We start from the raw sequence: 72,089 nt of genomic DNA on the forward strand, positions 1-72,089 counted from the left end.
TATAATCTCCAGCTCCACACTGCACCACTATGTGAGCGCAGTAGGACTGCAGATAATGGTATAATGTTGGTCACTTCCAAGTTGGCCGTCTCATGTCATATGTCCTCAGTGTGACTACATCAACAAGTGGCTCTTTGTCTACACCTGAATCTCCACTACTCGTGATCTGATCCAAGTAATTCATTTGAATGCTGCTGTTATAATGTGGGACCCAAATATCCTCTTCAATAAGAGTGTGAAATCACCTCTCTTTGTGTTCTACTCGCTCTGAATGACGTATGTCTTGCATGTGGCGTTTGTAATGTCCTGTAAAACTGTTAGTGCCACTATAAATTATTCTTTTTGCAGTTGTCATTTATGGATAACTGCTGCTGTAAACATGAGAAAAACTCATACTGCACTTTTCTTACACGGCAGATGCTTCTTCATTGGACAGAGTTGACAAAAGAGGATCCACAGGTCTGTGCTTTACAACATTGATGGAGTTGTTTTCAGTATCTTCTCCAAGGGTAAGTACACTCTTCAAAATAAAAGTGCCAAAAAGGGGTAGCAATGATATAGAAGAACCACTTCTGGTTTTCAGTGGATGGTTCTTTAAAAAACACTATTTGTATATGAGACGTGTGAGTGTGATGAATGTTACAGTTTTTTCCACCATTTTTCAATTGTTTAGAGGTAAACAAAGTTATTGAGAGTGGTTTGGTGTCAAATAGTTCATTGTGAAGACTTACTGGCTCTTATTTCTTTACAGTGGTGGTGATAGGAACCAGGTGTCACAATGTCTGCAACACAAATATAGCTATAAATATAATATATTTTATTATCTAAAAACCACAGGTGAACCCACAAATCTTATATAATATAATGCTGATGATGTGAAATAGTTATCAATCTGAAATACGTTTTTGGAGACTAATTTGTCTCAAATTAAGCCACATGTATCTTTCCACCATGAACGTATTTTGAAAAAAAAATTCTTTCATATCTTAAAACTATCATCTCAGACATCAGGCAGCATATTCATAATCATTACACGTAATAACTTTGTGAGGGAGCTTTTAGAGGCATTAAACTCTTCAGACGTCTGGTTCCTATCACCACCACTGTGAACAATTCTGACTCACTGAGTTTCTCTAGAATGTAGCATTTCACATCAGAACACTCAGAATTATCTTGTGTACATCTTAACTTTGCATCTTATAGTTTTGAAAAAAAGGTGGAATTCCCCTTTAATGAACCGCCACATGATGTAAAGCTTCTGTAGCAGTTAAAGTTCTTTCCTAGAACAGTGTGTTCAAGCCGAACTGTTTAGGAACCTTTGTTTTTAAGAGAGTAGTTCCAAACACCAATCAGATGCCCATTTGAGAGAGTGGGCTAGTGTTAACTGTTTTGAATGAAAAGCCTGTTTGTGTGGTGAGAGTGTGTATCAGGCTGGGTGAGATATTGCAGGACACAGTATAGTTTTGTCTTTTTTTTCCTTGTCCAGTGCTGTATTCAGGTCAGAGGTTATTAGTGTGACATATGTAACCTGACCGTTACGTTTTCCTGCACTGCTCTTTATTGTTCAGTGTAATGCTGAAGGCCTTTTGCTATTCGCTAATCTCCCTCCCCATCACCCCCTGTTTCCATGGCAACCCTGTCAGGGTGGAGGAGACCAGCAAATCATGTGAGTGCAGAGCATCTCACTTTCCCTCCCTCTCTCTCTCTCTCTCTCTCTCTCTCTCTCTCTCCCTCTCTCTCTCTCTCCCTCTCTCTCTCCCTCTCTCTCTCACTCTCTCTCTCTCTCTCTCTCTCTCTCTCACTGTTCCACTGCAGACCATCCCAGGCTGCACTGGAGAGGGATTGAGTGAGGGAATCAGTGCAGTGGAGAAGTGCCATCTCCAGTCATCCTTTTTTTTTCTTTGCCTCCCCCTTTCTTTCTGCCTTTTGGCCACTCGTGCTCTGGATCTTTCCTTCCAGCGTGCTGTTCTGTCAGAGTGGGATGCCAGTATGGGTTGTGGAAATTCTTCTGCCACTAATACCACAGCGGGAGGTGAGTGTATGAGTGTTTCAACAGCATTTTTTCTGAATGGACACACACTGGACACTCACTGATGTGTGTTTGTGTGTGTGAGTGTGTGGTGGATGCAGGTGGATCAGGTGCCGTGTTGATCTCTGCGTTTCAGTAAGTCAGAGTGTCTGAATGAAATGTTTCCTCATAGAGAAGCTAATGTTGAGTGTAATGTCCGGCATTAATCACATCTTAGCTACCAAGTCTGCTAGCAGCGCGTGCTGGTAGGAGGCTTTATATGGAAGTGTAAGGGAATGTGGGGTTTTGGATAGAGGCTATTTAGTTTAGAGCAGAGACGTTTAGAACAGTTGCCAAGGCGAGAGTTACCCAATAGAATCATGAGCTCTGTCTCTTTCAGCACAGCACAGTGGGAGATTCTGCTCTGTGTTCAGCAGGCACGAGCCTCAGTGAGCGAGCCAGTGGTATTTGTGGTCACACACTTTGATTTATGAGGACAGTGAGTGTGTGTGTGTGTGTGTGTGTGTGTGTGTGTGCGCATGCATCTGAACGTGTGTTTGTGTGTTAGTTTTTGTACTCTTTTAGGACAAGAATGAAAAAAGGGCTAATATACAATGTTAGACCAACATGCTCCATATAAATGTTAATGTTGTATTTTGTTAAAATTGAAAGAATAAAATATTACCTATATAACAATAATAATAATAATAATAATAATAATAATAATAATAATAATAAATATATTACCTTATTATCTTACTACATATAAGCTACATGCAAAGTTTGTTATTATATATATAGCCTATTGAACGTGTGTGTGTGTATATATATATATATATATATATATATATATATATATATATATATATATATATATATATATATGCGTGTGTGTGTTTCCTTATTATGTGCTTGGTTTCTGTAGTCATGTGTGTATTTGCTGCCCAGCACTTTCTGTTTACTGTTATGAGTGTCAGTGTGTGATGTTACTCATCCTGGCTTTGACACTTCTACTTTCAGTCCCTTCATCCTTTAAACTTCCTTCTCCCTTCTCTATCCACTGGTTCAACCCACTTCTTTCACCGTTCTGACAAAGCAGACACTTATTTGATTGCTAAAATCTTTCTCTATTGTACTACACTGCAGGCGAGTATCTCGGGCCCTTATTAAGCTTAATGTTGCATGACTTAACACCTTAAACTGAAAGGAACTTAAGCAGATCCAGACTGGCCTTCAGTTTCATAGTAATTGTAGTAATGTGTAGTAGGTACTGAGTATTTCACAGTAATTACTAGTTAATAAGTCTTAAAATAACTGAACAACAAGCCAAGAGTTTAAGAGTTGTACTTTCCATGGCAAACCTGAACAGATTTAAGTTAGCTGTTATTAAGTGTGTTGCAGTGTCTTAAAGCCTTTGGATTATGTGTTGCCTTGGTGAGGTAATTACAGTCGAAACCTTCCTACAGCACAATTGCTGATTGTTCTTATTCATGCTACACAGAGGAGCTGAACTGTAATGACCTTATCAGCCTGGACCAGCCATGGCTATGCTGTTCAAAACACTGTCATTAATTTTACCTAGAAAGCCTTGTGTCCAGTCTTTCCCGTCTTCAGAAACCATTGGTTTTCTTATGCAAGGTTGCCTAGATACGTTTTCTGACCCTCTACAAATGACCTAGTTTCTTCTTCCTTCTTCCTGTTGTCTTGGTCTACTTTCTTTCAGAATATAAACATTGGGTTGAGTTTGTGAGAAAGACAGTGGAGAGGTCAGACTTTTTCCAAAACTTTGGCTTATTTCTCTGTGCTTCCAGTCAGATAACTGTATAAGCAATATACTCATAAGCAATGCAGAGTTTACATGGGTGAAGACAAAGACTCTTCAGATGTTTGAGAGGCAGGCCAAGGCTCTTAAAGCTGCTTGGCCATGATGGAGGCCTGTGGCAGAGTGACTTTCTGAGGCGCATTTGCACAGCTCCAGTCCTGCCAGCAGTGCTCTGAATGCTCTCTGTGGTGGAGATCAGAACAGTGTGTGAAGAGGCTCTGTTGTTTTAGCTTCCTGTCCCAGTCTCACACTGGGTCACTGTACAATCACACATTTGTAGCACTAGGGCAATAGTACCCCAGAGCATCAAGGCTTAGATTAATTGAGGGACCATTAGCTGATTGAGTTTTTTAAATGTGACCACTACAGTAAAACTACTGGACATCTTAATCTGTGACTGAAAACTGGTGGAGCTACTGAGTGACTCTGCAGCATTTGTGTAGGAGCAACCCATGAGGGGGTCTTTTTCATTGTTGTTTAGGAGGAAAAACGGATTAGAACTAAGCGATTTTCTCCAACAACACACAGTGGTCAGTCAGCTGGATGATTTTGAATTTGTCTGATCTGTGTAATGATTTCAATGTTTTCAAGTCACAGATTCCCTCCATTTCTTTATTTTTTTCAGTGTCAAGAAAAAAAAAATGAAAAAGTGTATTTAACAGGAAATTACTCAGACCCCTCAGCAACTAAATATAATATCTTTTTTTTCAGTATTTAATGTATGCACACTTTGCTTTTATTACAGCAAAGTTCAGTCTCAGTAGTTGGTTGCATTTCCTGCCCTTTAATGATCCAAAAAATCCCAAACACATTCAGTGATGTTGAAATGTGGCTTTGTCAGATCTGAAGTGAGAGTAGAGCTTGATTATCTCCTCTCTCTTAAAGATAAAAGCTTTCTTTATCTGATGGTGACAGTGTTTGTGGTCTACCAGGTCTCACGTGGTTGTTAGGGGTCCTATTTTCTTTGCATTTTTTCAAAACTTTTATAAATTCTTGTTTTTTCACTTATTATTTTTTTTTTTGGCTTTCTCCTTTCTTATGCAAGTGGATTGTCCTGTATCTAATCTCCCCAGAAATATCTCCTAAACAATGAATAACTTGTATTTAGTGGCTGCTTTGACAGGGAATTAAATAAATGAGGGGTGGTCTCTGACTTTGGCACAGTACTGTAATGTGAACCATTGTGTTTCATATTAGTGCGTTTATTTATCCCACAAAGCCTGCACTTCAGGTAAAGAGCAAACAAATACATTTGGCTTTAAGGAATCAGAAGTCATTAAACCTGATGATCAGTGCACCCATACTGAAAAATACAACTGCTATTTTGTCTGACTGACACATCAGTTGGCCATTTTCAGAGAACAAGGCATCATTTTCTTTGGTGTTTCACTTTATAAAGCTAATGTATATATGTCCATTAGTGAATGCATGAAATTGCTGAAATGATCTGGATTGATGATGACTATAGAATCTGCTGGTTATACTGTGCTCTGCCTCATAAGTCAAAGTCAAGCTTTTCTGCTCTTAGACACAGTGGCATGGTGATTAAAGCAGGAGGCAGCACTAAGAGGACTGCATGAAGAGTCCTTCAGCCTCTATATAGCTCAGAAAAGGCCTCTCACTCTCTCTCTCTGTCTCTCGCTCTCTCTCACACACACACACACAAAAGTTGAAGTCTGACTAAGTTGCTCTAAGTTGTTCTCATGGCCGTTTAGAGGAGAGTGGGCACAACCTACCACATTTAATTTTTTGCTTTTTAATTTTAAAGGTATTTGAGCAAGATTAAGGTTATTATACAAACAACCTACACATTAAATTATAACATAAACTTTGTTTCCAACACCTGATATCTACAAACAGTTCAGCCAAAAGTGGCAAGAGTGCAAATGTTACAACTTACCACATAGGTGGAGTAAACTATAACAGATGGAGGGGCTGGTTCTAACAGTCACTAAGGAGTTTGATAAATTAATTTAATTCAATTAATTCAACGCAATTAATTTAATTCAGATCTATGTTGTTTGATCCAGATTAGGTTTCCAACCTAAATGCATAAAGATATATACATCAAAATAAATATGATTAGTGAAAAGAGGTGTGTCAAATTTGGCAAATATACTAAATAAATAATCAATATCAGTAAATATCAGGGCAATAATTTTTTTATTATTGACATGAGAGCTGTAGCATTTTTTGATGAATCTATGAATAAAAACTTTCAAAAATTGACGGTTTTGAATTTATATGGACTCCTCTTGCTGTTTATTTCAGGAGACTTTACAAACTGAATGCAACACAAAAAATGGAATTAAAATGCGGACTATTCAGACGCAATGGAATCAAAACCATACACGCCGGACGTGGCGCAACATTTTATTAAATTTCACCAAGTTGTTTTTCACCAAGTTGTTTGCGCAGAAAAAAGACAGGCAGAATATCTATGAGAAGGTCCTTTGCTTATCAACTGTGACTTTGTGCTTGATGACTTTCCACTTTGAAAAATGTGAAAAGAGCACTGAGGGTTTCTCGACCTCATTCAGGAGCTGAAACGTCATGATCTCATTCACTCACAGCTCGGATCTCTGAAGCTCTCAGTTTGAGCTGGTTTTTGAGATGCAGTTCCACATGAGACGAAGCATAAAACAATCAGGCAGGATGTCTTCAAGAGCAAATAAGATTTCCTTTATTCCTCATAGAACGACAGGGACGCGAGAAGTGGGGGTGCTGGGGGGGGCTGATTTCAGGATTGCAACTGTTAAAAATTATAATAATAAAACATTCTGAACTTTATAATAGCTTGAACGTAGTAAAGACCCATGTGAGCCTGTTTTAGAGTGGAGTTTGTATTTTTATATTTTCAAAACCTGCAATAGCTAAACTGTTTAAGTGAACACCGTATTTTCATTTCAGTGAGCTGAAAACTGCTCAAACACATGCAGGTTGAGGTGCAAAGAGGGAAAGCTCATGCAGTTATAGGCCAGTTCTGAGTCCCAAAGCGGCCTAATAATGTTTTTATACTTTACAATAATAATCTATAACGTTTTATCAGCCTTTATATCTCCCGCTCTGTGTGAGTTTTCAGTGTTAAATCTCACCGCGTGACTGTCGGCATAACACAATTGGTTTCCGTGCCACATACCAACAATTTGATTGGTTGCCACTCAGCTTATTTGCATAAAGTTTGCCCAGAACAAGAGAGCAGAGAGAGGATGTATGATAAATGATCCTTAGCACAGCTGCTCTGTCATTCTGGTTGGCGTCATGTAAATGCCAGAGATGACAGTGATTAGTCAGTGAGTTCATGTCGCAGACAAAAGTTCACAAAAATCGAACAGAGGGCGAATAAAATGATGTAACACTGTATTACAGCTAAAGCTGCTGTGTGGAGGTTGTACTTACTTACTCTCACTGTGAGTCGTTTACATGCTTTAAAATAGTGCTATTATACAGACACAAGGACAAAGATAATATAAATAATATAATATAAATATGAACTTACATGTTATTTAAACACAACTCAGTGTGTTTAACACTTTTGATTAAAAAGTACTTTTATGGTACAAAAATTAATCTTGAGAAATATCGGTATCAGATCACCCTTATAAAAGGTTTATGGATAATTTAAAATTTGTTTATTTTTGGTTATCGATTAGATCATAAACACCATAACATCATTAATAAGCAGTTATAACACATAAATAAAAAGGAAAACAGTGGCCTGTTGCTTGCCTAATAGTGCGCCCACATTCATTTAAACTGTTAAACAGTAGATCTTGCTGATTACTGGACTTACTTTGTCTGTCTTTGTTACTTTAACCTGTCAGCTTCATTAGATATTCTTGTTCAATAGATTGAAAAGGTCACTGTTGCCCATTTTATTTATGTGTTATAACATCTTATTAATGTTTTTAAAACATTTATATCGTAATAATAACCGTTAATGAGCTAATCTCAAACCGTTCATAAACTCTTTTTAATTATAGTCTTATTTTAGTGGTGGTATGATATTATAGTGGTACTAATATATCTGTCTGATTGCTCACAAAAGTCACGGATAATGTTGCTATGGAAATAAGAAAAGATGACAAAAAATTGTTTTACTTCAGCCTGTTTACCTACATAAAATATACATGTTATGGTTTACCCTGTGTTAATTTGTGTCCGCCCTCCCCTACAACTGGTGTGCTTTTTGTCTGATTTTCAGACTGTGTTTTTTTATGAGAAGTGATTAATTATGCATTTCCTTTTTTGTCTCTTTCCTGTTAACAGGTCCTGCAGAGGCTGCTAAGGATGTGTAAGTTTTCTGCATAAAAAAGATCACAAATGAGGAGAAACTTCTATAAGACACTAAAAGATGTGATATTTCACACTGTAACACGAGATCTAGGGCAGAGATTACTTCGAAGTATATTCAAAACTTATTCCACAAGATTTATTCATTCATGACTTTGTATAAACCGTACAAGAACTAAACTGAAGGACGTCAGTATCTGCTGTTCAGTGGTCCTCACGCTCACAGTTCAGGTCTCAAACTACTAAAAGATTATTTTTGAAAGACGACAAAGATCTGAAAACTGTGTGAGTGTTGGATATAGTGATTATCAGAGACTCTTTAGTGATGTTTTAGTCTTGCACTCACACTCATACATACACACATGCATTCACACACAACACCTCCAGTGAATCTCTGTGGGCACTGTGACGCTTGCTAAAATAAATTCCTAAGAGAGATGTAACCACGGCCTGCTCCAGCCTGTGTTCTCCCTGATGGTAAACACGGATGTGCCTGCGTGTGTTCCCCTGCAGCTCCTGAGGGCTCTGAATGCACCCGGGCCAATCAACACTAATTACTGAACTCTCCAGCACTCAGCACATCAGCACTAGCATTTAATCTCAGAGAGGCCCCTGACACCACTGCATAGACGCTGCTCTGGGAACAGACCTTCTGATTCAAACTCTGAACTGGACATTAAACATGTCTCGTACAATGGCAAATCACTCAGAGCAGCCAAAGAGTGCATAATGACTGAAAGTATCAACAAATGTAATATTTTGTCACAAGCAGGATGCAGTTTTGTTTTTCATAATGTTGCTGGTACACCAGCACACTGAGCCTGTACCATAACACTGTGTTCTATTCTGTGCATGAGTGGATTTTTTATTCCTGTCTCAGTCATATGTTACCCCAGCATGGCCATCTTAATGTCACTGCAATAGCAGATTCATTTCTGATGGGTGGATTGTTGGATGGATGGATGAATGATAGACATATGGATGAACAGATGGATGATGTGATGCATGGATGTATAGATGAATAAATGGATGGATAGATGGTTGGTTAGATGGAGAAATTTGCATTTAACAGATTCATTGATGGATGGACGAATCAGTGAATTGATGGGTTAATGGATGGATGGAAAGACAGAGGGATGGATGAATGAATGGAAGGATGGATGGATGTAGGGACAGTCGGATGAATGGATGGATGGATGAAGGGCTCACAGACAGGTGAGTGAACGGATACATGGATGGATGTTGGAGAGGGAAATCGATCAATGGATGGATGGAAAAATGAATGGATGGATGGATGGATTGACAGAAGGACGGATGGATGAATTGATGGATGCCTGGAGGGATGGATATACAGCTGGATAGATGTACGGAGGGACAGATGGATGGATGTTTGAATTAATGGATGACTGAATGGATGGATAGATGAACTGTCAGAAGGATGAATGTTTAAATAGAAGAATGGATAGACACATGGATAAATGGATGTATTAATGAATGGATGGATGGATGGATGGATGGATGGATGGATGGATGGATGGATGGGTGGAAACAGTGACAGACACATGGAGGGTTGGATGAATGAATGAATAGATGCCTGGATGAATGGTTATGCAGTTGGACAGAGGGGCAGATGGATGGATGAATAAAGAAGTGGATGAGTTAATTGATGGGTAGATGAATTGACAGATGGAGGGATTAATGGTTAACTGAAGGAATGATGGATGGATGGATGGATGGCTGGATAGAAGGACACATGGATGAATGAATAGATTAATGAAAGAATGGATGAATGACTGAATGGATGGATGGATGGATGGGTGGATATAGGGACAGATGGACACATGGACGGTTGGAGGAATGAATGAATGGATGCCTAGATGAATGGTTATGCAGCTGGACAGATAGACAGAGGAATAGATGGATGAACAAATAAACGGATGAGTGAATGGATGAGTAGGTGAATTGACAGATAGAAGGATGAATGGTTAGCTGGAGGAATGGATGGATGGATGGATGGATGGATGGATGGATGGATAGATGGATGGATGAAAAACTAACCCAAGCTCTTCTCTTGCAACAGGACAGAAGAGCCCTCAACAGATGATGAGAAAAGAAGGTCAGTGAGAGGCTCCTGTAATAGAGACATTAGTAAAGCTGCTGTAGTCTCAGAGGAGATAGAGTGTGTTTGACTTTGTGTGTCTCCTGTAGGAACTATGGAGGAGTTTATGTTGGACTACCAACAGATCTGACCACAGTAGCAGCCAGCCAGTCTAAATCCACACGGAAAGGTAAGCCTGGATGCTAGCTTCTGATTCTAAATGTGGACACCACCAAGAGAAATGTGATTATTCAGTGACAGTGTAGCCTTTCAGCAAGAAAAAATGATATGAAGCCTTGATATTGATATTAGATACATGATATTAGTGTATCAAACTGCAGTATTATACAAAACTCAGCGCTTAAATACTTTTATCATTTTCTGTCTGTTGTTTGAAATGATGCTCTCAGCATTAAGCGTGTGAACAGGGCCAAAGCATGGCTGAATTGATTATCCATAATAATTCAGTGAAATGGAAAAATAGAGTGGTATTGCTCTGTATGCCATTACCACTCGATTACACAACACAGACAGAGCCTGATTGAGACAGGAAGTCAACATTTAATGTACTTTCACTACTAATTTACACATTTGAGGCCTTGCGTCATACAGAGACACTGTAGACAATAGTGTAGTCAAATGCAAATGGGTATAAAACTACATTTAGACACTTTAAAGAGGAACGATCTTCTGCACGTATATGACACCCTCAAATAATCAGATCTTTGTTTGTGATAGTTCACACTTCTTATACGCATCAGTTATGAGATTTCACAGCAATTATCAAAGAATTGGTGCTGCATGCAGTTCGAAACGACCTGAGTAAATTGTAAAAACTGTGTATTTTAAATGCTTTTTTTAAAAGGCCCTAGTAAGAGGGAACCGCTCACATTATGCAGAAGCAAGATGATCAGAAACACAGTGAGCCACATTCTGTTTATCTGGTCAATGGGACTGGATTGAAGCGATTAATGATTCAAAGAGTCAAAGTGGCCTACACTAGGGGTTTGCTGGACATAAAATACTATGCATAACACCAAATTTCAAGTAAAAATGGCCATTAAATACAAGTTATTAATTTTTCAGGAGATATTGCTTGACATAAGAAAGAGGAAGGAAGGGGAAAGCCAAAGGAAGACAAGTGAAAAAAAACAGGAGTTTCCAAAACTGCAGCTCAAAGAATATTAAAATATACAGAGAAAATGGCTCCTAACATCCATGCAAGAGCTGATAGACCAGCAAAACTGTCACTATCAGATAAACAGTGCTTAAAGCTCTCATCTTTGAGAGGAAATCAAACTCCACTCTTTCTTCAGATCTGATAAACTCTGTTTCCGTCTATCCTTCCACTGCAAGAAGACAACTCATGATTCTGAAAGTATGTGCAGCTGTCAAGAAGCTGTTACTGAGAAAAGACAATAGACAAAAAAGAAGAAAGTTTGCAAAATAAACAAAGACATGGCTGGTGTTTCCAGAACAATAGACTGACCACCCCAGAGTCCAGACCTTATCATCACTGGATGTGAATTTGGGATTATTTGGAATGTGAGAAGAAACAGAAAATGCGTCTTTAGAAGAGTGGAAAAATATCCCTGCAGATTTCTTTGAAAAACTGAACGGAAGTCTTCTAAATAGACTGGAAGCTGTAATAAAGGCAGGCAAAGAGTAGACACACTAAATACTGAACAGTTTAATATTATAATTGATTGTTAATGCTTCTGTGGAACTGAAATATTAATGTTAAATGTGAATTTTCAGGTTTTATTCTGGTGAATATCTTGTCCTTAATGGCTGTTTTGACTGGAAGTTAAATATATAAAGGGGGTCTCTTACTTTTGCACAGTACTGTATGAAAAGGGTCCATACCTTTGGATGTAAATAACGTGCTTAACTTACTTACTGAAGGTACAGTTTTGTTTGATAGTAGTGAAGCGCAGCAGATAAAAGATCTCACTGAACCAGATGGAGCTAATTAGTCTTTTAAAACACCACAGGGTGCGGAAGTGGATGTGTATCTGTGTGTGAGTGTGTGTGCGTGTGCCCTGACCACATCACATGGCCTGTCACCATCTCTTTAATGACTTTTTAAAAGGTTTCCAGAGAACATGACAGTCGCTCCACACACACACACACACACACACACACACACTCAAGCTTTCTGACAGTCCCTGTGGTGCATGAGTCTTCCAATTAGTGGCATCTGCTAAATCTCAAATCAGACTCAATCAGATCTCATATTCTTCATCAACTTACATAAGCGCTGATGAGCCCATTTCCTTCTCTTTCAGACTAGCAAACTGTAAAATGGAACAGCAGGAAAGCGTAATACAGGTAGGCCACTTTGTGTGCATTTCCATAATGCAAATGGCCTGGAGGAATAACAGTGACTGTGCAGTCATTAGCATGTTTTTTTTCTCTCCCATGTACAGTTAAGTATGTAAACACAGGAGCTTTTTATGGACTAGCGGCAGGTTGAGAGTTGACATCCACTCAGATGATCACTGAAAATGACCCCTGCGGATGGGCCTATATGGAGTGGGGCTCTGTATGGATCTCGGAGATCTTGCCTGTGAGAGAACCATCGCTCTCTAACTGTGTTTTCTACCTGGCTCAGAGAGGTTTCTAGGAGTGGAAAGCCCTAGAGGAGATCCTGGCATTTAAATGGCACTGGAGTCAACATGGCAGGGCATTCACAGCTCAGGAACCCTCCTGAACCTTGACCGCGATGAAGGCACGTCAACACCCAAACCAGCTCCGGGTCTCTGCAATAAATGACTTACCTGCATCTCTGTTGTAGGAGAATAGCCCTATAGCAAAGCCATCTAAGGACACAGACATTTAGCTCAGAGGATTACAGCTGTAAGTGATGGTTATTATCACTGTATGGAGTGAAAGATTAGTCCAGCTTTATGTATGTCTTCACAGAAGCTGTCAAGCGAAGTGATTTTCATCAGCATTCATGATCAAACATTAATATACACCACATCACCTCTTTAGTACAAATGAGCTATTTTGAAATAGACAATAGTGTAAGAAATTCTTATAGACTTATATATGTACCACTTTCTTGCTGTATTTATGCCATTTCAAATACATGACTTGCGATTGTAAGTTAAATTGTTTGTGTCCGCCACAGACTATGTATAATGAAGATCTGAGATTTGAATAGCTCTATGCTTCATTTTGTCTGTTTATGTACACATTCTTGAGACAGAGAAAAAGAATTTAGGAAAGCTTTCCTGGAAAAAATGCAAGTCTAGACTAGATTCCCATAATACACATATCTACGTAGTAGCTAAATATATGTCTAATTAGTTTACCATTAGACATATATGTCAAATATGTCTTAACACATATTAGCCATATATGTGTATGATTAGTTTCCTATAAGACATATAAGCTAAATATGTGTCTCAACATATGGTAGCTAAATGTATGTCTGATTAGTTTCCTATAAGACATATAAGCTATATATATGTCTCAACATATAGTGGCTAAATATGTGTCTGATTAGTTCCCTATAAGACATTTAAGATATATATATGTCTCAACATATAGTAGCTAAATATGTGTCTGATTATTTCCCTATAAGACATATAAGATAAATATATGTCTTAACATATAGTGGCTAAATAAGTGTCTGATTAGTTTCCTATAAGACATATAAGCTAAATATATGTCTCAACATATAGTAGCTAAATGTATGTCTGATTAGTTCCCTATAAGACATATAAGATAAATATATGTCTTAACATATAGTGGCTAAATATATGTGTGATTGCTTTCCTATAAGACATATAAGCTGAAGTTCCAGTATGGCTCTTTAAGCATGTGTTATAAGGAATGATGCAATTGTATCATCATGTTTTTATAGCCTCAGGAAGATACAGCCATTAAAGTGTGATAAAAATGAGAACTTTACTGTGTTCCACACAGAAAACAGTTTGAAAAGAGAGAACCACATTTTTAAATGTCTAATGCAATACACAGATTAATCCACTATTCAAGAGTAAAGGAGGCTTCATGTCTTTCCAACAGCTGTTTTGTTTATGTTGGTTTAAATGGAGTGATACCTCTATAGTTGTCTTAAATTCAGTTTTTGTCTTTCATAGACTGAAAATCTGCAGTTCATGCTTTGCAGCCATATGAACACATTCAAGACTGCCAAAGATTAGAACAGCTGGATGGCATTTTTACTCTGAAATAGCAAAGGCAGCAATCAGCAGATGGTTCTTTTTGAGAAGGCACACATTTGACCATTTATAACTCGAAACACACGGTTCGATCTCTGTTATTTTCTGTCATTATAGCAGTCAGTAACAATGTCGGATGCATTTACTTCAGAAAGGCGTATATAGACACACTACTGTGCTAAAGTCAGAGACCAACCTTCATTTGTTTCATTTCCCATCAAAATGACTGTTAAGTTCAAGGTTATTTATTTTTCAGTGTCAGGAAAAAAGCGGAAAAATATATGAAAGAGAAAATCACACATAAGCCTCAACAAGAAAGTATTTATTGTGTCCCCTCTTCGCCTTTACTACAGCTTCCATTCTTTTCAGGAGACTTGCATTCAGTTTTTCAAAGAAATCTGCAGGGCCACTCTTCTAAAGTTCAGTTTGGAAGTTGGTTGTATTTTCTGCTTCTCACAATCCAAATAATCCCAAACATGTTGAGGTCTGGACTCTGGGGTGGTCAGTCCATTGTTCTGAGAACTCCAGCACGTTCTTTGTTTGATTTGCAAATGTTCCTCTTTTTTTGTCTGTTTTCTTTTCTCAGTAACGGCTTCTTGACAGCTACACTTTTTTTTCAGATCTGATGTAAGAGTGAAACTTGATTTTCTCCTCTCTCTCAAAGACGAAAGCTTTAAACACTTTATCTGATGGTGACAGTTTTGTTGGTCTACCAGCTCTTGCATATTTTTAGGAGTCCCATTTTTCTGTATTTGTCTTTATTTAATATCAGTTTAAACTGGAAATGAAATAAATGAAGGGTGGGACTCTGACTTTTGCACAATGTTAGGTGGGAACGTGTTCATAGTGTTGCAGTACATGGGCTGCAGAGTTTCAGTCTATATAAGGTAAAGATTTAACAATTCAAGAGGTATCACTCCACTTCAGAATAGAATAGATTTCCTCATTGAGTGTACATCAAGTGTCTCAAACAATCAGACCGACTATGACCATATTAAGTGCAGCACACTAACATAGGAATATAATGCAGTATACATCACTGTACAGAGTAAAAGGACGGATGGCAGAAAGTTAGACAGGATTTAGAAGGAGAAACTGCTTCTGTGCTTTTAAAGTGAAAATCCAAATCTGTGCCCTGATAACAGCATTACTGTAACTCAGTACTGTAAGACATTTGAATCTGGAGCTCAGAACCACACCAGGCCTGTGTTGTGTATTCACTGCTAGCTAAATGAACAGAATTAATAATGTAGTCAATGTTTGTAATCACAGCTGATTTGTAAGGAAAGAGATTGTGGAAATCTGTAGTAGTTGGAAATTTCTTTTATGATTTGAACACTGTTGTAATTTATGCATGATAAAGTGTGATCTGTCTCTAAAGGGAAGCTAGCTAGTCTAGTCTTATGAGGATGTACTGCTCTACTTTGGCACTCAGTTTGCACCTTCTGTTTGCTGAAACTATTCTTGGGTGCGCCAGCCGTGGCATGAAGCCACAAGCAGGCACTGCATGAAGACAAACATTTTGATGCTTCCTCAGGTATAGAATCCTTCTCTTTGAAAGTGATATTGTAAAATATAAATCAAATTTCAACTGTTAAATGTATCAACCCCTTACGTTCTTTTGTGTGTCCACATCCGAAAGCTTATTATTACCTACAGGGAAAAATAATGCACACTTTTCAAGTTATTAAGCTATATGGAGTGTGGAATGGACCTACAAAGAGGGCTGTGGAAGATAAGAGGTCAGAGACCGCCCTTAATTTAATTATTTAATTTCCAGTCAAAACAGCCAATAAGGGATTTATTTTTCAGCATCAGGAATAACAGCAAAAACATTTAACAGAATAGTACACACAATCTTCAACAGCTACATCTAATTTCATTTGTTCAGTATTTAGTGTGTTCACTCTTTGCTGTTTTACTGCATCCATTTCTTGCAGGAGACTTACTTTCAGTTTTTCAAAGAAATCTGCAGGGATATTTTTCAACTCCTACAAAGTTCAGTCTTTTTTTCTTATATCTGGAAACTAAATAAATGAAGGGTGGTCTCTGACTTTTTCACAGTACTGTACTTAATATATAAGAATGTGCAGAAACGTAAAACAAACAAACAAATAAATAAATAACGTTAAGAAATAAATATATGGGTCAATGATTACATAAATAAACACACTAAGGTAATCATTGACCCATACATTTATTTTTTAATGTCATTTACTTATTTATTTATTTTATTTATTTATTTATTTTCTTATCAAATTGTAACATATTTTCCCCAGGAATGAAATATAATCTGACACATATATATTCACACTATTAACAAAATGAGTGCACTTCAGTGAAACTGAAAGACACTGAAGATTTTTTATTCATGTGCAACCAAAATACACATTAGAATTTGAAGTAAATTCAATGCATCACTTTTTTCACTGTAGTTAGGAGCATCCTCTAGTAGCACATTTAATTATAAACGTTAAGGCAATCATTGTCCCAGAAGCTTTTCCCCTAGTGAACCAAATTCCTCTGAAGGCTGATATATTTGACCAAGTGATCAATAACTAGGCTGTATTTCTGAAGAGTAAGAGATAAATGTCTTTTGCCTGTGAAGGTCAGAACACCTTCTGCGGTCTCCAGTGGGCTCATCAGCGTGTTCCTCTGGGTAATAGAGGGACTTCAGGGCTCTGATCAAAGCTCAGTAATGAGACGTCCAGGGACAGGGATGAATGCACCCACGCAGTATAGGAGCAGCTGGGAAAATATCTGCACCATGGTGAAACTGGATTGCTGAGAACTGAGGCTGATATAAGGAGATTACAAACACACACACACACACACACAGGCATGTATACATGACCAGTGGAAAACACACTGAGATGAAGACAGGTGGGTGAGGTTTGTGGGGTCTGTTGAGCGTGTTTATGCTGTGTGGTGTACCTGACCAAACACACACTCTCATAACACAATCATCTCCTGCAGCCGTTTTGCCTGCGCTGCTTTTCACTGCAGTCATCAATCAAGAGTGGCATTTATCCCTCCCCGAGCTCTGCTTCCGCTGCTACTGAGAAAGATCAGTGGCGCTGATAAGAGTGCTGAGGGATAAAGGCTGCATTGTGCAGAAGGGCAATAGTAATACAATGTAAGACTTCTCATATGTAAGTGCTGAGTAGTACATAGTTGAAAGAACACACATAATATGTTTTACACTTTACGCATGTTTAGTCATTTTAATTAGAATTAAAATGCAAACCTGTAGCTTTCTCGCTGTTGTGCAGCAGGTGTCAGCATTGCCCAAGAAAAAGTTTTCGTGAAAACACTTTGGATATTTTTTTTCTTCCTGTAGGACTTTCTCTTAGGCGTAGGTGAAAGCACAAATTTTCTTTTAGATCTCATATTAAATAACTGATTACCCAGACTAACATATCAACACCAAAACTGTTACTTTTAAAACGCTTATTGTGGATATCATTCTTTCTGAATTCAGTATAATCCAGTAAATGTTGATCCCAACAACATGTTTCAAAAAAGCTGCAATGGTGCAAAAAAAGACTGGTAAAGTTGTGTAACGCTAAAAAACACCTGGTGGAACATCTCACAACTAATTAGTTTAACTGACAACAGGTCAGTAACATGATTGGACATAAAAAGAACATCCCAGAGGGGCTGAGTCTTTTAGAAGTAAAGATGGGGAGGGATCCTCCACTCTGTAAAAGACTGTGGGAAAATAGTGCAACAATTCAAGTATAAAACTCTGCCATGCAAAGACAAAAAATCTGTAAACAGGAATTAGAAACACCACCTGATGGACTGAGGAGAAGGGGTACAGTGTCCTGTGGTCCAACAAAATTTGAAATTGTTTTTGGAAATCATGGACCCTGCGTCCTCTGTGCTAAAGACCACTCAGCTTGTTATCAGTGCACAGTTCAAAAGCCAGTATTCATGATGGTATAGGGGCGCATTAGTGCACATGGCATGGGTGACGTGCACATCTGTGAAGGCACCATTAATGCTGAACAATATATACATGTTTTGGCAACATGTGCTGCCCTCCAGATGACGTCGTTGTCAAGGACGGCTTGTTTATTTCAGCAAGACGATGCCAAAACTATATTTTGGATGTATTACAACAGCATGGCTCCATAGTAAAAGGGTTCGGGTGCTAAACTGGCCTTCCTACAGTCCACATATATGGACTACATATGTATGTATCCATATATTTGTAAATATATCTACATACTATGTATGACTATAGATGATGGACAAGAAGGCCTGGCTTGATGTTCCAAATCATCCCGAAGGTGTTCAGTGATGTTGTGGTCAGGGCTCTTTGCAGGTGTTCCTCCACACCAAACTCGTCAAGCTATGTCTTTATGGATCTCGCTTTGAGCACAAAGGCACAGTCATGCTGGAACAGGAACAGGCCTTCCTCAAACTGTTGCCACAAAGGTGAAATTAACATTACCCTTCACTGGAACTAAGGGTCCCAGACCCTGAAAAACACCTTCCGACTATTGTCCCTCCACCACCAACTTTCACTGTTGGCACTATGCATTCTGGAAGGTAGCGTTCACCTGGTATCTCCTGGCAAACCCAGATTCATCCATGAGACTGCCAGATGGTGAAGTGTGATTCATCAGAGACCACATTTCCACTGGCCAGTGGCCACTTGCTTTACAGCACACCACTTTATACCACTCTAGACGCTTGGAATTACACATAGTGATCTTAGGCTTGTGTGCAGCTGCTTGGTCATTGAAACCTATTTCATGAAGCTCCTGATGCACAGTTCATGTGCTGATGTTGCTTCCAGAGTCAGTTTGGAGCTGGTAGTGAGTGATGAAACAGAGGATAGGTGATTTTTGCGCACAGTAATGTGGTCTACCACTTTGTTGCTAAACTGTTGTTGCTCTCAGATGCTTCCATTTCACAATAATAGCACTTGCACATGTAGCAGGGCAGATATTTCCCAGACTGACTTGTGGTAAAGGTGGCATCCTATGACCCATTCTACTGCCAGTGCTTGTCAATGAAGATTGCAAGGAAGTGTATTTGATTTCATACACCTGAACTCAGTAATTAATAGGGGTCTCCACATACTTTTTGCCTTAATGCAAATTTACAGGAGAAGAAAAAAAGACCCCTAATAGAAGTTAAAGTAATTTTGTTTGCTATAGGTCCTTTCTTTAAGATTCTTTAAGAAATTTTAACAATGCAAAAGATGTTGTTGTGCATTGGTGAACACTTCCAAGAATTTTATTTTTTTCATGATACACCTCATCATCAAAAGCTTTACACATATGAGAAATATCATTCTATAATGATTGATATAATAAAATATCTATACATTTATTTGCTTTTTTCCTTTTTCTATAGACACATTTTCATTAAAATAGTATTCAGTTCACCTTTTATGTAAAGATACTTTAGTATCGATCTGCCCATCTTTACTTTCTCTCAGAAGAAGCAACAGCGCCAGATATTCTTGTTGAAGAGTTCAGTTACACGTCGGAAATGTTTCTCTGAGTCAGACCCCATTGAAACAGACAGATGCAGCAGAGCTGCATGTAGTTAAATGCATTCTGATTGGCAGTAATGGCTGGCTTTCGCTAATCTAGCTAAACAGGCCTTTGCAGCAGTGTTAATCACAACACAAACCCAGCCAGGCAGCCTTATACACTAATCAAGCTCCTTATTAGCACAGTGTTTGTAAGATTAGACCGCAGAGCTCCATACGGACGCCAGTCTGACCGAAAGAAGAGAAACAGCACTGGGGGAAATTAGAGTTAAATTTGCTTGACTGCACTTCCTTCTTGGATTTGGCTGAGCTGCGATGCTGAGGGAAATTTTAAATACGTAGCATGTTTTATATATGGCCACTACAAGTATAAGTGGTTAGGCCTTAAAACGGGTTATCAAACATTGACTGTCTTCCAGTAATCTGTTACAAAATAGTGTGAAATCTTTTGCGGTGGTCTTTGCAGACTATACATGTCCATTTTGGAAGCTAGTCCATAGCACCAGATTTCTTACCACAGTGTTTCTACATTCAGGAAACATTGATTATACTTTCTTCTGCTGCTCCAGAGCTCCTTGTATGACTGTGCTTCCAAGCAGGTACACAACCCTTGTCCATTTAATTACTGTTTATAAAATGTGCAAAATTTGATGCTGGATTAGCGCTCTACATACATTCTGATTACATGAAATCCCAGGGTTCCCTCCTCTGTGGAATAGCTTCTGGTGGACCAGGCCTATGTTTGCTTGAATGCAGCAGTTGAACTTGGCTATAATTCAAAAGGTCATGGGTTCAGCCCCAGCTGATGTTTACTGTCATTGTGCGCTTAAGCAAAGCACTTAACCCCAGAGGACCTGTCCCTGCAGATGGTGGATATAAGTCACTTTGAGCAAGTGTAAGCTAAAAGTAAGTGTATGTCGGTTATCACTGTTTGCTTGTTTTAGCCACCCATTAGTTTGTCTCTGTCTATATGTATGGTGAAGCGGCATTGCATTGAAATTATGTTACCTACCTTGAATATTCTGGTGTGACTTGAGAATATAAAATTGGATTAGGATTCTGATTTCCATGCTGGTCTATGCTGGTTTATGCTGGTTTTGCTGGTGAGCAGGCATGCTGGTCTATGCTGTTTTTTCTAACATGACTTGCAAAATTATTATGTTTGTGAGATTGTTTGCTACACTAATTATAAAGCTATCAGGCATGTTTCTGTGTTTTGTCACGGCTAATTTGTGGATTTGTTTATCAACAGGCTATCAAAATTTTCACTTCATTGCAACTAAGTTTCCTAAGTGTTCAGCATTTTCCAGGTTACAATTGCCTCAAACAGCCATTCACTGTAGGCTCAGATTCAAATTCAAGAGCACGTGTGATGGATATGGTCACCCTCATGCTAAAGCTTTATTCACAGCCAGTTAAATACTTCTCCAGCTTTGCCCCATTCCAGTGTCATTACACCGTCCCTGTGTTCTTTCCATCCAACATGTCATGGCCCAGACCCATGCAGAGCCCTTCAGTGGCCTATAGCCCTACACCACACTCAGTATGCTTCCAATTACGGACAAAAGCAGCGAGGCGGTCCCTCGCAACATGTGGTTCCATTTAGAGCAGGTGAAACAATGTAGGAAAATAGATCCGTCATTCGTTGCATTCCAGAGGTCAGGAGAGAGCAGCGTTAAATCATAGCAGACTAATCCTAGAAAGGTTGGGGAAGAGGAGAGGAGGCCATGTTGACCTCGGTGGGTATAGCACGTCAGAGCTCTGCAGGAGCCTGATGGCACTTCGGGCCTCAAGATCTGTGATTTCAGTATCATCATCATAGAAATTTCTTATTTATTTATTGTGCAACATAATGCTGATGGAATTTCTGTTATGCTTGAAGCCTGGGAACCTGCAGCTCATTCCAATCCTGACCCCCTGGGCCGGACCGCCCAGGTGTTTCTCTTCAAAACATCTTAGGAAGTATCTAATTTGATTTGGGGTAGTAGGAAAAGTTGCTTTTTTTAACCTCAGCCTGCAGCCTCAACGTTTCCCACAGTACTGAGGCTTAATAGCATCTAAGCCTTAACTAATGCCAGGGGTGTCCAAACTTTTTCTCAAAAAGGGACCAGATTGTATCATGCCAAAATACCTGAAAGCTGAAATATTATTCACAAATGATTTAAAATATCATGTTTTCAAAATGTCAGCACATAGAGGCATTGGAACCTTCTGTGTGTTACCATATTTCCTATCACAGGATAAAAGATGCACAAGGTTTCTTTTAAAATATAAAATAAAGATAATTTTGCTTGTTTTAAGAAATGTGCTTGAAACCAGCAAAATTATCTGCCAGTATAGTGAGATAATTTTTCTTGATAAAATTACTTAAGACATGTAAAAATGTCTAGAAATAAGCTAGATAATCTTATAATAAGAACACAGCCATCTCAAAATAAGAAATATTAGATTGATGAAAGAGCAGATTAAACAGCATAAATAGCCACATTTTTGTTCTGCCTTAAAGGGTTAATATTTGCTGAACTATCTAGTTTGATCTGATAAGAAGCTGGTGCTGTAAGACTCAAGTAGCTTGCAGTTGCTTTCATTTCTCTGCCTTCTCCTGAATATTTATTGTATCATCCATGCTTTGTTTCATGTTTATTGATATTGAATTCATTATAGCCTTTTGGAATATGAGGCACATGTTAAAAATTATTCTAATTTCCATCTCGCCAAATGTCTAGTTTTCAATGTTACGTCTGTGCGTTATGACTGTAGTGTAGTATGGCTGTAAATGTCATTCAGTAAATTAAGCTGCAGGTGTTGTCAGAGGGTCTTAAACTTTAGCTAACTTTGTTACCACAGTGCAGTGCATTACACTGTATGTTTACAGTACTGCTGCCGCCATCAGGTAAAAGGAAAAACTGCAACGTACTGGCTTGCAGGCTAGTTGTAACCCACCCTAAAATAGAGGCCATGGGCCAATTAAAATCTGCCCATGGGCCGCATTTGGCCCTGGGGCTGGACTTTGGACACCTCTGACTTTTACAGTATTCAGTACAAGAATCCCTCTTTTATATAGAATGATCAAGGAGAGACAGGGCATCTTTGGTACATATTTGATGTCTTTGTTTTACAGCTAATAGGTCCTAAGACTAAAAAAGAATGAAGGCAGGTGATAAACACAGAAACTGAACATTTATTGCTGTAGCTGTTACAGCTAGTGACAAATTGACGTGCTGTTAAGCTTATAGCAGTAACTCATCTAAAAGTTATGTGGCATGCTGCCGACTACTTTAACAGAAAGCCAAAAAAACACTCTAGGATAGGGATCCCCAAACTTTTGCAACTCATGGCCCACACAACTGACCACAAAAGATTTCATGGCCCACAAAAAAATGTATTGCCAGATGTAAAAACACTATTCAAATAATTTTGAGTTGAATGTAGCCTATCAAATTTCATTTGACTGTATAGTCACACAACAAAATAAACACAATAAAACCTCTAATGTTTTCTGTTTGCAGCTATTTATCCATAGTGGATCAATTCCATATGATCAAAAAGAGAACAGTTTTACATTGACTAGCATTGAATGTATGAACATCTAGCTACATCAGCTACATTGGTCAGACCAATCACTGAGCTCAACTTCAATATTTAGGTATTTAGATTGCAATATTTGTCACTTTGAGAACTGTTGGCTAAGTTAAATGTCTACATATTGTAATGAAGTTTTTTTTTGTTTTAGTAATAAATGACTGCTGTCGGCCCCCCCTAGCAGCACAACCACGGCCCACTGGTGAGCTGTAGCCCACAGGTTGAAAACAGCCCTAGGACAGTCTAAAACATTCAGGCGTAACAATAAAATACACCCTGTTTTTGGCTTAGCCATTGATGGTTATTTGCTAGCTTTTCCTATTGGTATGTGTATCTATTACCTGATTAGGCTACCTGAAGGCCTGCTACCTTGCCCAGGAGTCTAAACAGAGTTGGCTGCGGTGGTGATTAGCACATTGCTAGCCACAGTTATAGCAACTAACCTTTTTCATATGCTCCAAATAGCATAATGAGAAACACAAAAGTACTCCAGAGTCATATAGCAAGCCATGCTGCCAAAACCAACTCGAGTCTCCCTGTTAAAAATGCAGCCACTCCATTTTCAGTGGCCTCTCTAGGCACGCTCCCCCTCCCCTCACATTCCGTGGTCCACTCCAGGTTTTTATACTCATGTAAAACCAGAAATTAAAGTTAACGTTAATTTGTTCTGCAGTCTATTTTCTCTTTAAGCTAATGAACACAAGGAATGTGCCCTGTTTCCCTCCAAAAAAAATCCAGGGTCCATTCTTATTGGCTCTCTTAAACTGGCTGCTTTCTTTTACTTTTTCATTTCATTAGTGAGAGACGAAGGGTAAAGAATGAGGAGTGTGTTGGATGTAGTGTTCCAAAATGTGTTTTTATAAGATCATGAATAGCTGGGCACTTTGATTGCTGATTGGACTTAATATCAGGAAACAGAACATTACAGGCCATTAGACTTGTGTTCCACGACTGATTACCCTTATGAGCACGCCACACTATTATACAGTCATACATCTCTCTCTCTCTCCTTCTCTCCCTCTCTCTCTCTCTCTCTCTCTGTCTCTCTCTCTCTCTGTCTCAATGCCATCTTTGCCTCAGTGCCATGCTTCACTGCATAGCAGAGCGAGTCAAATAAAATATGCAGCTGGCTATATCATCATCTACACCAGAGGTGCCCAACCCGACTCCTTGAAATATAGTGTCCTGCAGAGTTTAGTTACAGTTTCAGAGTAATAAACCTTGATGTTTTCTGTAACTTGCAGGGTGGCTAAAGTCTGTTGTACTGTAGATCTCCGGTAACAGGGTGGAACCTCTGATCTGCATTCATGTCGATTTTCCTTAGAACTAAAATGTATTTTATAAAATGTATGTTGTTTGCAAGTAGTACTGATAATTGCAGCAAGGCATCATCTTTTGTATTTGAAACAAAAAAGCCCAAAATCTTATTAAACATAAGAACTTGATTTTGTTTAAACTGAGGAGCTATCAACTTATTTCCTTAACAGCTAGATCTAGACTGACTAGCTCGGTAGATAGGTAACAAGTTAACAGGCTCCTTCATTAATATTTAGAGTTAGGCTTTAAGTTGTAGTGTTTGCTGAAGGACATACCAAGAATATATCAATTGAATGTCCTACACCTTCAGTTAAGCAAGAGCTGCCAGAAGTAGCAGGGGAAGTGAATGTGCACCGCCATTAGCTTAGTGTTCTAAAAACCCCACAGAGGCATTATGAGACAACCAACTGCTTAAAAAGTGAAGGCATCTTTATTAAATGTTGCTACATTATGTGCAATTGATGCATGTTCATTATTATATGATAAAACTTCATTTAAAAAGGTCCCTGTTCTGCAGTCCATGTATGCTTGGCAACCAAAGCCTACTCTAAATGAATTACATTTCTTGGTGGAAGAATTATTTATTACACTATTAATTTTTTCCAGGATTTTGCCATATTTACCACTAATTTTTACAGTACAATTCTGCATTCATCATTTTATTGGGAAATCAACCATTTTAAGATTCATCACATTTTAAAACTTTAAAGATTTAAAGGTTTTTTTTATTTTGTGTGTGTGTGTGTGTGTGTGTGTGTGTGTGTGTGTGTGTGTGTGCGTGTGCGTGCGTGTGCGGGCTTGTTTGTTGAAATGCCGGACTACTGAGGTGTTGCCATAAATGTTACTGTTTATTGGTATTGACAGATGTTTTTGGTCATGTTTGTGCAAATAATAAGCAGTGAAAATGTCTGTGAAATGTGTATTTTTAAAATGCATATTTGAGATAGTCATCAACGGTGAAAACATGGTGAATAAATATGTTAATTGATATGATTTTTGTTTTAATTAATATATTTACAGGTCTAGTAAAATGAAAAGTCTTTTTTTCTGATGTAAATTTCCAGTAAATTACTGGCTGAGCTGCACTATTTTTACAATTGTTATGTGAAAATACAGGAGATTACTGAATTTCAATTATGACTTCTAACAGTAAGTGTACAGGAGAATACAGCTACATCACTGCAATCTTGCAGTCCAGGTGACAGTGAAGTCACAGTATACAGTTGCTATTTTATGGTTATTTGCGTTAATATGGTATTGTAATTTACTGTGAAGATAATACAACTAGTAGCCAGTCATTTACTGTTATTTTACAGTGAAATCATTACAGAGTATTTTCAAAAGTACATTCAATTATTTATCATAAATTTGTGTATTTGTATTGTGTGAAAGGAGTAAAGGCTCCCCTTGACAAGGATGGAAGAGGTCCTAGTGGCACATACCTGGTTGAAGCATTGCCGCCTACTTAGTGGCATCTCTAACCATGTAGGTGTGAGCTGGAGGTTAAGGTACCAGCCTTGTGACTGGTTTGATCCCCTAAGCGGACATGAATGAAGTGCCCTTGAGCAAGGTACCCAACCTCCAACCGCTCCTTGGGTGCTGTGGATGAGGCTGCCCACTGCTCTAGGCAAGTGTCCTCACTGCCCCCTAGTGTGTGTGCATGTGTGTGTTTCACTGCATTTGTGGGTTAAATGTTGAGGTCAAATTCCTCTGTGTCGAGCACAATTGGTCAGTGGTTCTGTGAGATCATATTGTTGTTGGTGTTTTATAAAGGCGATAAGCCAATCAAGTTTGACAATGATTTCACCAATAATTTCACCACAGGGCACTAACGGGAAACAAACCTAAAATCATTCAACTGGTAAGAATCAACTTGTGCAAGCCTACAACCTCCTACTGTTCTGAATTAATTAACCATGTAAATGTAAAGTTCCATTACATTACATTACATACAGCTCTGCCAGTTTGCACTGAAGTCCCTGTAGTTACCGAACAATGAGGCTAAGTATGTAAAAAGCCTGGGATTTTGAGAGGTTAAGTCTATTCACCAAGGTTTGTAGAGTAGTCAGTGAGCTAAATCTGTAGTCCATTTACCCTAAATCTGCTTCTTCTTGTACCCTAACCAGCAGAGAGGCTTGGGACACAGCCAGATCTGCTGTGGTTTGGCAGAACATGCTTTCACTGGGTAAACCCAATTAAGGAACTAATGAACTGCATCTTTCAGGAGAGATTGCAGGTATCTGCATTTAGAGCCAAACAATGTTTGTGGTCCCCAGACTTAAAGAGTTAACCACAGCCATTTATCATGCTGTTTGTGCTTCTACTTTAACCCTTTGAATTCACCACTTGTGGTAGGTGTTGATTAATGACTGACACTCCACAGGGCTCCAGTAACATTAACATGTAATACATGTGCACTTAATGAGGTGGCTTGTGCAAACCACACGCAGAACATGACTTGTAAAGCCGTTGTTGATTACATCAGTTTCTGGTTTACTGGCTCTTGAAAATCGGTTAAGATTCTAGTCTTTCATGTTATGAATACTTCAGATTCTTTGTGTACTTCTCACTTTTTTCACTTTTTTTGCAAGTCATTTTAAAGAAGTAATGAAATAATGACATCATTTTTTTCATCAAGTTTATGGCTTTGGTGATACAGCTCCAGCTCTGTCCACCTTCCTTTAATCAAATTGGTAGAGCTAAAATTATTTAGTAAAATTAGAGAAAGTATTTTACTTAATTTTGCTGTAATACAATGGCTGGCATGAAACAAAGTAATGGTGCACATCACTGGATCATATGTGTCCTTAATTTGTTTATGACATTATTTTAAACTCTGAAAAATTGAAAAAGGTTTTTGGAGGAAATATACTGGAACATTCCTTTGGAATATGAAGGTTGTTGTCTGCTTTGACTTTTATTTTTTTTTTCTTAAGAAGTTGACTTTTAATTAATTTCTTCCCTTTACTACTTACATTTGATATGGAATAACCTAATTAATCAATTTGTCGCACCCGGTTTCATGTAAACTGCACTGAGAAAGAGAGGAATTCTTTTGGAGAATAAAGAGACTGAATTCCTTTTTTGTGGTCTTGGTGGAAATGAGGCTTGAAAAAACCTTTTGAGCTCAGTGATTAACTTTATGTTAGTGAATGTAACTCATGGGCTGAAAAGTCTTATTGTCCTCACATACTCTGTATTTAATTTCCTACTTAGATCTGCGGAAGGCACCATGAACAGGACTAAGTATGATTTACAAAAGAACCAGAGCTCTTACAGTCATGAGTGATTGGTGAACGCAGGCCCTTTGGTCTCATATTGAAATGTCAACAAAATGAGCAAAATAACCGCCAGTGTCTCCCTGTGTTTCTAATTCCAGTCAACGTGGTGTTTCCTTTCATCATGCACAATACATTAATATAATGCACAGCAGATTCAAAAACAAGCTTAATCTTGAAAATGCGCAGTGTGGTTTTCCCTTTCAACCCTAAGCACATTATTCCCTCCTATAGTCTCGGGAGAAAAAAATAATGTTACTTAATGGAAGTAATTAAGTACACTATTTGTGTTTTTACTTGTTTGCTTTTCATGAAGAGGTAAACAAGTAAACAAGTAAACAAACAAAATGAGAGAGCCAGAAAGCCTAAAATAAACCTAGCTGCAGTTGCTCTGTAGCTAAGGTAATTTAACACCTCTATTCAGAGCTTCAGTAAATAAGATTTTACATCAGAAAACACATCCTGCACCTCAAATATCTTAAATAAACCTCAGGTACTGTCACAGCCTAGATCCACCTTTATCAACCCCTATAAACACCCTCATTCCTTTCTGCTTATTCCTGTAACTCCTCCTTGTGTTCTGCTTACTGGTAGTGAATGGATGAGGGCAAAAATCCAAAACAAAAAGCCATAGCGGACAGTGTGAGGACCTGCCTTTGTTTTGGGACAAAAGGCCCCCCCTTCCCAAAAGTTAGCAGGAGAAGTGATGGGTGATGAGATTAAAGGCTTATGCAAGAGCAGGGATGCCAGCCTGGCGCCCACCTATAATGCCCCCTGCCTGAGGCAGTACGGGCAGTGAGGGGCAGGATTTCATTGCTTTCCCTGAAGAGAATGTGGAACAATATGCTTACCAACCCAGAGCAAACAGTAAATTATACTGGGGTCACTCATTTGACCATTAAACTCAGTTCCTCTGACAGGTTTTAGCTTCATGTCATGCTCCAGTTAAATAGAGGAGCCTATTTTGAACCATATTTATTCAGCATTTAGTTATAATTATGGTGCAATCTAAAAACCACTGGTGTAATCATGTAATCTAAAACCCCTGATGTAGTCTTAAACTCAAGGTACAGTCCTAATGCCTGGTGCAGTCTAAAACCCTTGTGCAGTCCTAACCCCTGGGGCAGTCTAAAGCCCTTAGTTCTGTCTTAAACCCCTGGTGCAGTCTAAAACCTCTAGTTCAGTTCTAACCCCTGGTGCAGTCTAAAACAACTAGTTCAGTCTTAAACCCCTGATGTAGTCTAAAACCCCTAGTTCAGTCCTAACCCCTGGTGCAGCCTTAATCCGTAGTTCAGTCTTAAACCCCTGATGTAGTCTAAAACCCCTAGTTCAGTCCTAACCCCTGGTGCAGTCTAAAACCACTAGTTCAGTCTTAAACCCCTGGTGAAGTCTAAAACCCCTAGTTCAGTCCTAACCCCTGGTGCAGCCTTAATCTGTAGTTCAGTCTTAAACCCCTGGTGCATTCTAAAACCCCTAGTTCAGGCTTAAACCCCTGATGTAGTCTAAAATCTCTAGTTCAGTCTTAAACCCCTGATGTAGTCTAAAACCCCTAGTTCAGTCTTAAACCCCGGTACAGTCTAAAACCCGTAGTTCAGTCTTAAACCCCTGGTACAGTCTAAAACCTAGAGTTCAGTCTTAAGCCCCTGGTACAGTCTAAAACCTCTAGTTCAGTCTTAAGCCCCTGGTACAGTGTAAAACACCTAGTTTGGTCTTAATCCCCTGGAGCAGTCTAAAACCCCTAGTTCAGTCCTAATCCCTAGTACAATTTAAAACCCCTAGTTCAGTCTCAAACCCCTGGTGCAGTCTAAAACCCCTTGTTCAATGTTGAATCCCTGGTGAACTCTAAAACCCCTGGTGCAATCTTAAACCTAGTGGTGCAGTTTAAACCCTTAGTTCAACCCCTGTGCAATATAAAAGACCTGGTGCAATTAAACCCCCCTGGTGCAGTTTTGAAATAAAAGACCTAAACATTCTGTTTGAGCCTGTGTATGATGTTAATACATAAAGACATTTAATGTGGACCAAAAAAACTCCCACAAAGTCAGACCCAACACCTGTGATCTTTAAATGGTTATTTCAGACTTTACAGAGTGACTCACAGGAGCGCACACACCACATTTTAGAATTTTCTTTTTTTCTCATACTACTTCTTTCAGATATAACAACACATCTTATATAGTGCCCCTTTAAAGTCACTTGAATGTAAAAAACAAAGAAAAAAGCATAGTCTGACTCTGAATTCTGTCTATTAGAATATTTACTTTGTACTTGAGTACTGACATTTAGACACTTTTTGACTTTAACTCATTTAAATGTTTATAGTTTATTTTTCCCATGCCTGCATTTATGAAATGTTGTGGGTTCATGCCAGTTTCCCTCCTTTCAGTGATGCACACAAAACTACTTTAGTGCTAATAGCGCCCCCTTGTGGAGAATCTCCAGTCTGCTATTGCTCCTAAACACAAGAGAGTACTTGAGGGAGTGAATGAGCAACTAAGTGAGTTACAAGCCAGGTCCATAAGGTTTGCATTTAAAACAAATAAAATGTGTACCACAACATACTATTTTGAATCCATCCAAGTCAAAGTGATTCTCCATGCTTGCCCTTGAATATCACTGAAAATGCCCTAAATATCCTAATTCAAAAACAATCTGCTGCTTGATTTACTATGAAACTGATGGAATGGGTATGGTCAACCTCCAGAACGAAGCGGAAAGGTTTGCTTGGGTTGCGCTGTCAGAGCGGACGTCAGAGGTGTCTGTCTCCGCTCCAAACCCCCTCATCACCCCTCTGCCTCCCCAGAGACTGCACTTTATCTCTGCTTCTTGACTGATGCTCCTGATGGCTTTGGCTCTGTGCTCTGCAATTGTGGGGATGTGGGGGGAACATGCCTCAGACAGCGTCTCCAGATGAGAGCAGGATCTGGGCATGGGCCGGGCATGGCTGTGGCTGGCCTTAAAATAGTCTGCGGCGGGGCTGGTATTTCATAACTGTGACCGGGACAGGCCTGAAACAGGATCTAGCTGCTGTCTACGCACATCTGACATGGCCGTGGTGGAAATGAGAACGACTAACCCATCTGCCCTCAAGAGACAGGAGTTTGGCTTCAACAGTAGCAGCAGCACAGCGGTCATGAAAATGGGTAGCATTTGCTCCAGTGCAGCTCCTGTTGGAAATCACTCTTAATGGCACAAAACACATGTAGGTTAAAGTTCTGTCTTGCATTAAAAATGCATATTAGAAAAGTCAGTAAGTAAACACAAAAATCAGTCTCTAAATCTTTTATAGTAACTGTTGCAAGGTTGCAAAAGCTTTAGAAAATGTTGTCAATAACTCCATTCAGCCTAAAGACAAACCAAGTGTGCCTCTGTGTGAGGTAACTGGAAACTGAACTTTTTCTATTGTTATTAAAAATCTACAAAACCTTCAAACAGAATAAAACAGTCCTTTCTCTCTTAATATGTTTAAATAAAATCTGTTCTGTGCTGATTGAGGATCTAATTGATTTTTCCACAATGGCTTAATTGTGTGTTATTTGTTTGTTCATGTTTGTTGGTTCTAAAATTCGGTAACACTTTATTTGGATGGTCTACTATAGATGCTTTACAGATGCTCAGTCTGTCTTTAACTAACATTCAACTAAATATCTATTAAATGCAACTGAACTTGAAGTTGCATGTGAAAGATTCTATTAAATCTGTCCCTAATCCTAAACCTAACCTCAAGGCAAAACCTACACCTTTTCCTATACCTAATCTTAATCTTAATGTTGTTGATAATCAACTGAATATCACCAGAAAGTATCTGTAGATCATCTATAGGGACCATCCAAATAAAGTGTGACCCAAAACTCAAACATTCCTGAGGCCAGATCGGAATGTTACTATCACTATGTTTTCACTTTAATTAATATTGAAAATGGATACATGTTGTTGGTTCATACTCATTTGACTTTGTGTGGTGATTCTGAATAAGTTTTAGAGAAGAAGGTACAGAGAATTTCCTCACCATGATTTGCTTCTTAACGTTATAGTATAAAGTTGGACTAGGATGATGACTTGATATTATTAAATAATTAATAACATTTTAGCCTATACAGAATTGAATCGTTGAATATTATTTGTTGGGATATATCATGATAATGATGTGCAATAAACCACAAATAAAGTTTTCCATTTTCTTATTTTTATTTTAAGATTAGAGGACTTTAAAAATCTTAATCTGGTCTCAGTCTTGTCTTGGTCTCGTCACTAATGGTCTTGATGACAACACTACTTTCATGTGCACACAAAATAAAAATTGCATGAAATGAATATTGCCCTCTATTTGTAAAAGTTATGACCTACAACTTCTACCATGTTCAATGGGAGTTTCATATCATCCGCATCAGCTATTTCTGGTCAGACTGAGTGCTGCTAGACAAACCCTAAAGCTAAGACATGGAGATGTCGCAGTCACGACCTACATGTTTTCATTTGTTTTATCACTGAGGTTAAAAGGGTGGAACGTGCAGTAGGTGGAAAATATATGCTATAAAATGTGCCCTCTGGGTTGTGCACAGGTGATAAATCCCAAAGAGTTTATGAGAATCTGAGACATACAGGAAGTGTAATGATGCTGTCTCCACCCTCGCCTATGGTCATGCTGCTCTTAGTCTGTATGCATGACTAGGTCTGTGCATGTGTGGACTTGTATGGCTATGCTTGATACTTTTTCACCTAAATTCTTAAGACTATTCAACTATTCAGTCAGGGTTAAGAATATTTTGTCGCAATATCATTGAAGTCTCTATAAGTCTTTACAAGTATGGTTATACATAACGTTCCTGTCGTAACTAAACCTTGCATCTTCAAAAACTTTATAAAGAGGAAAATTGGTAACACTTGAACCTTAGTACATGACATTGACATCACTGTGCCATAAACATGTCAGGGCTTATGTCATATGCTGTCATGACAGATTTCGATCAGTGTCATGTTACTGTTACTGGTAATCATCATGACAGATGCCATAATGTTTGATGTCATGACAGCTTAATGCAGTTAACTGTCAAAAATATTGTTGTGACAGTGGTAATGGTAACACGACACTGTTACATTACTATGACATCTGCCATAACAAGAGTTGTAGTCAAGATCACTAGAGGTGAGTCGGAGTCGACACCGAGACTTGGACACATCATGTCAAGATCAAGACTTTGTAGTAGTCGAGTCCGAGTCAAGACAGAGAACAGATTGAGATTTTTTTCATAATGTGAAAATAAAAAGAACAAACTGGAAAAAAACATGAACTTTGTTTATAGTTAATTGTACATTCATTATCATTCATAATTCATGATATACATTAATAAACAATATTATATTTTACAGTATATTTTGTGAAAATGTAACATTAAATAATATAGCATAAAGATTTTATTAATTGTTATTATATTAAAAACTTTGCATTGACTTAGACTAAGAGGCAAACTGGGGTTATTCTCTGCCTCTTCTTGTCTAAAACTTATTCTGAATCACTGTCTAAAGTCTATTGAATATAAACCAAACATCCACACACACATCCATTTTTATTCTTAAATGAAAACATAACATTCCAATCTGCCTTCAGATGGTTTTCTGATAAGCTTTCAGATGTTTTGTAAATAAACATCAAAAAACAAATAATACACACTTAAGCCATCATAAAAAGGATCAATTAGGACCACAATCAGCAGTGAATAGATTTTACTTAAACGTGTAGAGAAAAGACTGTTTTATTCTGTTTAACAGTTTTGTTGATCTTAATTTATAATAGAAAAAAGTTCAGTTTCCAGGTACCTCAGACACACTAGGCTGGTCTTGAGAACAGTTTCTGAGTCCACCTTAGCCCAAGACTGAGACAAGATAGAGTACAAATGATGTCAAAACTGAGACCAGACTTGAGTAATACAACACCAATGCATACACTGATGTCATGACTTTCATTCCAACTAATTTACACCATTTCTATTGTCAATTTATCATGAAATGTTCACACAAAGGCCATATTTCAAATTATGAACTTTTGATACAACAGTGACAATTATTGCGAATATGTGTGCGTGAATGAGCGTCTTTATAAAATGCTGTGTCTACCTTTGACTGAGTATCCCTTCTCATCTCTTATCCTGTTATTATGTCTTCTCCTACAGCTCATCACTGATCGCTATGGCAATGCAGCCTCCAGCACTACACCTGGGTATTCACACCTGTTCCACACTAACGCAGTCTATTCTCACTCACACCTGTTTCAGCTTCAGCTATTCTCTGCCCTCTCACTGACCACACGCTCCATTTGAAACGGTTGTTAATCTTCATGTTTTACAACATTCACAGGTGAATCAGAATGTAAGAATGCTTTGTAATGGCTCTGCGAACACTTATGCAATGCAGTTAACCCATGTAACATGGAAACATATCAGAGACAGTACAGGAGGCTCGCATGCTAGTCTGGGCCTGCATCGCATCTTTCTCTCTGTCTCCTCCATGCAATCTGATAGCTATCGTCACTCTTAATCCCTGACCCCTCTCTGACAGATGTGTCAGGATAAAACACTTTAGCGTGAGCGGCAGTCTGTGTGCAGAGTTATGCAACCCACTTTACTTCACAGCACACACATGCGCACGTTATGACAAATTTGTTTAACAGACAGTCTTCCCCTCCGAGACAACATGGTGTAAAATACTTAGTTGTTGGGGGCCGTCGAGATGAGAAAAGTAAACATGAGTGCAAAAACAGAGTTAGTGTAGCCTCAGTGGAGACAGTGCAGGGCTGTTTTCCATCTGAGTTTTTAGCAACCTAAGCAGTGCCAGCTCTACCTAACAGGCAACATAAGCAGCTGCTTAGGGCCCCACAAGCTTTTTAATTTCTAATCTCCTTTACTTTGTTATTTTTTAAAAGATAATTTGAATGATCTTTGTCTTTCATCATTTGTAAAGCACTTTGAAAGACCACTGTGTATGAAATTTGCTATATAAATAAACTTGCCTTGTCTTAAGATGCTCGAGTGAGGTGGCAGAGCAAATGGGTAATCACGTCTCAAACAAGAAGGGATGCATCTGGAGCCAAAAATGGGGAAAATAGAAAATATAAAGAGAAAATGTTTCAAGATAAAGGTATGTTTTGTTTTTTTTGTGTGCTAATGTTGTGCCATTTGTTTTGGCTTGTAATTGGGCAACAGTACAGAAATAGTCAATCTGAGATATGTCTAATGATGTAGGTTACATAGAAAGGTTTCAGCTTCACAACACCTAACAAACACAGACACGACTGACTCATTTTACAACTGCAATCAACAAGCAGTTCTCTTTCAGTCCAGGTTTAGATACTCAGGCTGTGATTAATCCAGGTTTAGGTACCCAGGCTGTGATTAATCCAGGTTTAGATACTCAGGCTGTGATTAATCCAGATTTAGGTACCCAGGCTGTGATTAATCCAGGTTTAGATATTCAGGCTGTGATTAATCCAGATTTAGATATCAGTGTGTGTTAACTAATTTTCACTTAGAAAATTAGCAAAACGTGACTTGGCCAGGGGTGTTCAAACTTTTGCATACGACTGTATGTCCAGAAGTTTGTTGGCACCTGCTGATTAAGTAAAACAACAACCGAAATGAGGAGTTTTAATAAGGAGTTTGTCCCCTTTTGCTGCAGTAACAGCCTTCACTTTCTTGAGGCTTTACACTAGATGTTGTAACATTGCTGTGAGGATTTGATTGCATTTAGCCACAAGAGCATTAGTGAGGTCAGGTTCTGATGTTGGATGATTAGTTTTGCATCACAAATGTCACTCCAACTCATCCAAAAGGCATTGGATGGAGCTCCATCACTCCAGAGAACACAGTTCCACTGCTCCACAGTGCTGGGGGGCTTTGTACCCCTCTACCTGACAGTTTGCACTGGGCATGGTGACCTAAACTCATGTGCATCTGCTTCAGAGAATTCCATTTTATTAGCTGCGCTTTATACAGAGATAATACAAGTTGTGTGTGCACAATTTAACACCTGTGTCAGCAATTAGTGCACCTTAAAGTAGCTTAATTTACTAATTTAAGGGATGTCTGGATACTTTTAGACATATATATGTGTATGTGTCTTGGCTTGATTGGCACCAATATAACAGCAGTAGTTCACAACCTGTCCTGGAAGCCTGAGCTCTTTTAGGAATGATTTATGAGAACTTCAAGATTCAACAAGAGTTCATTGTAGTACATGCATTCCTTCATGGTTCTTTGGAGAACCTCTTTGAAAGCACACTATCTGATAGAGAAAGAGACCAACCACAGAACTCCAACACAGCTCTCACTGGATGTGTGGTCATATGCACCTAACACACTCTTAATTCATTTTTACATCACCATTTTCCAAGCTCTCATTAGCCCTTACAACTAAGGGCTGTTTTTGTTACAATGCCTTTAAGCCTATTATATGTTAATGATCTCTTTTATGATTGGTTGTCCTGTATTGTGTCTTATTCAAAAGGCAGTCCAGGTGGACTCCTTATCATTTCAACCATAATAAGCAGGGCTAAACTAGGCTGAATAGGTGGAAATATGTACGGGTTGGTTTTTGTGACATCACAGAAACAATGGGCCTCATTCACCAATAACTTCCTAATTTCTTTCTTAAATTTGTTCTTGAGAAAAATCCTAAGAAAAAGTCTTAAACCACAGAATTGTTCGCACTTTGTGCTCTCGAGTGTGTGTAGATTCTATTCTTACCTAAGAACAAATCCCAAATAAGAAAACACTGGTGAATGTCAGAATCTTAGTGAAAATTGTGCAAGTGGTTTTTAAGAAGAAATTTCTTCTTAAGAACAGTTAGTGAATTAGGCCCAATGACTTTAAACCAGACTGTTTTTGAAGTTTAGTTTACATATATGGACTGTATGGACTGTGGAGTGAACGGCATGTTTTGAAACTTTGTTTACATACTACATAAAATTCTTTTATTTTAAAAAAATCTAGGAAAATTTGGTTTTCCATAAAATGGACACTTTAAAGTCTTGAAATTTTTTCAGCTCTTAAGATTTCCACTTTGATTCCAAAGAAGCTCAAACCTGAGATAAATGTGTTTCCACCCGCAACCCAGACCATGCAAGATAACAGACCCACTGCATGTATAGACCTGTATTATATATCTCAGAGCATTAAAAACGTAAGCAAATCTCTAACTGCTAGTGACAGCTTTTTCCTTTTGCCTGCCACAAAGAAAACATCACTTTGCTGTCAGGAGTAAAACAGTATTCCAGCCTATAAAGAGAACACAGTGAAATCTCTCAGTTCAGCAGCATAGGGAGGACAGTACACTCTAGCACTGGACCCCCTTAAAAAAATCACTATCACTGAACTTCCTCAGTCGCTGAGTGCTTTATGTCCTGCTCCGTTGAGACAAAGGTGGTCCTGAGTGCGAGAGGTGAAAAGCTGCCCGTGCATACGCTGAGAGAAATATGCAGCCCCCAAGTTGCTTTCTCCGGGCCCCTGTAATATACCATATGTGCGCCATCGGCGGAAAGTAGGTCAATAAAACAAGTATGAAAACCCTTACTGCTACAGAGTCTGCTGCTCGCAAGGAGCCAAAAACAGCCCATGTTTCCTGAGTGTGTGTGTGTGTGTGTGGAGTGGGGAGGGGGTTCATGCTCCTCTCCTCAGAGAGTGGACCTGAGGTTGAGGCGCTCAGAGGCTGTCAGCGAGTCAGGAATGCACTCGCCTCTCACACGGTAGAATCAGATGCCTCGGAACGGCGAGGAATTAAAACAAAAAATGGAGGGAATGAAAGGGGGGGGGGAACCGAATGAGCGGGAGGGCGATAGAGAACATAGCATTCCTCTTTAATGAAGTCAAGCAGGAGCAGCAGATCTGAGCAGGGAGGGATGTCGATCCGAAAGCTTCCAAAAGCACCTTGAACATGATAAAGACGGAGCGGCTCTTATTTATGGAACTGCCCCCCTCGCCTCCCTTTCTTTCCCTCCTCACCAGGGAAAAAAAGAAAGGATTAATGACTGTTGTGAATTACTGTCAGAACATCAGAAGACACTGGGCCAAGTTCTGGAGCCCTAAAATAAACCTAATTTTAGCATGAAAATCTTTCTTGGAAAGTGAAGGGAGGAGAGAACTATGTCTCCACATTCCATTCTTTAAGGTCTGTTTGTAGTGAGAACAGGTAGTACCCTGATACATTTAAAAGCACTATATTATATGTGTATATCATCAATATCCTAAAAAAAATCTCATGACTCATGAAGATTTCTTAATCTTCTTAATTGATGAATGGACCAATAGAGACTTTTCTGTTTTTTATTCATATTTTCCCATCTTGTTTTTAGCAGAAGAGTTACGATATACATGTACTGGCTACTTTATTAGGTACAGCTACCTTGTATCTACCCTCATTGTTCATTTTATCAGGTCCATTTACCATATAGGTTCTCTTAGTAGTGCTACAATTACAGACTGTAGTCCATCTGTTTCTCTGTTGGCCCTCTTTTACCCCATTCATCTAAGGTTAACACCCTAACAGGACCACCACTGACAGGTATTGTTGTGGATCATTCTCAGCACTGCAGTGACACTGACAGAGAAATGGCATGTTATTATGTGCTGCAGTGGATCACTCACAGCAGTGTTTCTGGAGTTTTCAAACACCTCAGTGTCACTGCTGGACTGAGAATGACTTGAAACTGGTCTGATGAAGGACTAGACTATGGCCAACACAAACTGTGCAGCTATTGTCTCTCACTTTACATCTACATGGTGGATCCATGGCCAGAACTACCATCAGGATGACTTGCATGTGCACCCAGGAGCGTTGCACGCTGAAGGGCCATTTTACTGACAAGGACTCACAGCAACATCCTAAATAACGTATCTACCTCCCAGGCACAGCCACAGGTAGGACCAGACTGATCACAGGTCTACCCAATCAAAAGAAAAAAAATATTTTTTTAAGAATCAAACTTGATTAGTTTTCTGTGTGAGTTGCCATGTATTGTGGCCAAAGAAAATCCACTCTTCGCATCATTCCTAAACCTCCAGAAAACCACTTGACTGGTCCCAAGTCTGAACTTATTTTCTTAACCAGCAAACCAAATGCTGTTTAGCATCCATTACTATCTGCAGCTACCTTGTTCAAGCTTTAGCAGCACACTATCACTTCGGACACTGACAGAGTAGAGTGTTGCTTTCTACCCATTTCCAAAACCAAAAACAACTTTTCAAAATGTCAAAGACATTGCTGTGTCATTGTCTTCAGTGGTTTGTGGATTTGGAACTTAACAATGCTCTTTTACTACAGTCACTAGGCTATGTCAAAGCAAATGTGTAACTTAGTTCTGAAGATAAAGTCATCAAAGGTAAGACAAAAGTTCTTCAATATTTTTCTTGCCCAGCATAGCAATATGAGTAGCCTTCTATGATTGATGGTTTTGGTTTTTAAGTTTGCTGTTATTGGTTTTTTCTCGACTTTTAGTGTCACTGCTGAGAATGGTCCACTTCAATTGCTCAGTGGTGGTCCTGTAAGGGTCCTGACTGGGGGGGGGGTTAACGTAATGTTGACAGAACACAAAAGAACTTTGCAAAGTGCGGATGTGCAGCGCCCGGACAGTCTGTGGCGGCACACTACATTAAAAGCTAGTGCAGGGGTCGCAACCCAAATGTCAATAAGGGTCATTTTGTCCTTTCAACAAAAATCAAACCACCTTGGGAGCCACATCATTTTGAGTCCAATTTACCATCTTGGCTGTACATGTGTCTCACTACGTGCTAATGTACTAGTATAGGCTAAAAAACATGATATAAAGAAAACGCAGACTTACTTTGCTCTACTCTAAGTTTTAGCTCAGCTGTAGCCGCTTTTCTTGCATCACCAGCTGGAAACTTTTCACGTCTCTCAATGTTGTACTTTTTATGAGGCTGAAGTCGCTTCTCATTCTCCACCTCCGAATTTTCTCGTTCCACCTTAAATGGTGCAGCAGTTACATTCTGGCGCCTCAGGCACCATTTAAGGTGGAACGGGAAAATTCGAATGAGAAGCCGGCGAACGAGAATCTGACTTCAGTTTCACCAGTTTCACCTGTGTTTGACAGTTTCTCGTTGACGTATCAGGAAACCAGCAGGAGTGATTATAAATGTAAATATGTCCATTCATCTCCAAATTATCGATGTTCGTCTTCAATCTCTCTCTTGCCTTGTCGTTAGCTACTAGCTAGGTGAACTAGTAGTTATAGGCTGCATTAATTTCAGCGTTTAAGATCATTTATTGTTAAACTGTGTTGAACGATCCGCAGAGCTTCATTTTACTGTAAATGAGGATTATTTTATTTTTACCTACAAATCTAATTCTGCTGTGGAGCCGCAGGTTGCCGACCCCTGAGCGAGCGTGTTAGGTTACATGTTTCCACCCCTTTTCCGCCCGATTGTAGTTGCTGCCGAGTACCATCAAGCAAGCGATGTCAGAACTTCCACCAAACTCGGAAAGGACGAAGGGATTTGCGTCCGTTCTCAGTCTTTGAGAAACAAGGCTTTCGCGCTATGTTGCACACTTTGGAGCCGAGTTACAGCGTCTATCTCAAAGATATTTTACTGACGCAGCGACCACCCCCCCTCCCAAAACCGAATCACTGAGGAAAAACGGGTAGAATAGCTGTAATCTGCTGCGTAGACATTCACTGCCACTGGATCTTATTTCACCATAGCGGCGCATTTTATCGCGGATGAGGGGCAGCAGCGTCTCATGTGCACCAAACAGCAATGAATGAGAGCCTTCCAGTTAACCTGGCATATTGCTTCCGGTTGATTTATTAATAAAAGATATTGGAAGTAAATTCATTATGGATCATTACAAATACTTTGCTTTAAAAGTTCCAACTTGTCACACAGTAAGAAAATAGAAATCATGTATAGAAAAAAAGATGCATCGAGATGCATCGATAATCGTTTTATAATCGCATCGCAGCCCTCTGAATCGTAATCGAAATGAATCATGAGGTGCCTAGAGATTCCCACCCCTAGTCCTGACCATTGTTGAGCAGGCAAGTCAAAGAAGGGCTAAAAAGGTTTACGGAGAAACAGATGGACTACAGTTTGTAATTCTAGAGCTACAGTGGTCACCTATATGGTAAGTGATAAAATGGATAATGAGTGTTTGAGATTTATTTTATGTTCCAAGTATTACCTAATTATAGTTGAATAGCTTAGATTTCCAGTGTTGTTTTATTTATCGCAAACTTTATCTTTCCTTCAAAGCTTAGGCTTAACGGAATAGCATCATTCACCTCTTTGTCCTATCTTCCACAAAATGAAGAGCTATGTTTTCTTGAATCCTAGTTGTGTCTTTAAAGCATCCAATGAACATGAACCAGACAGATAGTATGTCACATACAAGGGCTGAATCCTTCTGGCACATTCCTGATCACATTCACAGACACACATCTCACCTTCATCTGGGCTTCATTGGCCAAAAAGAGGTGTAATATCTCAGTTATGCAACTAAGTCAAATAATAGCACTTCTAACTCAGTGTGGGCCTGATGTAGATACCTCATCCTCCATCAGGGTCAAGCCCACTGTCTCTAAACGTTTGGGTGGGCTAAGGGAAAGACCTGCAGTGGAGGAGCTTTTGTTTGGGGTTGGGAAACAGGCTGAGAAGACTTTGGACCAAGTGACAGCTGTTTATTGTTGTTAGAAATGCAGCACTGAGGAGCCCCTGGAACACATTACGCTTTTGTCACTCTGCTTGCTAAAAACACAGACGTTCACTAGTCTCTCACTGCAAACAGCTCTTTGTCTGCCTTACACTGGCATCTCACTGACGTTGGCTGAATGCACAAGTGTTAATTTGGGTGTAATAGTCCAAACGTATCAGCCATTCAATCAAATAAGGCTAAGCTTGGAAGCCTGACCACTGTTCCCCATATATTGCAATCATCACTTCCTAATAACCTAACCACAAATTGAACTAAACAAAAGGGATTGAGAACAGTAAGGCATGTGAAACATGCTGAAAACAACATTTAAGAGGTGCAGGCATGTCTGAGAGCCAATAAGATGGTGATTATATTGAACTGCAGCCCAACCATAGGCCTTGTTGTGTGATAGGAAAATAGGCCTGTTAATTTAGGCCTCAGTCAAACGTCATTGACCAAAACTCACAAGTAGCAAAGAGCAAGACGGAGACGGAAGAACTGAACTGTTCCATATCTTAAGTAATTTAATCAGTCACGTTGTCTAGCATTGTTTTAGGTACACTATATGTATATATATGTATATAAAAGTATGTGGACACCCCTCCTAATAATTGAGTTTAGGTGTTTCAGCCATATTCATTGCTAATGGGCGTACGACATCAAGCACCTAGCCATGTGTTCTCCATAGAGAGTACTGGCAGTAGAATGGATCATACTGAAGAGCTCAGTGACTTTAAATGCAGCACTGTCATAGAATGCCACCGTTGCCACAAGTCAGTTCCAGAAATTTCCCCGCTGACTGCTGAAGCCCATAGCACATACACATTGCCTATCCTCTGTTGCATCAGCCATTGCAGAGTTTTTTTATCTGCCTCTGGAAGCAACATCAACACAAAATTCAAGAAATGGGTTTCCATGGCTGAGCAGCTGCACACAAGCCTAAGATGCCCAAGACTATGCACAATTGAAGCATTGGCTGGATTGGTGAAGCATGCTACCACTGGAGCAGTGTAGCTGTGTTCCCTGCAGTCTAATGGATCTGGCAGTCTGGTAGACAAGTCTGAGTTTGGCAGATGCAAATAGAAAGCCACCTACTGAAATCCAAAGTGCAGTAAAGTTGGGTGGAGAAGGATCAATGGTCTGGGACAGTTTCTCAGGATTTGGGCTAGACCCCTTAGTTCCAGAGAAGGATAATGTTAATGAAATAGCATACACTACACATTTTAGAGAATTATAGGCTCCCAATTTTGGGCCAACAGTTTGTGGAAGGCCCTTTCTTGTTCCAGCATGACTGTGCTCCTGTGCACAGAGCAAGGTCCATAAAGACATGGTCTGAGTGGCTTGCACAGGGCCTTGACCTCAACCCCAGTAAACACCTGTGGGATGAACTGGATCATTTCATTGTGAGCCAGGCCTTCTTGTCCAACATCAGTGCCAGACCTCACAAATGTTCCTTTGACCTAATGGGCGCAAATTCCAACAGACACACTCCTTGTCTGTGCCTAGTGAACTTGGTTTGGAATAGGATATCGAACAAGCTCATATAGTTGTGCTAGTCAGCTGTCCACATACTTTTGGCCATATAGTGTATACTGAGGAGGTGGAGTAGTCAAATCAGGGATGAGGAACTTCAGTTCTGGAGGGCCAGATTCCTGCACAGTTTGGTCATTTACCTTTTTTTTGCCATTTTTTGGCCTGTCTCTACAAAACCAACACAAAGTTTGCTTCGTCCTCTATGGTTCAAATGAAGTTTTATTGCATAATGTTTCTTTGAATGTTTTTTACAACGTCTTTCACTAATGGCGTGAGAGTTAATTGCCCATTTAAAAATGCAGTACATTGACAATCTATTAAAGAATATTTTATTTATATTTTGGAATACTGACAGTATATAGAATATATTTCATTTTATAGCGGAGTAATCATTAATAATGTCTGTTACCTACAAAAACATTACAACTCTGTACTACTCTTTCAGTTCCTGTTGGTTAAAAACAGTGCATTAATAGGAGGAAGGCTGGTTTATAGATGCTAAAAATCACTGCAAGATCTCAATCATTCCAAATGGTCCTGAATAGCACTCTTTTGTCCGGCTTCCTGTTCGGCTCTCACAGCTTTGTTCCCCCATCTACACCTAATGCAGGCCAGTCCAGTGCAGCCACTGTATGGCCCCCAGTGCTCGCACAAGCGGAACCACCCCACTTTGATGTGGGCCTTTTGGCCGACTGGTCGGCAGCCCTTGATCAGTGCTGATGGCGGGGGTCTGAGTGTGTTTGTGATTTACTGTTCCCGCTCGTCTCGTGCTTACTTTCTGGCAGCGTGAGCCAGACGCCCTCTCCTTTAACCCGCACACCTGTCTTTGGGACAGAACCGCTCCCTTTAAGGCAGATCACCGTACTGGGGCCTTTTCAACAGCCTGCAAGCTTGCTTTCACAACTAATCAAACCCACATTCCCATAACATGTGTCTTTTGTCGCTGTGCCCACACCAGAAAGGCCCCGGCCAAAGCTGTTCAAGATTAAACGGCTCATGCTCAGTGTAGCTTTATGCTCAATCTGAGGTGAGGCGTTAAATGGAGCAGGGTGGAGGACTGGGCAGGGCTGCACTGAGAACACGGCTCGCTTTAAAACAGCTTTCCTCTCATACTTGTGTTTATATGGGGCACGTGAAAACAGGCGTGTCATCCGTCAAAGGAGGGCTTCACGTGGTGGTAATGAGTGTTAAATGCGCCAGGTGTGAAATGGCCGCCTGGAAAAACACTGCTGCAGTGGATCAGGGTGATTACTGAATGGGCTCAGTACATATCAGTCTTACACAGTCCTTCAAAGAGGAATTCCACCAGTTCTTCTAGATTTTTCTATAAATTGAAATTTAAAATGCAAATAAAATCATTCAGTAGTAAGATATGAAATGCTTTGTTCTAGAGTAATTTGTTGATTCAAAACTGTTCACAGTGTTGCATCTAATAACTATAAGACAAAATGGTGACTAATACATTGCTTGATGCCAGAGACATTGCTTTATGATGATGTTTTTGTTTTTTGAAGGCTGTTTTGTCTTACAATGCCATGCATGTACCTCTCTGCCATGACTAGATTTAAAAATAGGTTTTTAGACGATATAGACATTTGTTTTCAGATTTGCCATTATTTTGCCATCATGAAAATTACATAGAAAAAAAAAAGAAGTGTAGGTAAGGAGACGTAATGGAGATTCTCCTGAAATTCCTTAACAGAAATAGCTTAGACAAAGCGAGACACAAGATACTGGTGGGATAAGGGAAAGAAGAGAGTTGAGTTGCAGATAAACATTTCCTTGGAGGAGACTCAGTAGCAGGAGACCCATATGATACAGATCAAAATTTTCCTTCAAAGTTTCAAAATGTACTATTCACTCCCCACTCATTACAGTCATTACAGTCCATTTATGGAATCTAAGCTGCAAAAACAGCCTGTTTTGAATTCAACATTTTCATGAAAAAAAAAACAAAAAAAACATTTACATAATTCCATCTATTCAAAGTGCAACAGTTTAGCCCCACCATTCAGACTGGAGTTATAAAGAGAGTTTCAGGCTGGATTGCTTTTAAAATGATGCACAAAGATGAATTAAGATTAGAAAAATGAATTAAGACATTTTTGGAGCATAAGATCACACAAACGTCATAGGTGGATAACAGGTAGAAAAAAATAAAGGCAAGAAAAAATTGGGATATCAGCCCTTTAAGCAAGAGTCTCCCTTGTCTTTCCATCTGATGTTACTGTTGTCTAGAAGAAACTGTTGAGATTAATAAGATGTCTTTTTGATTTTCTTTCCAGTGAGTGTTTAATAGACCTACTCAGAAAAAGTTATTTAAAAACTTCTTGTCTTGACTGTTCAAGTGGAATTTAAAATCGCCTGGATGTTTGTATGTGTGTGTGAGGAGGTGTACATGTGTGTTAGTCTCCCTGTGCTAACACTCTGAGAGAAGAAAGGCAGTAGAAAATGGAGCTGGAGTCACATTCAATTATCCCAATTGGAGCAGACAGAAAGAGTAGCCAGACTACTTTATGTAGTCTGTTCTTAGTTGCACACCAACTCAAAAGCACTAAAAGCTAATGTGACCTTAGCCCAACACTTCCATCAGTGCCATACGCATTGGCTTAGTTAGGCGTGATTGCGACAATTAGCATTAACTACATAAATGCGACTGCAATTATTAGCTGTGCAGCTAATATGGTGCTGAGGTAATGGTTTTTCCTCATCACTTTCAGTAGAAACACTGCACATGAAATGCTGAAATCATTGTGCACTTGACTTTATGTAAAACATGACAGAATCTACACTATTGGATTGAGAGCTGGGCCTAAAAGCATTTTACAATCTTCAAAAAATGTGTGTTTTGAGTACTCAAAACAGCAAGCAACCAGGACGCTCCCATTATAATCAACAAAGCTGCCTACACCAGCCGTGAATGGCAGAGTGTGATGCAGTGAGAAATTTTTGACAGTGAGCTTATTTCTATAAAGTTGCCAGAGTGGAAGGTATATACTTCTTTTGTGCCACTGATTGACAGTAATACTTGGCTGGTTAGTTAGACAGACTTAGCAGATACAAGTGAGCAGTTATAACTGAGCTGCCCAACACCATAATGCTATATACTTTATTTCAATGCTTGCCATTAGAACATGGTTTAAGAGTGTAATGAATTTAAATTATTGTTTATCACCCTCAAAATTATATTTTTTTGTTATAGTAAGCTAGTTTGCCTTTTTTATCATTGTATTTGATATATATATATTTATTGTATATACATATCATACACAATATATACATGTACATACATATACATCAGTCAATTATGTGGCAGCAATGCAGTATATGAATTCATGCAGATATGAGGTAGGAGCTTCAGGTAATGTTCACATCAACCATCAAAAGGGGAGAAAAGGTGATCTCGGTGATTTTGACCCTGGCATGATTGTTGGTGCCAGAGGGGCTGGTTGGAGTATTTCTGTAACTGATGGTCTTCTGGTATTTTCACACACAGCAGTCTCTAGAGTTCACTCAGAATTGTGCACTAAAGAAAAAACAACTAGTGAGCAACAGTTCTGCAGATGGAAATGCCTTGTTGATGAGAGAGGTCAATGGAGAATGGCCAGACTGGTGACAGAAATTCTATGGTAACTCAGATAACTACTCTGTACAATTGTGGTGAGCTGAAAAGCATCTCAAACCGTGTAAATCCATGGACACAGCCTGCCTTGTGTCAATAGTCCAGGCTGATGGAGGTGTATTGGTGTGAGGAATGTTTTCCTGGCACAATTTAAGCCTGTTAATACTGACATATTATTGCTTGAATGCCACAGCCTATTTGAAGATTTTTGCTGACCATATGCAGCCTTTCTACAAGTTACCCATCTTCTAGTGGCTACTTCCGGCATGATAATGCACCATATCACAGAGCAACATTTGTCTCACACTGGTTTCATGGACATGACAATGAGTTCAGTCTTCTTCAGTGGCCTTCTCAGTGACTGAATCTGAATCCAGCAGAACATCTTTGGGATGTGGTAGAACAGGAGATTCACAGCATGAACGTGCAGCTGTAAATCTGCAGGAACTACATGATGCAATCATGTCAACATGGACCAGAATCTCAAAGGAAGTGCTTTTTTGAGAGTAAAGGGAGGCTCTGCCCATAAGTGTGTGTGTGTATATATATATATATATATATATATATATATATATATATATTTATAGTAATTCTGCATGTACAGAAAACTTGTGCTTCTATTTTTGGTGCTTGTAGTGTGTGTGAAAATATTCAAGGCCAGGAGGAAGTGCAGAGTAAGAATTTTATTGTACAGTGCAACTACTTCTCTTTACATATAATCTTGAATTAGTGAGGACGAGATGCAGGCCATGCATTGTCAACTGTTAAACTAAAACTGCTTAAATTTAAACATTTCAGCAAGATATTACAGATATGACATTCAGAGTCCTTTAAACTTCAGCAACACTTTAGCTTCAAAATCCTCATCAGTGACCTTGGCTCTTTTTGGGGTGAGAATCAGGTCTGAATAATCTCTCCACTGCTGCAGTGCTGTTGCGGCTCCACAGCAGAATTAGATTTTTAGGTAAAATAACAATCCTCCTTTGCTGTAAAATCGTTATAACACACAGTTCTAACACAGTTTTCACAAGAAATGGTCTTAAACACTGGAGCATAACTGCTAATTCACCAACCTTTAATGCTGAAGATCAGCGTGCAGACTGCTGGACACACAGCAACACAGATAACGAAATGGCAAAGAGAGAGATTTAAGACGAACATCAATAATTTGGAGACTAATGGACTTAATTGCATTTATAAGCCCTCAGCTGGTTTCCTGATACGTTTAATCTGCAACAAGTCGCAAGACTGAAGTCACTTCTCATTCGCCAGCCTCTCGTTTGAATTGTCCCGTTCCATCTTAAATGGCGCAGCAGCACAATATAGCGCCTAAGGCACCATTTAAGGTGGAACAGACAATTTGAACGAGAAACTGGCGAATGTGAAGCGACTTCAGCCTCGTAAAAAGTCGAACATTGATAGACATTTTACAAGAAGCTCACAGAAAAGTTTTCTGAGATGCGAGAAAAGCAGCTATAGCTGACCTAAAGCTTAAAGCCGAGCAAAGTGAGTCTGCATTTGCGTTTATATAATATTTTAGCCTGTACTAGTACATCAGCACATACTGAGACATATTTACAGCCAAGATGGTAAAATGGACATAAAATGTTGTGGCTCACCAGGTGGTTTCATTTTTCTTGAAAGGACAAAGTGGCTCTTCTTAACATTTCGGTTGCCGACCCCTGAGTTAAGCCTGCTAGTAAGGGGTGATCAGCGCATGACCATTTGCTCAAACTGTCTGCAGCTCAGTCAGTATTGCACAGTCACCACCAGCCCAGTTAACGGCCGTGTTTTATGGTTCAGATTTCAGATTTAAAATTATTTAACAAAGTCGTCTTTCATCTGTAGCAATCACTTGTTGTAGATTTTGCACTGAGCATTTAAAGTCCTCCCACACACTTGATTTCTCAGACATCTTTGCACTTTTAGCTTTGTGTGTCTGTGTGTAAAGGAGTGCAGTTTGTTGCACTCTGAGGTGAGGTGATGTGGATGCCTAAACTAAACCAGCCATAACTTCATTCATTTTGCATATGCTGCATATAGTAACAATTACTGCCCTTTTTAAATGCTGTTCTTAATTAAATGTTTTGTAGTTTAGGCTGCAGTTTCTGGCTGAAAAAAGAAACTTCTGAATACTAAACAGAGAATTGAATGCCACTGTTACAAACACATACTCTAGTGTTTGGATTATTTGGGCCAACACTAGAAATACTGAAACCATATGATGTTGCTCCATATATTTCTCATGTTAGTATACCACTTCAAACTCATTAACATTAACCAAGATTCTACTTCACCTTCTCTATGGCTGAATGTTAAGAGTTTGGGCCAGTTTCCCAAAAGCATCTTAGTGCTAAGATCATCTTTGGGTGGAGAGAGTGTTCACTGTGATGCTTGTTCTATCATTTATGATTCATCCTTGTGCTAATATGCTTTTGGGAAACTCAGCCATGATCTGTAAAAAATTAGAAGTTGGATCAACTAAAACAATTTAGCACATCTAGACCTTCTAAATGAGCTCAGTGAAGATTAATTGCGACATTTAGATTTAATACATTACAGAAGAATTCCTTACTCTGTCCAGTCATTCATTTTTCCAGAGTATTTAGCTTGGAGATTACAGATGATTGCTAAATAGCATGTTTTTTGAAGTATTTCCTGTAATACAGAGAATGATGCTTAAGCTTTTAAATAGCAGTCAGCTGGTTACTTGGAATATTTAAAGAGTTCACATTAAAGATAGTGCATTAGTGAGATGTCTCAACTGTGTCACTTCTCTCTCTCTCTCTCTCTCTCTCTCTCTCTCTCTCTCTCTCTCTCTCTCTCTCTCTCTCCTTATCTCTCTTGCTCTGTCATTCCATGTGATGGAGCGGGTGATGATGGGACAGAGCAACCGGCTCTCTCTGTGACTCTGCCTGTGAGTGGAGGTAAATTACATAATGAGATCAGAAGGTTAACGTTAGTGAGTGACCAGTTTTGAGCGGAGGAGCAAGGCGAGCCGAGCGAGTCTGCAAACCATTCCACCTCTGACAGGCCTAAATGAATGGGCCATTTCTTTAATCCAGACCAGAGCCAGCCCCAATGCTTCAAATGGTTCAAATTCGGCAAACCGGCAACCCCCCTCCTGAGGCTTTTCAAAAATAAATCCCCAGTCACTCTGTTAAACGAGTGAAGGAAAATGAAAAATGAGCGCTCCTGGCCCACGTAAGGCGAAGCTGCGAGCATGGCCCTGATTGACTGGCTGCAATCAGGAGGGGCACGGGCACATTTCTTAAAAGAGCTGAGATCAAATGGATTCTGTTTCTGTGGGTGAGCCTGACAAGACCTTAGTGGGCCTCTCAAGTAAGGTCAGAAAGACAGAGCTAGGTTTTATTGTGCAGAAAAGTTGTACAATGTAGTTGTAAGTTCACAAATGTAAGGAATAGTTCAGCAAAATTTGTTTAAAAAAATAAAAAATTCAGGCTTCAGGATTGATGCTATTTTTTTTTAGCTATATGATGTGCACAGATGAAGCCCAAAAGGGCTTGAGCTTCTGCTCTTCTGCCCTCCAACTGCACCAGTTGGTCAGCGTGCATAATATTTATATCTTATACAGCCGTCGCCTTCTTTTATGATCTGCTTCAGTGAGGCACAATTGGCTCAGCCTCACCCCAGAAATAAAGCTCACGGGTTAGCTTGCACTCCACAAGTTTCACAGATCATGGGTGCTCTCTAGATTTTGTCTTAATCATTTTCGACCTGTCACATATGCACACATCACCCCAGCGTCAAAAAGGCATTCATAAGTGGTGCAGCTACCTAAGTGTTGGCCTTATCATCAGGAGGTTGCATGTTTGATCTTGATGCTAAAGCCATCCGTGGCCAGGAGTTCAAGAGAGCACAATTGTCCTCACTCTCTCTGGGTTGGTAGGGTGGCCCTCCCACTACCCCCCATCACTCAGTGCGATGCTAGCCAATGTTGGCATCTATTAGCTAACATAACAGAGTTGCTGGTTAGCATTATTCTCCAAGCATGTTCAGCTGTTCAGTGATATTGCAGTTCGAAAGATGCAGTCGCTGGATTCACCTGACTTGGAGGAAGCTTGTGTTTGCCTTTGACCTCCTAGTGCTAGCGATATTATGTGATTGCAGGAGTCCCAACTAGTGGGTGAAATTGGATATGACTAAACTGAGGAGAAAAAAAAAAGAAAGTGCTATTTTGAACAGCAATCACACATAATGTCAGGGGTGCTGATAACTTGCTTAGACCAAGATGTTCCTTATTGTGTATATGTGAGACACTGTGGAGCTCTCAAAGAGCCCACCAGCTCAAAGAGAATTATAATGAACTAATTTAGGCCAGTAATGTAATGTAGTGGATAACATCTTCACCTGATTTTGAGTTTGGAGTTCAGTCCCCTGATCTCAGAGAAATGTGATTTTAGCATGGCTGTTAAAGCCAAGCAGTGGTGGGCACTGACAAAGAACACGTACCCGTTTACTAAACCAAAAACATAAGAGGAGATGTGTGGGATCTGGACAACGTTGGCGACTGCATTACCAATTAAAACTGTCAAAAATCACACAGAACAGGCGCATCTGCATGAAGGTACGTGGCTATGTTTGCTAACCGCAGCACTGTGAATGTTAAAGTGACTGTGCGCTTACTCCTGAATACATAAATCCAGATGCATTATAATCATACATTTACTTTCCCTGTTGTTCGTTTCTTCTTAGCACTATTAGGCTGCCTTATATAGCCTTCAGATGCTTCTTTCTGAAACTGGTATGATATGGCGCAGTTAGTAACTTGTCAGACAGCAACAGTAACCAAAGTGGAGGGGCTTAATGAAGGGTTACTTGGTTCGACCTGTCGGCCTCATAAAGAAGCTAGAAGCCTAGCTATAGCTGCAGGACTACAAGATTTCGTGTTGGACGGCTGTAACACTGCACTGCCTGCAGTGTCGTGTGTGTCTTCTCTTTTTTCTTACATTTTCTTACATATTTTCTTTATTCTTATAATTACTTCATGTACTTAAACATTTTGATGAATATTATTTTTTAATAAATAAGAAAGTTGTGCAGCCATACAAATTGTTCATCAAAATAATACTATAGTCATTCTATAACAGCTGGAATGATTCATAGTGCTTTTACTTTTGATGTTTGGATGTGTTTAAAAGGGAGTGGTTTTGTACCTTAAGTCAAGCTGACATTTGATTTTTTTGCCTATTCCTTTAAGGCATGATTTCAAAATCATGACAAAAGGGCCCTTACATTATTTAATTAAACAGGTGTGTCATAAATTATCGCTGTAGATAAAATCCTATGAATAACAACCACAGCAGCACCTTGGTACAATACTCTATTGACTCAATACAATGACCCCTTCAGTGAAACAGCACAGACTGAGTAATTTCTCATAAATCCATCCAGACTAAATTAAATGCAATAGGCAAGTTACAGTATGTACACAAATATTTGGAAGAAGAGTTTGAGATCTAGGCAGATAAATTCTTGAGATGACTGTATCACGTGCAGGCTGTAGATTTATGACCATTCCAACACTAGTCATGAAGGTTCTGCATGTTCATGCAGCTTTACGTTTACCATCAGAATTCTCACAATTTAGTATTTAAGCTGTGAGTAAATAGAAGTGCAGAGTTTTAAAGGTTGTCTTTTCACTGTGGTGCATTGATTTAGATGTGTACACCATTTCCACATGAATGAATTAGCATCAACACAATTATTGCTACAAATAAAGTAAATAAACTATGTTAATGTATTGTTTATGTTTACTTTGAAACTGATGTTTAATGAGTTTTATGTGGAAATGTTGTACACATAAGAAGTAAACTGAGTTAATCACTCTTTGTAATGTAAACAATATGGCATGTTCTCATGCAGATTGTCTCTGTTTAAACTGTCTCTTTAGACTGTCTCTTTTTAAAACCAGCTTTTTTTGTAAGTCCTTTGTTCATTTCTGTCATTCTCTCAATCACACCCTCATTTCAATCCCACTTTCTCTTTTTCCTCTCTTCCTGTACCCAGTGTAGAAGTACCTACATGTGTCAGTCATAAATCACTGAAGTCCAGAGAGAATCGTGTCCTAGTTGACCTCAGTAATGTGACCCTCTGTCTGAGGCCGGCTGAAGACACACAGATAAGCACAAACACAGCACTGCTGTTTACACAGAGCTGCTGAACATTATGGAGCGCCTGTCACTTTTCCCAAGTGTGTGTCAGTGAGTGTGAGCACAATGGGAGCTCTATAAGTCCAGCATTCTCCTCCTCTCCCTCTTTGTCTTCAGAGTTTTGCAGCATTTTGGAGACAATGGCTGAGCGTGAGTGTGTGGCGGCGGGTGATGGAGGAGGCCACCTGAGTAAACGGGAGTTGCCTGCTCGGCCCGCCGCTCAGATTTATGGGCTGTTTCCTCCGGGCTGGAGGGGCAGTGCTGGAGCACTCGGGCCAGACACACTCATCAGCTGTTTTGTACAGACATTTAACTTCTCACGGCAGTGAGTGTGTGTATGTGTGTGTTTGTTTTTGTTCATTTTCGGGACAAAACTACCAGAAATTGTAGGGAAACCAGAGAAAAGCAAGAAGCTTCAAAATTGTCATAACTTTGTAAAAAATTTTTTTTACTGTTATCATTATTTTTTTTTAAAACAAACCTGTAAACAAACCTGAGATAAAGTTTATGGTATGGTCAGACAACATTGAAAACATTGAAAATCTGAAAGTAAAAGCTTTAGAATTTTGAAAAATTTAGAACAAAGAAAAGTTATGAAAAGTAAACTGACAATGAATTGACTACGTCTTTGCCTAAAAGGGTCAGGTTTTCACTGTTCATACAACTCTCAGGTGGATTTGATCTACTCATTAGAGGCTTTGGCAAAAATATTTTTATTTAAAAATTCTACTTTTTGACTTAAATTGTTATGATAATAAAATATAGAATTACAATGAATATAGGTACTTGTATATAGATAATACATATCGGACAAGGTTTGGGCACCCTGGCCAAAATACATTTAGGTTTGCGAAGTGAAATGGAGTAAACAAAGCCTCTGCAGCAAACTGTTTAAAGAAATAACATTTTACCACAAATTTTAGTTACTTTATATTTGTTTAACATAAAAAAAGAAAAATAGTAACTATTTGGACACCCTTCCAACTGTAAAATCTCAGAATCTTTATCAGCTTGTTAGACCTTAATTGATTCATTAGGACTGATTCTGCAGGTCAAAAATTGACTTTGTGCTAATGCTCACGCCCATGGGCTCCTTTAAGCAGCTGGCTCTGGATCAGACAATGAAGTTGATTGATGCCAACAAAGCAGGGAAGACTATGATAAAATGATAGAAGTGCTTTCTATTTCCACTGTCTTGACAGTAATTGTGGAAGTGAGTCAGAGATAGAACTGCTCATATTCTGGCTAGAAAGCCAAAGTAAAACCCCCATATAACAGCAGAGAACCTTTAGAAAGGCTTAGATGACACATGAGTGGTGGTGCACCATCCCATGTGCAACATTGCTTGCAAAAACATGATCTACATGGAAGAGTCATCAGAGGAAAATCTTACCTGTGACCTCATCTCAAATGTGGGATGATGAAGTAAAAACTGAACTCTTTGGCCACAAACACCAAAGGTATGTTTGGGGACAAAAGCAGCATTTGATGAAAAGAACACCTCACTAACTGACTTCTACAACAGGACAATGATCCAAATCATACCTCAACCATCAAACCAACAAGTGTAACAGCACTAAAACAAAGGCAAAACAATACATGTTTTCTGAAATGGACAAAATTTGTATGAATGACTTGTATGAATATTACAAGTGCCATCTTCTAAGATGAAACAAATCTGATAATTTGACATCAGTGTTTATTCATCAGGACTCAAGCATATAAGAAAATGCTTTGACTTGGGTTGGGTCAAAGGCTTTAGATCAGAGGTGCACAACTCCGGTCCTGCATTTCCTTGTACTACTGAAAACCTGTCGATTCAAAATATGACAGCGGAAGCCAGTGGGAGCTCCTTTCAGCATCTGTCCATTGGATTTGATTATCCTGTTTTGAATTGTACAGAGTTATGTTCTTGCTTATTAGCAAATTATGAATGTAAACTAATGAAAATGTACAGACTACGCAAACAATGCTCACTGCTCTCTCTCACACACACACTCACACACACACACACTCACACACACACTGCTGATACACAGATTCTGTTGCATACGCATAGCTTGTATGATCTCCATAGACCTTCACAGAAAAGCCTTGCTAGAATAGGCTGCTTGCACATGAGCCTAAGGTCCCCATACCCAGCTAAAAGGGTATAAAGTCCCCTGGCACTGGGCTGTGGAGCAGTGAAACTGCATTCTCTGGAGTGATGGAGCTCCATCCAGTATGTTTGAGATGAGTTGGAGTGGTGTTTATAATCCAGAACGAATCATCCAACATCAGTACCAGATCTCACTAATGCTCTTGTGGCTGAATGCAATTGAATCCTCACAGCAGTGTTCCAACATCTAATGTAAAGCCTTCCTAGAAGAATAGAAGCTGTTACTGCAGCAAAGGGAGGACAAAACTCCCTATTAATTCCCTTGATTTCATAAGAAACATTGATAAGCAGGTGTCTACGAACTTTTGGACATATAGGGTGGGCTTGACAGACATGGATTAAGCTTAGTCCAGGACTAAATTGTAACATCACTGATAATTTACTATTGAAAAGCTTTTGTAGTCCAGACTTAACCTTAGTCCATGTCTGGGAAACTAGCCCATAGTAAATGTCCTATACATTGTTCTTAGAGCATGCATTTTACAGTGTTGTATGATGTTTTTGAGGCTTGTTCAGGAGCCAGACGTCTCTCAAGAGACTTGCTCTCTATCTGCTTTATCTGCCAAGAGAAAATATGAAAGGATAAATATGCCTGTGCTTGTTGGTCAGATACAGTACTCTGGAAGGGCTCAGAGTCAAAACTGGTCTCATGTTTTCTTCCAATTACAAACTCACTTATTCCGTTTCACATGCACACTGAGTTTGCTCTATGCACTCATACTCAAATACAAAGACTCTCTCTCTCTCGCTCTCTCTCTCGGTATGGAAAGAAAAACAGCCTTCTCCAGCAATGAGAGAGACACATTGCCTGAGTCAACATTGCCTGAATTGAGAAAGTCTTTGACTAAAGCCATTCTGTAGATGTAGGAAAGAAAGAAACAATGTTACAATGTTCATCTAGGCATATATACACCAAGCAGGAAACAACTGCATTGCTGGATGCACTGAAATTCAGCATTTGCAGCATCATTGGATTCCTGCATCGTAGGGTTGCTCACTGCAAGAAGCAGATCACACCAAGCAAAGAGACCTCGAAAATGTACGTTAGAGCTTATTTTCGTCTGTCGAGTCATGTTGACTGGTCTAGAATTATGAGCATGAGATTCTTGAGCTAACTTTGCTTACTTCTCAAGACAAAACGACAAATTCTCTGGATTTCTTTCAATGACAGAAGCAACACTTTTAATGGTCTCCCTTGTCAGAAGATGGCAAGACATCCATTTTTCCTGTAAGAAGACAAGGTTCAATAGAGTTTTTTGTTCTGCGAAATATGTGTGTGTATTTATGAACCATTGCTAATGAGAAACTGTTTGATAGCCATTGTGCTATGTGAACAGCACCCTCTGCACAGCAAATGAACTTGTGTGTGTGAGAATATGGCCTGTGCTCTCTTTTTCTCCACACAGTAAATGAGTGTGGTGAGTGTGGCTTCGATGTACGTGTGAGAGGGAAATGCCGAGGAGGTGCAGTCAGCCGCTGACTCTAATGGGTGCGAGTGTCTCTGCTAGCGTTAGCAAGCCTGCAATTCTGCTGCCCCACATCCTCTAACGTCACAGCCCACGTCCCTCCAGCCACTTGTGGTCTTCATCCAGGAGGACCACTTTCTAAGGTTTGGAGCAATTTCAATGTTAGGTTAATTCCTCTGTTATTAATCTCAAGACCTATTTGGCACCATTCAGCACTATGATTTATTCAGCTACTGCTATGATGCTAATATGCAAGTTATGGGAGGAGCTGAAATGTGGGTCCACATACAGGCCACTTGCAGTGTTAGAAGTTAGTGCTGTCTACCACTGTTGTGTCTTCACTGCAAAATGGTCACTGTAAGGCTTTTTATTTGTGTATTTGTAGCAGGTTGCATTAACCTGTACGTTCTCAGCTCATCATATACAGAGCCTGCTCTCTCTCTCCTTTTCTCTCTCTGCATGTGTGTGCATTGGAGTGTGTCTTTGTGGAAGACTTGGCAACAAGGCTCTGAGTCTGGGAGTGTGATCATGCTATGCTTCAGTTTCATTAATGATAGGCTGCAGAAAAATCCCAACGAATCAGTTCCCACAGTGCAGAATAACGGCAAGCAGACACGCATTCCGCAGAAGGACACAGACTGCACTCAGACACTAATGTGCATGCAAACATGTACACTCTCTCAGCCTCACTCTTACTTTCTCTCTCACGCTCACGTACACAACCTCAAAGGTCAAACACACATTTTGGATACTTTTTGGATATTGTCGATTTTTACTGTTACTGGCAGCTTAGGGCCTTTTTTATACTTGAAAGTTTGGACCAAGTTCTGAACCAAGGTTCAAGTTTTCTGTTACATTGCATACATTTAATCCAGTTAGTTTTGGATTAACATTGCAATTTAGTGAGTGCACTAAAGAACTTTGCATGACACACCTATGTCCAGTCATCATCACCTACATGAGCTGTGTCTGTGTGCTGACATTGATTGGTTTGTAGAGGAGTTTGCATCTGACATCAGTGTGTTGTCAGTTCGGCGGGCAGCCTTCTCCATTTGAATGGAGAAACATGAATGTTCTCTTTCTCATCCTTTCAGTAAAGTACAGTACAAGTTTCTGCATTTTTATGCTTTTTTCATGCTGACCTTTGACTTGTTCTGTTCCCCAAATTACCTCCTCTCCCAGTGTGCTACTGTGACTCATTTTTACTTCTATCCTGGTCCTTTTTTGACAGCCCACCTCAACTTCCTGTAATTGGTCCAAATGTCGAACCATCCAAAAAAGAGTTTTCACACTGCAAGCGAACTGAACCATGGTTCAGTTTGATCTGGATCAAGACCACCTCTTTTGGTCGGACCAAAGTTTGGTCCTTTGTTCTGGACCATGGTCCGAGGCAAGTTTCACACCTGCTATTTTGATTCAGACCAAACTGAAAAGTCTAAACTTTTGGACCTAACAAGGTAGATGTGAAAGCACACTTAGTCACACAGTATGCTCCTGTATATCCACAGTAATACTGGATTTACAGCTAAAGAGTAAACAAAGTGTGCTAGACATATAATTGCAACAAATGATAGGAATTGCTGAGAAGATCAATTTAGTAGCCAGTACTTTATTGTACACAACAATTACAGGTGATGTTTACTCACTGGCGTGAGCTGCCAAAGTCTAACCAGTGCACTTCCATCAGGGCCTGATATCCAGACAGCCCATGCAATACTGACCTCAATTCATAGAGGCTACACTCTGTACACACTGTAACTATAGTTCTCCACCTCTTACATACACACCTTCAGAGCCATATTAATGTACTTCATAGTTAGTATCTTATTTTTCCATTATGTCTGATATGCTTAAACTTTAATTCGTTTTTTTCACAAAATTTTACATGTTTTGTGGTTGTGTTGTGCACAATGGGAATACTACACTTTTGTAGAGATTTAAAGGAATTCTGAGATGGTTAATGTTAACTCACTATGAATTATACAGTAAATGTTTAAGAATTGTGAAAATGAAAGTTAACACATGCTCTACTGAGAACACACCTTCTGCACATTAATGCACAATTACAGTTTATTTCTTAAATTTAATAATTAAAAAAAAATTCCAAAACATAAAATGTGGCCTGTGCAAAAGTTATTTTATATATTTTTTCCCCAGTATGTTAAACTCAGTAAATATTTATAAATTATGCACTAACATTTGCAGAAAATTGCCATATTCAAGTTCTCTGTAGAGGATGTGTATTAAATTATTTTCACTTAGAAAATCCACAAAATGTCATTTGAACAGGTGCTCAATATTTGCTCAAACATTTGCATTTGACTGCATGCATTACTGTAAATAACAAACATTTTATATACACATATGTAATAATGTACACTATTTGGACAAAAGTATTGGGACACTCCTCCTAAGTATTGACTTCAGGTGTTTCAACCACACTCATTGCTAAGAGGCAGATCAAATTAAGCACATAGCTTTCAGTCTCAATAGACAAACACTGTCAGTAGAATGGGTCGTACTGTTGAGCTCAGTGACTTTAAACATGGCACTGTCATAAGATGCCAGCTCTGCCACAAGTCAGGTTGTGAAATTTCTGTTCTGCTAGATCTGCCCCAGTCAACTGTAAGTGCTATTATTGTGAAATGGGAGCGCCAAGGAGCAACAACAGATCAGCCACAAAGCAGTAGACCATGCAATGGGTTTCCATGGCATGCAAGCCTTACATAACCAAGCAAAATGCCAAGCATAGGAAGAGTGTTGTAAAGCATGCCGCCACATGGAAACATATTCTGTGGAGTGATGAATCTCGCTTCTCTATCTGGCAGTCTGATGGACGAGTCTGGGTTTGGTGAATGCCAGGAGAACATTACCTGCCTGATTGCATTGTGCCAACTGTAAAGTTTGGAGGAGGAGGGATAATGCAGTGGGGTTGTGTTTCAGGGGTTGGCCTAGGACTTTTAGTTCTAGTGAAGGGAAATCTTAATGCTTCAGCAAACCAAGACATTTTGGACAGTTGTATGTTTCTAACTTTGTGGGAACAGTTTGGGGAAGAACCTTTTCTGTTCCAGCATGACTGAGCCCCAGTGCACAAAGCAGCTCCATAAAGTCCTGGCTGGGTGAGTCTGGTGTGGAAATACTTAACTGGCCCTAACAGAGCCCTGACCTCAACCCCATCAAACACCTTTGGGATGAACTAGAATGGAGATTGTGAGTCAGACCCTCTCGTCCAACATCAGTGTCTGACCTCACAAATGCTTTTATGGATGAATGGGCAAAAATTCGCACAGACACTTCAAAATCCTGTAGAGAGCTTCCCAGAAGAGTGGAAGCTGTTATAACTGCAAAAGCGGGACCAACTCCATATTAATCCCTGTGGATTTAGAATGAGATGTCATAAAAGCTCCTGTAGGTGTCCCAATACTTTTGTCCAGAGAGTGTATGTGCAAGAGTGTTTTCTAGAAATCTACTAAAAAACATGTTTTCTCCACTATTTGATCAGGCAAAATGTTCCTGAATACAGTCTCTGTTGGTTGAATCTTGTGTTGTACTGTTTTTTTTCACTCTTCTGTGGATATGTAAATAGTCAAAGAGATTATCTAAATATAACATAAAAGAGACCGATCTATGCCAGAATATCCCACACACGCTAGAGGTAGGAATGTCTCTGGAAGAATAGAAATCTTGAAATCTTGATTTTGTTCTGTCCTTTAAAAACAAAGGTGCCAAAAAAATTCTTTAAAGTGATGCCGTAAAAGAACTACTTTTAGTTCCCTGAAGAACCTTTCAGTGGATGTTTATAGAACCATTATAGAACCATGCGTTCAAGCTAAGAACCGATTATGACCTTTTAGCTTTTGTGAGTGTACCCTTACTAGGTCAGCAGCTGTGCTCCCATTTCAGCAGCATTAAGAGGATGAAGAGGTTTGGCTTTAAGTGGACCGTCGGTTTGTTTCGTTTTTCTTGGGGGTTGTTTAGCTTAGAAGTCCATTTATTAGGATAGTAAACTTCCGAGCCACGCTGGAATGCCAGCCACATGTTTGTGCGTTGAAGTGCCGGCCAAAATATTGAGAGCAAACAAAGCCTTCATGGCTCCCGTGGGGAGCAACATGCAAGGGACCAGAAGGCCTTGCGGCACTGGAAGATTCATCATCCCCAAGCTCAGAATGCTTAAGGAAGCATGGCATACGCTTGCTGATATAGTCTTCTCTCTGTTCCCTACTCATCTCTTCTGGCCTGAGGGAATGTTTGGGAATGGCACACAGCCCCATGGTTGGATGGGGTGGTATGAATATTCTTGAAGGCACAGCTCAGGTTCTGATCTGCCACTATCCACAAAGGGAAACATTTGTCTGGGGTGAAAGCAGTGGAAAAAAAAATCATCTCCCTGTTGCGACCTGCCAGTCCCAGTTGCTGCTATTTGCTTGCAGTGAGCTTTGTGGCTCCTTTGCCCATCAGGGTTTTGGTAAAATCCAATCTGACCGTGGCCGCCTGTGTGAATGCCAGCAGTGGAGCGGAGATGAGCGGAGACACACGTACACACACACACACACAGGCACTTGCAAGAGATGAAAGGACCTGCAAGCTGTAGCATGCTGCTTCTCCCCTTCTCCCCTCTCTCATAAACCAATGGGTGGGCCCTCAGACATGCCTATCATTCCAGCGCTTCAATAAAGCTAGTGAAGTGGTGTGTATGCATATGGATGGTGGCTACCGAAACTTGTCTATGCTGACTGATAGCTGAGCAGTTAAGAGATAGGGAGGAGTTCAGCTGTCAGCAGAATAATTGCTGACTGTGTGGTTTAGGTTAATCCAGCCTAGATGGTACATCAGTATGCAGGGGCATTGCTTATTGCACACATAGTGATTCTTCATTAACCTACAATTTCATTTTTTTAGTGATTTGTCATTAACCTTAACATTTAAGACTTTCATTCAACTGACAAACTGATACTGAGATGTTCATGATTACCAAATGAATCTATAGGCTAAGCACAAAAATACCATATACAGCACTGTCAGAAGTCAGAGACCACCACTTATTTATTTAATTTCCAGTCAAACTGGTTATTAAGTTACTCATTTTTCAGCATCAGGAAAAAAAATTACAAAGAAGCCTAAATATATTGTCGCTGTCCAAAAAAACCCAAGCATCCCAAAAATGGCAGTTTAGCAGGAGAAAACTTCTAATATACACTCCTGTGCCAAAAAATGGGCCAAGCTCAAAATGACTAAACATTAAGCTTTTAATGGTCATTAAACAAACAAATCATTAAACAAATAGATAAAGTAACGTATTACGGGATAGCCTTTTTCTTTTGTCTTTCTTTCAATGTTGAAGTATTGTGTGTAAACCTGCAGACAGACTTTTGCCAAAATGAAGAGTCAACATTGTTCCACTCAGCACTGATGGCTTCAAACAGTTAAAAACACTGCCGAGCTAGTTTGTGTTTAATGTGAGACCAAATATTCTCAGTAGGGTTTAAATCTGGACTCTGACCAGCCCAAAAGCACCAGTAAAAAACATTATATTGTGGGTTTGGCCCATTTTTTGCACAGCTGCTGTGCTCAAATGATCCAGAAAAAAAATGGAGATACATTTTTCTTAAATTAAATATATATTTTTTTTCAGTATTTAATGTGTCCAATCTTTGCCTTTATTACAGCTTCCAATCTTTTTGGGAGACTTGCTTTTATTTGTTTCAAAGAAAACAGATGTTTAGTTTTAGTTCAGTCTTAGAAGTTGGTGGTATTTTCTGCTTCTCACAATCCAAATAATCCCAAACACGTTCTGTGATGTAGACTCTGGGGTGGTGAGTCAGTTGTTCTGAGAACTCCAGCAGCTTCATTATTGAATTGCATTTTCTTTTCTCAGTAACAGCTGATTGACAGCTACACATTCTTTCAGACTCACAGCATTGAAGAGTGGAGCTTGATTTTCTCCTCTCTCTCAAAGACAAAAGCATTAAGTACTCTTAACCTGATAGTGACATTTTAGTGGTTTATTAGGTCTTGTAGGGTTGTTAAAGTCCTGTTTTCTCTATATATATTTAATCATTTTTTGACCTCCAGTTTTGGAAAATATCTGTTCAATACAAGCATAATTATTATAGCTGCTGTGGGCCAACAGCTGGTCTATTTTTTCTATTGTCCTGTGCGCAACAGTTAAACGGATGTGTGTATTATATATTTAGAGAAAAATGTATTTATTGTATTATATTATTTATTGTATAGCTTGTCTGTAATGGTATTTATTGCATTGTAATTGTATTTATTGTCTGCCTGCACTGTTGTATGCTGCTGTTCTGTGATGAATGTAGCACTGTGTCCTGGAAAAACATTTCGTTCCTCTCTGAACACATCTGTGGCAAGAAGAAATGACAATAAAGCTGACTTTGGCTGTAACTTTGATAGATTTTCTCTTGACTTTCCCCTTCCTTATTCAAGTGGATTATTTATGTATAACCTCAGAAATGTCTCCTAAACATGAATAACGTGGCTATTTTTAATGAAAATTATGCATATGGAAAAGAAATACAAATATATTGTTTGAACCCACAATGTATTACAAACACTAAAGTACATAAAAAGAAAAAAAAGAAAAAAAAATTGGCCATTTTTAAATGTATTTGATAAATGCACTTAAATTCTTGGTTGCACTTTTTGTTCCTAGCAAAATACTGTTTGTTTCTGATTTACGTTTTTGTTCCTCAAACTGGTTCACAGCCCTGAGAAGTAGCGTAGGCATTTGGGCTAATAACCTATGTTTATATTACGAAGGATCTGGAAAAGAAATCATTAACACCAAATGTTGACACAACAAAATTAAAATTCATTTTTAACCATAATCTCCCATATACTTTCCAAATGGGAGTACCAATCTGTGCTATTAGTTGTCCCCATTTCAATGATCCATTCTCATCGTTAATGACCTGAAAACATTCTCCGCCATAATCACAGCAAGTTAACCCATTACCAGTCACACAAATGGACCATTTCCCCTGTTTCCTATCCCAAGAAAATGTAGGAGCCTGTGCCGTCATGTGTTAAATGCAGAGAGAGATGCAATTGGACATGAATGAAGTTTGACTCGGTTCCAGATCATTGACTGGGGAGTGGCCTAAAGGCACGGCTCGTTGGGCCCAAACACAGCACCAATTAAACCCATTTAAAGCCAGTTAAACCCAATTAAAGGCTCTGATTCTCCTGCTGGGAGCACTCAGTGTGTAAGTATTGGGTCAGGTTAAGGGTATATTGCCCTGAATGTGACCCACTAACCCTCACACTGAGCACACCTTCTAATCACAGGTTCATTAAGCATTCCACAGAGCGTACTCTAGATCAGTGCTACACGATACTGCAATAAGGATGAAAATGACAAAAATGAGGTTACGTTCTTAAAAATAATGGTACCACATGTTGTTGCATTTATTTGATATGTAAAGAAAATGATCTAAGAAGTTTTGATTAGTATACCATACAAACTACCTTTTTGATCAACAAAACGAATGAATAGGAATATTAGTCATGCATCAGTCACATTTGATCATTACTCTGATTAAATAAATCAATAATAATCATTTGCCAATCTGAACTGCACTCTGAATTTGCTTATGTGCTCATGCCGAAAACTTCACAGTTCATCTGACAGTAAAATACACCTCATAAGGCCTGTGCATAGACATTTTCTGAGGCAGGGACCAAACATGAACTTTATTTTATTTAATTATTTAAATTAATTATTTGAATAATATTTAATTTATTGTATATTGCAATCACTCTTTCAGATAAAACCAAACGTAGCATTAAGAGTTTTTCCAAAGACAACCAAAAATATTAATGTTAATATCTATGCAAATTGCCAGCAGGCAAAGCCAAGGTGTTACTCACCCATCTATTTAGTCACTGTGTAGAGCCCACTATAAATCTGTTTTTACAGTGAAAAAAACGTGTAACATGTTTGGTTATTTTTAAACATAACACAATATAAGATGTGATGATTTCTTAAAGCTGAACTACATAAGTTTTTTTTTTTAACTGAAAAAAGTCAGGAGAACAAACATACTAAAATAGTTATGTTTTCACTGCTGTGAGTCACTCTGTAAATCTGAAATCTAATTTTAGTCAGAGGTGTCGAGTTAGATTTCGCAGGAGTTTTTCAGACCACGCCACACGGCTTTACATATTAACATCACACGCACAGGCTCAAATACAACATCCGCATCGATGTTTACATCTCAAATGCAAAATCAGCATTATAGTGATGAAGATATGATGACAAAACCGGATAATTCACTTCCTTGGAAGACACGTCCTACACTGAGTTTTGAGTTCTCTTTCAATGTGCTCGTAGTCATCATATTCATCCTCATGGGAGGTCTGAAGCACAATCATTGTTACAAAATGTTCTTTTGCAAGTGGCATGCAATTACACATTTCCACCAAATCCCCAAAATGTACATGTGCTTTAAATTTAGGACCAAAATTTTGGTGAGGTCCATTTTGCAGAAAAGTGACCCACAGTGACTAAACTTACTGCTGAATATGTGTATCACATCAACTGCTAGTTTTCTTCTTATATGGTAAGCTGAGCTAGTAAAATGGACAATGAGTGTAGATACAAGGAGGTGTACTTAATGAAGTGGCTGGTCAGTGTGTATACATATGAAAAAAATCTGAGGAAGTCTGGATTTATGTGTGTCTGTAAGATTAAAGACTTACTTTTTGCATTTTACAGAGAGGTAACATGTAGATATGAAGAACAGTCATTCCCCTCTCTCTCTCTCTCTCTCTCTCTCTCTCTCTCTCTCACATGCGCTCTCCCTTTCTTCTTTCTTTCTCTCTCTGCAGGAGACTGTAATGAGAGCCAGATTGCCAAGGCTTAGGCAGAAATATAGATCTCACAATTACCAGCAATTCATTTGGAATCTCGTCTGACATTTCATCTACACAGCTGTGTTTGGGAATTTTTTTTTAAACCTGTGAATATTGGTCACGGAACAATAAATCAAAGGGTTTTTGTCGGGTGGGATTGACATGTTGGGCCTCAGCTAATCAAAGGCTTGGCAGGAGACCCTGGCATTAACAGTGCAACGGCAGGGGCACTGAACCTCAGCATTATGATGAACATGTGTGGGGTAGTTATGTGTTATTGCCCTCACCCCACTAGCTTGCAGTTACATGGCTAGTGTCAATGAAGCACACACAAACACAGAGAGAGTTAGATTAAGGCCTGAGCTGGAATTCAAAGCAGCACAGTCGCGTGATGAATCTGCCAAATCAATGAGCTCTGGAATTCAGGTTTTCGAGCAAAGAGCTAAAAATGGGCAACAATAATGGCATGACTGCAAACGGGGAGGGGGGCAGAGAGTGGAGGGTGATCAGAAGGGGGAGAGAAAGAGGCTAAATGGGTTAGAAATTGAAACATTCCTCTGTGAGTGTGTGTGTTTATGTAAAATGATTCCACACACTGCAGGAATGATGAAGAATGCCCATAGGCTACTACGCATCCTAAAATCAGACTACTTCCTTTCATTCTTTCTTGTGTAACCAAGCATTTTTAGGTTCACTTGAACTTATGCAACTAACACAATTAAAGACTCTGCTGAATGCAATCTGTGACTGAAGAGTGCCCACCAAAACGGAAGAACACTAAGTATGACAAGCCCTGAGGATACACACAGTTAATACACAACAGCACGGTGAGAACATACATCATGAACTACGCTCTTAAAAAAAGATGGTTCTTTAGTGAAGAAATTAGTTCTATATAGAACCAAGAACACCCAAAGAACCCTTTGCATGATAAAAGCGTTCTTTGCATTGTGAAAGGGTTCTTCAGATTAATGGAGAATGTGCTATAGATGGTGCAAAAAGGCTATTGTTATAGGCTTGACGTTGTCACAATAGCAGAACCCTTTTTGGTGCTCTACAGCACATTCTCTATCAGTCTGAAGAACCCTTTCATGATGCATGTGAACCTTTCGATCATGCAGAGGTTTCTTTGAGTGTTCTTGTTTCTATGTAGAACCACCAACTAAGAAATTTGTAAGAATGTTCTTAAATTGATTCTCAAAAAAAATTAAGAAGTTTTAAGAATATCTTAACTAATAATCTTAATAATAATGATTTCTTTAAAAATATACATTGTTTTCTTATGTAGGCTATGTTGCATTTTACAGCTTACCATAAACAATGTGAGATACATTTTGAATTTGTATTAACCGTTATTTCAGTTATTTAGCGTAATCTGCTCAGAAGATGGAAGAAGAATTACGATGGTGGAAGAAATAGCCAACAGGAAAAAAAAATCTCTTTGGAGATACAATAACTGTGGGTTGACTGCGGAAAGCAAGAGAGGAGGATGGGCAGACATAGCAGAGGCAGTGTCAATGTTTGATAAATTTAGATGCTTATCTTGTCAACTCGAGAACATTTAAGAACATTTTTCAAGAATACCACTTATTTCATAATTATTCTTAAGAAAAAAGCTAAGAAAAAATGAACGAATTCTTTAGAGGTCTTTTGAAGAATAACATTTTTTTGTATTTTTTTCCTGGAGTATGAAAACACACATTTAGAAGATTATTTTTCTTAAGACACTTTCATGAATCCAGCCGCTGGTCCTGGAGGTCTACTTCCCTGCAGAGTTTAGCTTCAATCCTAATCAAACACACCTGATCCAGGTTAATAAGGCCTTCAGGGGCATCTGAATATTAGAGCCAGGTGTGCTGGATCTGAACTCTCCAGGGTGGTAGATCTCCAGGACCAGGATTGGGCAACCCTGATCTGGTTTGACGTTCAACACCTCAAATGTCGCTGACCCAAATGGGCAACCATGCACTGAGCTGGATAAGAAGAATCTTAACACGTATTTATCTGTGTTAGATCTTTGCCATCCTGACTACTGTTACTTAGATACCTGCATCATCCACAGAGGAGGGCAGTGGGCTTTGCGAGGCATTATCCATCTTCCTTCGAGAACCCATTAGAGTAAATCTAGCTCTAGAATCAATATTCTTTGCCTGCCTTTGTATCATTGTCAATGGTCATGTGCCAGTAGATGGCTGTAGTCTGTGAATGAGAAAGCCAATGAATAAATTCTCTAATTGCCCACACCACAGCCTACGACTCAGGATCAAATGCAGATCAATGCCTCTGTGTGTAGGTCAGTGCCTGACTAGCAAACACCAACATGTCTTTGACTCCCTCTTTATCTTCCACCAGCACAGCACCAACAGCCTTTTTAAAGGCATCTATGTCAACTTAAAAAGGGTGCACTGAAATAAGGCTTCGTAACAAAACATAACAGCTGAAATGTTCACAAGACACTTGCTGTGAGTCAAGTATTGAGTCTATGAGGTGAGAGTCCAAGTCAAGTCTTAAGTCTTTAGTCATGAATCTTAGTAATTAAGCTAAGTCTGCTATGTTTTTATACAGAATGCACTAATATTCACACTGTACATTGTATAGCCTTGTATTATGGCCTCAGTTATAGCCTCCTGTTTGTGATTGTCCTGGCTACATATTGGAAACCTGACGTAGACAAAAAGAATCACGTCTTGCTCTGTTCCTTTTACTTTCACTATCAGATATTCAGTAAACCTCTACATGAAAAACAAAAAATGATGTCAACTCATTGTCACTTAGGTCTTACCTGTAACTTACACAAAAAAATCTGTAATTAAAAAATTACAGTTACTGCTAATTCATTTTTAATTTTTAGACAAATGGACCAACAGAAATGACCCAAAAAAAAGACGTCTGGTTCCAATGACTTACATTTAAAGTAAAGTATGTTTTTCCTTCTACTGTAAAGTTACCATTTTGGAGAAGGTTTTGTTCCAACAACAGTGATATATTGCATGAAGCACTTTGGTCATGTCCATCAGGTTTTTCTAATCAAACATTATAATAAAGGTCTTTGAATCTGCCCTGAACTTGACATTGCTGTGAGCTGCAAGTGAATGGCATTGCAGTAACTGACTGCCTAAAAAGTGACCGATAAAGACACACCACATCAAGTTCGGAGTCAAAATCGTGGCCAGTCAGTCAACATGTGACTCAAGTGCGACTTGTGTCTGGGTTGCTGACTTGAAACCCCATCATAACAGAGGTTATCCAGATTCTTCTTCAGTGTTCCTTATGTCTGGTTGACAGTACAGTCTAAAAATGCCACATGATCTCCAGCAAAGTGGTTCTTCTTTTGGACCTCCTGACTGGAAACTTGCTTGTCAAATGTGCAACTGTAAATCTGTGCTGATGTTCCACTGAAGATCCCTGAGAACAAGTTGTATCAACCTGAGTGTGACTGAATGTTACAGGAGAGTTTGTGAGGCATTTATTTCTCTGTCCCGAGGCACTTTCGTCTGCCAGTAGCTGTTAGAAAAATCTAACGAAACAAACCAGAGCCTGCCAGTGTGTCCAGTGTATCATCCACCGGATGGGGAGGGTGACAGTCTTTCACTGTCAAACTGTTCAAGCATCTGTAGTCGACAGAATCTCTATTCACTATGTTTCTTTTTCACCAGTGTGCTTGGACAAGGCCCACCGGCTACATCTTTCCTCAGTGACTCCATTTGCCTGGAGATCTGATACTTGACCCTCTTTCTCAAGTGTGATGTGATATACATGTTGCTTGATAGGTGCATTGTTCATCATCAGTGTGTCACTGTTATACACTGCCAGTGTCTTGCTTGAAAGAGCTGAGAAGTCTGAGGGAGAGGTCTAGGACAGGGATTCCCAATGCTAGTCCTGGGGAGTCTATGCGCTACCCTTTTATCCCTACCCAACTGATCTGATCCAGCACACGTGGACTGAGCCAGCACTTGTTGATTAGCCAAATTTAAGTTGAATCAGGTGTGCTAGATGGGGGAAAGCACAAAAATGTAGGGGGGGGTCTGGTCTAAGTCCACAAATCCAGACAAAATCACAGAAATTCACCCAAGCCTGATCCTTATCTAACTGTAATGTCATATTTAGTATGATTCAGAACCTGGGCACAAGTCTGTTCATTTTACACCAAATAGACAGTAAGCCATCACTAGGCTAGATGAGTCAGGAATGCTTTATCATGTGACAATAGGCTGTGTGCACAGGTAGACTAGCACTGTTACTAACGTTGTACAGATGTTTTTTGGCAAAGTTAATGACCAAGGAGGCATGATTTTTTAATAGGAAGATCCAGCCCAACAGGAAAGTTTGGCATAGTCTCTCGTGCTTCAATAGTTCAGTGCATAAATGTAAGGTACTGTGATGATGTTCATTGTTTCTTTCAGCTGTCCTTTTACCTCTTGGAGGTGTGCCAATAGGCCCTCACCTCACCTCCCCTCATGGCTGCTGTGTCAGCCAGGGCTGAGGGCCAGACATGGACAGATTCATTATGGTTTCACAGTCTTCTAAATGCATGTTAGGTGTTAACCTTCTGCAGCCATGTCCTTCACATCCACCTCCAAAGATACACTGGAATGGGCCCCAAGATGATGAGCCAATCTATGCTAGTCATTTCTGCTCTTGCCCTAGCCTCTGGATCTCCTCTGCCATGTGTCTCAGGTCCTTCCTCATTTATCATATTTTTCCTTAATGTAGACCCCTTTTTCAGTCACAGGGTAAACAGGAGACATCACTCCATCAACTGTGTTAGCACAGCAAGTAAAGTCTTTGAATAGTCCACTTTTAGGCCCAATCCCATTTCACCCCTTGTCCCTACCGCTTAGAGCTTACCCCTCCGGTTTGTGCACTCACGCCAAGGGGTAGGGTGTCCCAGGTTTTGTTGAGATAGAAGGGTAGGTTGAAGTGTTAGGGCTACATGATCCTTCAAACGGAGGTTTTTCAGAGGCACAATCCAAACGGAGTGTTATGAGGAAAAAAAGAAAAACTGGTAAGATGGCTGTGTGAGCAACCAAAAAACCCCACAAAAGTGAGTTTTTTTCCCCATTACAAAATTCTAGTAACCATTGTATTATCTTTTATAGTTTAATGTTATTTTAATGCATTATGGTCTTTTTCTTTATAACAAGCATAAGTCACTAGTAGTATGCTGCTGTCTCAGTAGCTAGCTAGCTAAATTTCCCGTTCCACCTTAAATGGTGCAGCATTTACATTCTGGCACATCAGATGTCATTACTTTATTAAAAGAAGTACCTGTTAATGAAGTAATGTTTTTTTTTTGTTTGAGGGTTGTCCATTTTTGTAGGGGAGGATTTCAACCACTTCCCCTTGTAACTCAGTTCCAAGGGGCAAAGAGACACTCAAAAACTCAAAGGGGTAAGGGGTAAAAATAAGAAATGGTATCGGGTCTTATTACGTTCCTAACATTTTCACCCCAGCTTGTAATAAAGCATCCTCCATGTCTGTCAGTTCTTGCTCATTGCACTTCACTCTCCACACCAGTTCTTCTCTCTTTGAGTTTCTCCAAAGTCAGGAAGACTCCTGTGGATCAGACTGCTGATCTCAGGTGCATAGACCTCCAGGCCTACTCATGCAATTCACATGGGTGGGCCAAAGGCTACGTCTGAAGTGGTCCATCAGCTGCTTATTTGGTAACCAGCCTAAACCACAGCAGGCAAGTGTTTTTCTTTGTCCAGGTTGGTAGAAACCATGTCCCTCTGTGAGAGCTGCTACCTGCAATGTTGCCCACTCTTAACCTTTGACAAGTTTGGGCATGTCACTGAGCACACCATATTCTCAATGTAGCAATTCCCACAAAATGCAAATGTATATTCACATCTCTGCATTTCATGAGTTTAAATAAGAAAATAAAAATAAAAGAAACCAATCATTGGTTTTTGGGTTCACATGAACTCATGCAACCAGCAAAATAAAAGAACAGAGACTGAGCTGTGGGGAGGAAGAATGGACTTTACTGAATGCAGTTCATGGCTGAAATGAGCAAGTGTCCACAAAAGCAGAGGAACATCTTTCAAGTATGACAAGCCCCAAGTGGGACAAATACATACGGCCCACAATTGCATAGGGCAAACTCGCATCATAAAATACAATATAACAAAGTCCACTTTATTTCTTTCAATCTGTAATTTGTTTTTGCTGAGAACAAATGGCAAAAATATCTTCGACAGATGTTTCTAGAGCTGTGTTGTGGCTCTGGTGATGGTTTGATATACAACAGAAACAGAAGAGAGGATATGCAGTCACACAGATGTACTGCTTCCCTCATTTCCCATCCTGAGACAAGACAGTTCACCTGCATGTACTCCTGCTCAAGTTGTTTTCTGAGAGCTACTTTTGCTTGAATGATTACCCAAGAAAGTGTTCTTCATTCTTGAGAGTACAGCCTTGTTTCTTACTGCCATCTCAAAGGAATAAGAAATAGCACGG

At 39.4% G+C, this 72,089-nt stretch overlaps 1 protein-coding gene and 1 non-coding gene across 2 annotated transcripts; both read left to right on the forward strand.

Annotated features, from left to right (window-relative positions):
• Positions 1-212: 212 nt before the first annotated feature.
• Positions 213-13,391, forward strand: LOC118811942 (overexpressed in colon carcinoma 1 protein). Its single transcript, XM_036576545.1, has 8 exons — positions 213-276; positions 418-509; positions 1,816-2,032; positions 8,100-8,124; positions 10,204-10,239; positions 10,332-10,411; positions 12,510-12,552; positions 12,651-13,391. Exons 2-7 carry the CDS (start codon positions 480-482, stop codon positions 12,512-12,514), a joined length of 393 nt encoding a protein of 130 aa, XP_036432438.1. The 5' UTR covers positions 213-276; positions 418-479; the 3' UTR covers positions 12,515-12,552; positions 12,651-13,391.
• Positions 13,392-26,203: 12,812 nt separating this feature from the next.
• On the forward strand, positions 26,204-26,318 carry LOC118812841. The gene has a single exon (XR_005007583.1). It is a non-coding gene; the product is annotated as a U6atac minor spliceosomal RNA (small nuclear RNA).
• Positions 26,319-72,089: the final 45,771 nt, after the last annotated feature.

This window comes from Colossoma macropomum, unplaced genomic scaffold (assembly GCF_904425465.1).
Source record: "Colossoma macropomum unplaced genomic scaffold, Colossoma_macropomum, whole genome shotgun sequence".
NCBI lineage: Eukaryota > Metazoa > Chordata > Actinopteri > Characiformes > Serrasalmidae > Colossoma > Colossoma macropomum.

What these genes read in the sequence shown, in the direction of transcription:
- LOC118811942 (XM_036576545.1), top strand. Translation starts at nt 480, where the DNA reads ATGGAGTTGTTTTCAGTATCTTCTCCAAGG. An exon ending in TTTCAGTATCTTCTCCAAGG is followed by an intron (nt 510 to 1,815) that starts GTAAGTACACTC and finishes GTTCCACTGCAG; the next exon opens with ACCATCCCAGGCTGCACTGG. An exon ending in GCAGAGGCTGCTAAGGATGT is followed by an intron (nt 8,125 to 10,203) that starts GTAAGTTTTCTG and finishes CTCTTGCAACAG; the next exon opens with GACAGAAGAGCCCTCAACAG.